This window comes from Urocampus carinirostris, chromosome 17 (genome assembly GCF_059441175.1).
Source record: "Urocampus carinirostris isolate Australia breed hairy pipefish chromosome 17, RoL_Ucar_1.0, whole genome shotgun sequence".
In the NCBI taxonomy this organism is placed as follows: Eukaryota; Metazoa; Chordata; class Actinopteri; order Syngnathiformes; family Syngnathidae; genus Urocampus; species Urocampus carinirostris.
Window position 1 is genome coordinate 16,223,798 of NC_142365.1, and position 71,683 is coordinate 16,295,480.

Below are 71,683 nucleotides of genomic sequence, written 5' to 3' on the forward strand. Positions count from 1 at the left end.
TTAGAGTTACATTGGACTATGTGGCGCATTAATTTATTTATATTTTGTTTTAGGACGACGTACACTTCAAAATGGTAAAGAAATTAATGAAAAGGTAGATACACAGTGAAGAAAATAAGTATTAGAACACCCTGCTAGTTTGCCATTTCTCCCACTTAGAAATCATGGAGGGGTCTGTAATTTTCATTGTCTGTGCATGTCTACTGTGAGAGAGATAAACTAAAAAGAAAAATCCAGAAATCACAATGCATGATTTTTTAACAATTTATTTTTTGTGATACAGCTGCAAATAAGTATTTGAACACCTGTGTATCATTTAGAATTCGGACCCTGAAATACCTGAAAGTCCGCGCATTTGAAATCCACCCGCATTCCATGTGTCATCCTGAATCAGATGCACCTGTTTGAGGTCGTTAGCTGCATAAAGACACATGTCCACCCCATACAATCAGTAAGACTTAAAAATGGCGAAGACCAAAGAGCTGTCCAAAGACACCAGAGACAAAATTGTACACCTCCACAAGGCTGGAAAGGGGCTATGGAGCAATTACCAAGCAGCTTGGTGAAAAAAGGTCCACTGTTGGAACAATCATTAGAAAATAGAAGAAGCTAAACATGACGGTCAATCTCAATCGGAGTGGAGCCCTATGCAAGATATCACCTCGTGGGGTCTCAATGATTCGAAGAAAGGTGAGGAATCAGCCCAGAACAACATGACAGGAGTTGGTCAATGACCTGAAAAGCGCTGGGACCACCTTTTCCAAGGTTACTGTAAATAATACACTCAGACGTCATGATTTGAAATCATGCATGGCACGAAAGGTTCCCCTGCTTAAACCAGCAAATGTCAAGGCCCGTCTTAAGTTTGCATATGACCATTTGGATGATACAGAGGAGTCATGGGAGAAAGTTTTGTGGTCAGATGAGAACAAAATAGAACTTTTTGGTCATAATTCCACTAAGCGTGTTAGGAGAAAGAATGAAGAGTACAGTCCGAAGAACACCATCCCTACTGTGAAGCATGGGGTGGTAGCATCATGTTTTGTGAAAGTTTTTCTGCACATGGGACTGGACGAGTGCACTGCATTAAAGAGAGGATGACTGGGGCCGTGTATTGTGAGATTTTGGGGAACAACCTCCTTCCCTCAGTCAAGAGTATTCAAGATAGGTCGTGGCTGGGTCTTCCAACACGACAACGACCTGGAGCACGCAGCCAGGAAAACCAAGGAGTGGTTCCGTAAGAAGATATCAAGGTTCTAGTGATACAAAAATTACTAACTCCTGTTTCATAACAAATAAAATGCTAAATGTTTCCCATATGTAGCAGCATTTAAATATAATTGTAATGAATTTTAAATGTTATTTACCATATTTTAGCTTTATAAGGCACACTGTAATTCAAATTAGTCTAAGAGCTAGGCTTGCATCCAAAAATGTGTAAAAATAACATTTTATAGAAAAAAAGATTACAAAAAAATACAGTAAAGGCACATTTTATACCTTATAGCCCAGACAATATTGTAAACAAAACTAGAAATGTATGACTAACACTTAAATGATGCTACATCTAAATGAAAACATTATGCTTGTGTTTGGCGTTTTCATGTATTTTTACTTGATATTAGCATCCTCAAAATTGCACAAATCTCATGTCTTCATTTTCTTTGTCCTCTGCTCATTTGAGGAAAATTGCAGTTTTGTCGATCTCACTAGAGAACAATTATTCGAAAAAAAGTACTAAACGTCAGAAAATAACACGGTGACGCCGAAGTCTTCCTTGTACAGGTCCCATGTTTTAGGTTTGTGGGGGTTGTCCAGTTCTTCTCGGGGTAAAAAAAGCCTGCAAACACATAGCGCTCATGTCAGACACCAAAACCAATCGGAAATAACATTTCTGGTATTTGTACTTGTTATCTGCTACGAAGGAGGTATTGAACCAGAAGTAGAAGGGAACATCTTCATATCCTTTAGGAATGCCCTGAGGAAGACATAATACGATTAGACGACAATATGATTAAACTTAAAGTGATGTTGAGTAATAATTCACCACTAGAGGTCGTGCGAGAGAAGCTACTAAAAAGACCAGGAATTGAAGGAAAAACAGTTTTTAATACGTCGGGGCGGGACCCAAATCATAATACTCAGCGACGTGTGTGGCTGAAGAAGGAAACTGAAAAAAAGTGGAAGAATGGTGGGACTCGATGTTCCCCTTGCTAAAGCGACTCACAAAAATACCAGCATCTGTAAAAGAGCCATGGCCTACTAATGGCTAACACAAGTGGCTCGAGAAGGAAACAGTGGGAACAAAAAATAGAAGGATGCCTTAATCAAGGATTAGAGACCATCACATGCAGGGCTCAGATGAGAAAGGTGAGTGACACGGAGGGACAAAGTAGGAGAAGCGAACAATAACGGCAACCCATAACCCGCAGCAGAGTGGCTGACATGAGTGACTAGAAGAGGAAACAGTGGAAAGAAAAATGTCTGAATAGAGACTGATGTTCACTAGGATGGGCGGCTGTGGAAGGACTTAGCAAACCTAAGTTACATGGTGTACCTAACAATAAGGATAGCTGCAAGCGACACGCCGTGGCCTGCAGCCAAGTAAATGACAAGAGTGGCTAGAGAAGGAAACAGTGGTAACAAAAGTGGATAATGCCTTAATCAAGGACTAAAGACCATCACAAGCAGGGCTCAGATGTGGAAGGTGAGTGACACAGAAGGACGAAGCTGGATCACCAAACAAAAACAACGAGCCATAATCTGAAGCTGAGTGGCTAACATGAGTGGCTAGAGAAGGAAGCAGTGGCAAGGAAAAAATATGTCTGAATAGACTATGTGATGTTTACTAGGATGAGCGGCTGTGGAAGAACTTAGCAAATTTAGGTATACATAGCGTAGCTAACAATAAGAACAGCTGCTACCGACGAGCCATGGCTTGCAGCCAAGTGGCTAACATGAGTGGCTAGAGAAGGAAACACTGGAAATAAAAATTGAAAGGACTCTGACGTTCGCTAGCATAAGTGGCTGTAGCAGGACTTTATTTACACAGCATAGCTAACAATAAGGATAGCTGCTAGTGATAAGCCATTGTCTGTGACCAAGTGGCTATCATGAGTGGCAAAAGAAGGAAACAGTGGAAAGGCACTCACAGCGGAGGACTCAAACATGACCTTGACATCTCCTTGGACTTGCGGTCCATTTTGAAGGCTGATGATCGCCGCGTTGCCGCCCACGTCGGGAAACAACTAAAAAGCCGGCATTAGCCAATCAGCAGGGCCGTTTTCAATTAACCCCGCCTCCGAGGGACAGGCGGCCACTCACGGTGCAGTTCTCCTGGGTGGCGCACACGCACTGAAAAACAACTTCTTTCCTCAGCAAGATCTTCACTTTCAGGTCGCTGCCATTACCTCTGCCCACACCTAAAAAGGAGGAAAAGTACAGTGGTGTGCACAAATGCACATCAGGTGGTGCTGAAGCACGTGCCCAATACCCTTTTTTAATATTCCTTTGGCTTTTTTAAACTATTTTCAGTAACATTTTCCCAGCCTTCAGCTAAAGGAATCAAAGACAAAGTTATTTATTAATAAAGGCACACTGTGTAATATTTGACCACTAAAAGCTGTATTGTGTATTGCAACCGAAAACGAGTGCTAAAAGGCACATGGAAGAATACAAACTATGGAAACTCCAAGTGAATAAAATGCTTTATTTTTCTTCTAATTGTTTTGCCCCGCCTTTTGTGAAGGAAATTAAAAAAAAAAAAAAACAATGAAAGGGAAAAGGAGAAGAAGAAAAAGCGGGAAAAAAGTATGGTGAGAAGGAAAAAAACGAATAAAAAAGAAGGGAAATCAAGAAAAGGAAAAAGGGGGGAAAAATGAGGATTTAAAAACAAGAGAAAAAAGGAAGGGGTATAAAAGAATGAAGGAAAAAAAGTGAAACAAGAAAATAAAAGACAAAGAAAATGAAAGGGGAAAACAGAAATGGAAAGTGAAGAAAAAGGGAAAACGGAAATACAACAAAAAAATATATTGAAAAAAGAGAAAGGAAAAATAATGTGAAAAAAGAGGAATATAAAGAAAAACAAGAAAACTGAGAAAACACATTGAAAAAATTAAATGGACCAATTAGTGTTAAATTGTTTTAGGAAAATTCACTCTTTACAGGGGAAATTTGCGTTACGAGCACGATCCCGGAACAAATTAAACTTGTATGTAGAGGTACCACTGTCATTTAAAACAATACAAAAAGTTCTGTTTATTGTACAACAGGAGATTGTTTTTTTTTAATAATTTATTTTTCTTTGTGATACCTGCTATGGAGTGTATGCGAATGCTCTTGATCTTGAGGCTTTTGGGAGGAGGAAGCTGACGGTTAAATTTGCTCTTCATGATTTCGTAGTAGCCCACGTATCTGCTCTGTAGTACAAAAACAAACCAGAAAAAAAAAAAACTGTAAATCCGGACAACAGAAAGCATCTGCATGCTAAAATTCAAGAACAAAACTCAATTTTGCCTTTTTTTAACTGCATCATTGTCTCGGAGTTGTTTACGTCACGTGATTTCACAACGTGCCATCATTCAAGATTCCGAAAATGAGCACATATTTACTACTGCATCGAAACAATATGTAATGTGAACCCTCGATATTTCTAGCGCCGGTGCAACCAAACTGTGGAGAATAATGCCAAATTGCAACACAGATGTAGAAGTGATGCTTTTTGTGGTCATTAGTGGTTGCCAGAGTACCAGACCGAATTGAATTCGCTTGTCATCGTTCCTCGAGGATTACAGGAAACTTCTACAGTATTAAACTTCCACTGCTTTGCAATTTGAATGCTTAAATTGAGGACAAACATTCACCTCATTTCGATTTTAGTCTTGTCGCGTTTGATGATTGACTTGAATTTAAATACATTTAGTATTTTTATTAATCAATATGATTTTTTCAAACAAAACAAGCCTTGTTAATAAATTAAAGTCTATTTTTTTTGTTTTTTTATCAAGAGACTGATAGTTATTTTATACAGTGGACCCTTTCTCTTCTCTTTTGGTAATCTGAATCCGGTAAATGCAGAAATCATTGAACTATTTTTTTCTAAATACTAGATAAAAACCCTACATCAGGGTTTGCGCAGCTTTTTCATATCCAAGGTGTTTTAAAGCTAATTCAGTTTTTCCAGTACCGTTAAAAGAAAAAATCGGGGTTGGATCATGTCGTGTGCAGAGACATATTTGATTTCTAGTTTTGTGTGTACATTTATCGAGACATGAATTTTACAACTTGAGTAAATCACAAATATATATTTTTGAGACAAATCTCTCACTATAACGGTGTTGGGTAAATATGACTAATTTGTAGCATACATTTTCAGTTGCAGGAAGTTCTTCCCATTATAATTTACCACTAACAAATGGTACCTTCATTTTTTGCATGCCCCATAATAAATGTCTGTAATTGATACGTAATCCTTGCAGTAAGACACATTCCATAGTGTTCTGTTTAGGTGTAGCATGCACCTGTGCCACAAGGGGGCGACGACGCTTCATAGGACAATGCCGTGCAAAGAATGCCTGCTGCCGGTAATCACGAAGTGCGAAAAAAATCAAACGGAAAAGCGAAACCACCAGAGAGCAGTGTCGGCGTCATTTTTAAGCAGACTTGTTGGGATACATGGCAACAAGGCATTTCACCCCAAATTTAAGCACTTTTCAATCCTTAAAAAACACATCAAAAATCAAGCATTTAAGGATTCCAAGCACCTCTACAAACCTTGATAATCTTAGCAAAAACATTTTTGTTGTCATTAGTGGTTGCCAGAGTACCGGACTGAATTGAATTCGCTTGTCATCGTTCCTCGTGGATTACAGGAAACTTCTACGATATTAAACTTCCACTGCTTTGCAATTTGAATGCTTAAATTGAGGACTTGGGTGGGTGAAACAGTTGAAACTGTCATTTCTCCTCTAGAAGGGCGTCACAAACATTATGTATTCAAAACGCATGCGTCACAGAAAAGAGCAGCTCGCCGTTTTCCCTGGTGACACTGTAGAGCAAAATAGCCTAGCACAAAATGACTTCCAAGTAACGCAGAACTTTGGAATGAATGGAACGACTGCGTCCCTTTTTGGACAGTTCCCGAACGTACCAATTCAACATGTACCATAATGAAACCTGATAACATGAAGTTTTTAATGTAATTAAAATATCCAAGGCAACGTTTTGATAAAATCATGTTCTCACCGTACGTTATCATGTCGATTAGAGGGACATTCGCAAGTACAGAACATTACGCAAGTTACTCACTTCTTTGGCTTTCTAACAAGTTCAGCAACTTCAATGACCCGATACTGTGAGTTTCAGATATCTAAGACCACACCCATAGAGGCATAATGTGATCAAGCGTCCCTGGTCCATGTAAAAAGAGGAACTGATCAATAGTTCGCTCTCTTTTCTACTGCCCTGCATACAGAGCGCTTGATGCGGGCCTGCACTGTGGCCCTGAGCTCACTAGTGGGCCACACGTTGCTACCAACCGGAGCACGAGACCAAATCTCTCCGCAACAACAAGTAAGAGGACAGTGACAGGTTCAACACCATGTTTGCTGGTTCTTTGGAATTAGCGTTTTTTTATCTTTACAAGGGAATCCCCTCCAAATCAACGAGCATTATAGCAGAAAACTTTCTTTTTGTGCTAGTAACTTTCAGCAGTCGAAAAGTCCCATAATCTCCATCAACACCCCCCCCCCCTTTTTTTTTATTATCATTGATTGTGTTAATAAATTGCGTGTGCTATTTCAATCGGCCTGGTTCCTTTATTCCATTTTCTTAGGATTAGTACCGTAAATTCCAGACTATAAGCCGCTACTTTTTTCCCAAATGTTCAGCCCTGCGGCTTATTCAGTGAAGCGGCCAATTTATGAAATTTTTCTAACGGTAAGATTTAGACAGGTGGAATAAGTGCGCCCAGGTAGACTGCATCCTCACAGTTTACGTTCGAATTGAACGTATGACAAAGGTTCTTTCCTATAATGAGGAAGACGCCCTTGATGGCGACAGTTATAAGAAGAAAAATGAGGACGGTTTGCCGTGAATTTTGCAATTGCGGTACGGCTTTTGTTAACGGCGACGCTACATGCGTAACGAGCGTGTTAGGAGTAGTGTGGTGGTACCTTTCACAGGCACGGTTTGGGATGAAAGTTATTATTAAAACTTTGAAAACTCTCTCGGTGTACCGTCTTTCTTTGTAAATATGTGTAACCATGTATAATATGTATTTGCAAATGTATATTTTTGTAATGTATTTATTTTAGAGACTTATATGTTTTCTACCGTCGATTCAAAAAAGAAGGGGCGGAGCAAACGCGGGCTGACGGGAAGTGGGGTGAAGCCGAGTTACCGGTATATCCATTTGTTGTTGCAGCGGACAATAGTGGATATTTATTTTTCCCACCCTTAACTTTGGAAATATACATTTTTTTCATTGAATTACTTTTAACGGGACCCGGACTTTAAAGGTCTGCATTGAATTGTAACTACCGGTATCATATTCCGTTCATGTTGCCGACTGCAGTGATTGCATTGTGTACTATATCTGTAGTCACGATCTCGGCACATAAAGTCAGATCCAGGACAAACTTGTGACTGTGTTACATATTTCAATGTGGGCTCATGCGGCCTATAAAGAGGTGTGGCTTGTGTAAGGACAAAACTAGTAAAGCCCGCAAAATGTGGTGCGTGCGGCTTATAATCAGGTGCGCTCCATAGTCCGGATTTTACGGCAATTCATTTCAGAACTCAAAGAACTCCAGTAATTACATCATTTAATTTCATCAATGCAGGAAATTCTAGCATCCTTAAGAGGAAAAAAAGATAAATGGTGGAGCACCAGCAACACCGAAAGACAAATTTGTTTCCTGATTGCAGTAAAGAATAATTTGTTTCAACCTTAAAGATTTTCAAAATTAAAGCTAGAATAATCCCCCAAAGCCACCATGAAAATAAAAACGAGTTTCACTGTATCTAAAATGGCAGAGTTTAAAATGTAGGGTAAAGGTAGCCTCTTTTAGTCTGGAATGTAGGATAAATCACTCAATCAACAACGCCGCGGAGGCATTTGTCAACCTGAGAGGGCGTCTCCACCCCTTGGAACTTGGAGCTCTGACTTTTGTCCGTCCTCCTTTCACCGAAGTATGCCAAGCTGTCCTACTGGGATAGAAAAAAAAATCCAGAATCAGATATTTGGTAACCCGAAAGGATCGAAAACATTTCTCACCTGAGCGCTTTTAAACTGCTCGCTGTCAATGAGCCACGAGCACACCAGTGTACCTGTACGACCTGAGACGGGGAAAAAGTCAAATATAAGAAATACTAGAAAAGAAAAGAAGTCTTCCTGTTTTTTTTCTTTGTTTTTGAATTATATTTATTCATTTTTATTTATTTCAAAACAAGTTTTCGCTTTCTCTTAGTGTTTATTAAATAATAATAATAATAATAATAATTTCCTTGTATTGTCATTCTGTGTAACAATGTACACAGAACGAAATGTCGATTGCACCTGACCCGTTGTAGCGAGCCGATGCAGCCGCAGCCAACAGAGGGCGCCGCCGACCACTTTTTAAGTCTTAGGAATGACTCGGCCGGGGCGCGAACCACCGACCTCCCAGTCTCAAAGCGGGCGCCTTACCATCTAGGCTACTGAGCTGGTATAACAATAGAACATCATTTTTTAAAAGAATACAATATAATAACCTCCGTTTTTTTTACTACTTTTTAAAAGAAAAGTCTATCAATAAAATAGAAAAAAAAAACTAAAATTACATTTGCCTGATTTTTTTCTGTAGTTTTTAATATTTACTTTTCAAATAAGATAAAAAAATAATTTTCTCTTGAATTTGATTTCATAAAATCATTTTAGGTTAAAAAAATATATATATTTTTTTAAATAAAATAAACACCCTTGCAAGGTAAAAATATAATAAAGAAATAAGAATAAATCACCCGTGCTTGCTTTCTTTTTATCCATTTAATATTCAAAATAATTAAACAATTTTCATAAAATAACAATTAAAATCACCTCGGTGTGCTTTTTAAAGTTTAATTTATTTACTTTTCAAAAACTATAAAAAGAATTAACAACACAAACTTAAAAAATATATACATCTGGCTTTTTTGTATATTTCCTTTTAAATCTTTTTAAATATATATATATTCATTGTTCCTAAAAAATGAATAAAACATAAAATTAAACATTGAAGAAAAAAAAAATTAACATTTGCTTGGTTTTGTGTTTCAAATTTCTTTCCAGAAACTGTTTAAATTTTACAAAAGAAGACCACTCCTGCTTCCTTTCCCTTTGTGTTTTTCCCCCCAAAATAATTATAAAAAAAACCCTCTGCTTGATTAATTCTGTTTATTACTTTTTAAAAGTATTAAAAAATATTAAAATACATTAAAACGTTCTTCTCAAATAGCAAAAAATTTAAAAATAAAATTACCTTTGCTCGCTTGTTCCACTTTTTTTTGTTAAATCGAAACAATATATCACCTCTACTCCTTTCAATTTGTATTTACTCATTTTTCAAAATAAAACATCAAAATCAAAAATAGAAAAATCTCCGCTTGCCTTATTTCACCATTTACTTTTCAAGATAAAATAGTAAGTGTCAAATAACACCTTTTAAAAAATATTTGAGCTACATTTTTTCAATATTTATCATTTTCTATTTACTTTAAGTCACTAATTTGTACACAAATTATGTATAATATCCACAAAATAAAATAAAACAAGGAATTCTGTTTACTGTAAAATTAAAACATTTACAAATCAAATCCCTTTTACAGGCTTTTCCCCCCCTTTCTCATTTTTTGTCAAATTAAAAAAAAAAAAAAAAAGAACACCTCTGGCTGCTTTTTTCCACTTAGATTTCATTTTGAAAATAATCAGAAAAACAAGAATTAAAAACAAGAAATCCCCATTGTTCGTTTACTTCTCTTGTAGCATCATTGCAATCCCCATCTGAATTTTTTTTTCAATATTAATAGAAAAAATAATATCAGAACAATATTTCTAAAGAAAAAAGAAATACCTTAGTTTACTTAAAATAGGAACATATATTTTTTCACCTTTGCCTCCCATGCAGTGGATAACGACGACGTTCTGGGGATCGGCGGCCATCCACTCCCTCACGCTCGCTGTAAATTTCAGCATGTCCCTGAATGTCACACACATCCCAAAAATCCAGTTCACGAGCAATCCCAGGAGCTACCACTAAAGACCACCCAGGAATCCAGACATAATCGGTTTCCAGTTTGCAAACTACTACAGGAAAAAATACAGAATACAAATTTGAACAGTAATCTTTTTGTCTGTATGCGCATTTAAAGTTAGCCACTTGAATTTTATGTGTACCGTGTTTACGTATTAACAGTCTCTCGATCTCATACCTGTCCACCTGGGTTGGGTAGGTTTACTTTAACTGGATTACTTTCAATTACTTTTGGATTACTCCAATACCAAATATGCTAATAAAAGACAAAAACTAAATATGAATACAATTATGACTCACAACACGTGGTAAGCTTTCTCTCCTGGCTTTGACTCTGATCTCCGGCAAAATTAACATAAAATGCGACGGAAACAAAATGAAAATAAATCCAAACAGCTTGCCAACATCATTTTTGCCGTTCCATGTATTCCGTTACTCCCCAAGCCTGCACAAAATTTAGTCATTTTATTCATATTTAGTTTATTTTTTATTAGCATATTAGGTATTGGAATAATCCAAAAGTAATTGAAAGTAATCAAGTTAAAGTAACCCTACCCAACCCTGCTGTCCACCTCAGCTAATTGCTCTCCTTATTCTATCTATCTACTCTGGTCATATTCCTCGAGAGGGGTGACCGACAGCAAGACAATCTCATACACAAAAACAAAGAAGATAAAAAAGGAAAAAAAAGTAGCAAAAACACACAAAAATGTGACCATGGCCAACTCAAATGCCCAAACACCCAAACAAGTTAAGCACCTCGGCACCCAAGTCTGACATGCTTTCGTCCCTCCGGATGAACCGGGACACAAGAAAGCGGCCATGTCACTCGGTTCAGGGTGACACGACACATCTTACAAAAAGTTTCAGATCATTAATTTCAATTTTAATATCACACAGAGACAACCCCAAAAAATAAAAAAACGCAGTTTTGAAATATTGATTCCATTCTTTTAAGCACAAAAAATATCAATACCTATCTGTCCCTAAGTGAAAAAGTACCTCAACCTGATACCGAGTTGGGCCAAATTTGGCAGTGATAACAGAAATCAAACGTCACACCGCAGCATCTCAATTAGATTTAAATCTGGACATTGACTTGGCTACTCCATAACCTTCATTTTGTTCTCTATGACCTGCTGCCTTCCCGCAGACGTACAGGTCACACAAAACAAAAACAGACTCAGAGACAGTTTCTTCCCCAGAGCCATCACCACCCTTAACAAACGCCACATAAAAGCTGAAACTCTTTGCAAACACACTACCTCATACAAATTGTATTCATGCCCATGCTCACTTTGCACAATGTTGCCTATTTTGCACTACCGCATATTGCACTAATACACCCTACATGCCCACACTTTGTGTAAATTATCCTCTATCTTTTTAGTTTTATTTTATCCTCACTGTAAAATGTGAAACTGGAGTGCCACGTCCAATTTTGTTGTCACAATATGTTCAACCCATTTTGTAACAATGATAATAAAGGTATATTCTATTCTATTCTTTAGCCATTTAGAGGTGGATTTGGATCATTGTGTATGTATATTATACATACACAGTGTTCATTTTACCTGTGAGAAGTGATGGGTCCCAGGGACTCGCATGCTCAGAAATCTATGGGTCCTAACAGAGATCTATGGGTCCCCAAAATTTTGTGTTATCGCGGTTGAAATTGTAAATTGGCGACAAATATATAATATAAATCTATATATTCATTCCGTTTGAATCCTCACAGTTTATTGGTAATACAAATCAGTTATCACTTCAAGATTTTTCAGTTCACAACAATATTGTACATTTTACAAAATATAATTGCCGAAATAATTATATTTATCTATATTTTCATTCAGTTTTAATTATCACAGTTTATTGGTAATACAAAGCAGTTATCACTTCAAATTTTTCAGTCCATATATTCTTCGTGGTTTGCCGTCCCGCCATAGTTGTAATGCCTTCTCAAAGTCTAATCTTATCTTATTTTGGTTCATCTTTGTCTTAGGGCTGGAACTTTTAATTTCCCACAGTGTTTAAACACAACATGAGACAGTCAAGAATCAGCAAGCTTAGCATTTCAAAATAAACGCGGGAAGAGTTTTGATCAAGCTAGTTGCTTTGATTGAATGCTAATGTTAGCAAAAAAAATGTTTTAATACACTGGCAGTTCCACTCTAATGTCTGTTGCTATTGTATGGATACTCACTCTAACGATGGGACGTTGTGGTCATCGATGAAGACCCGTTCGACACTGTAGTGGAAAAACTTGGGGTCGTAGCTTTTCTCGCCTGAATAAAAACAAAAAGTCTTGTTTCCTAAAGGCCCACACAGATAAGGCACCTAGAGTGCCTTGCAAAAGAATGCCATCTGCCCCGGCAGTCCACAGCGGCCGGGCACGGCGGAACTAACGTTATGAGTTGTAATACAAGATGGTTGTCAACATTATGTACAAATGCCACATTGGGTTATTGACTACAGGCTCTAGGGGGAGTGGCCTAATGTGGCATTCAGATGACTTTTTGTACCCTGATATATAAAAAAAAATGACAGTAGATCTGCGTGTTTTTAAGTACTTAAAACATTTATGTCACCCATATATATATATATATATATAAAATTTCAGATTTTTCCACAAATGCGTGATAGAATGTTCAAGGCCAAGACGAGACCTCAATCCTAACACCTATATATTGTTAGTTTTAAACCAATCCATTGTAGATTTTGCTTTGTGTTTAGGGTTGTTGTCTCTTTGGAAGATGAACCTGCACCCCAATTTCAGGTCTCTTGCAAATTACATCAGATTTTCTGCCAGAATCGCTCTGTATTTTGCTCCATCTCCCCATCAACTCTAACCATCTTCAGTCCCTGCTGATGAAAAGCAACCCCAGCACGTGATGCTGGCACCACCATGTTTGACAGTGGGAATGGAGTTTACAGGGAGATGTGCAGTGTCTCTCTTGCGTTAAACGTAAGGCTTTGCATTCAGCCCAAAAAGTTACATTTTGGTCTTATCTGACCAGAGCACCATGTTCCACATGTTATTTATGTCACCCATGTGGCTTCTTGCAAATGCCAATAGGACTTTTAATGGTATTATTTCAAAAAGGGCCTTCTTGCAAGGCACTGTATAGCAAGCAGGGCTGCTACGATTAGTCGATGTTGTCGACAAAAACTGATAATAGAGGTAGTGGAGTTGAGGCGGACTTACTGCAAAGGTTGTAAACTCTGTAGTGTCCTTGATGTTTTGTGTCAAGGAAGCGAGCCACCTCCTACAAGAAGTCATAAGAGTGGTTGACAGCTGCGTAACATCTCAAGAAGGTCCGAAAAAAAAAGGGCGTTTTACCTCGATGGGGTTCCTGTAAAACGACTGCTTCCCAGAAGAAGGGAAAGACATGGCGATCACACGATCTGGACGAGAAGACGTTGAGATTCCTTGGGGATTAAAATCAGAACTTTGCCGGGTCTACCTGTCACGTAGGTGAGGTCCAAGTCGAAGCTGTCCTTCTGGTAGCGACGTTTGTTCTCCGACACCTGCACGCAAAAGTTGCAGTACACACAAGGTGCGACAAACCACTTTTTTAATAGTCGACTTTTTACAGACTACTGAAACTATTTGTCGAATAATTGGATAATTATTATTTTTACAGACGCTCCCCTACGTACGACCATTCGACTTAGAATAAACTGTAGATACAATCATTTTTTTTCGGGATGTCGAAAAATATCCGGACATTGCTCCAAGTTAGATTTTGTATTGTGTGCACCTCTTTCAGAGTACAGGACAGCACTGTAGTGCTTCTTTCCGCCGGCGTGAGGTGGCGCTGTGAGCTGTCACTCAGCATCCACACCGAAGAAGAAATCCGGCTTCTACTTCGTAGTTTGTGTGTGAAGGATTTTGTACATTTGACTATAAAGGATTTTAGATGATTGAATACAAGTTGCATTTATTGAGTTTAATGCTGTAGTTATTTACTGACTGTGCCTTTATTCAATGAGCAGTAAAAGTTAAGGGCAGGCATGAGCGGTGGAAGATGTCGTTTACCGAACGGGACGTATTGCTGATAAGAATCAGCACATCCAGATGGAGGACGGCAGGCGTTGTTTTGAGAACAAGGCTCTGATGATGTAGAAACGCTCGGAGTTGTTTTGAGTGTTCCAGACATTGCGGCGCTCTTCTCAGAGATGGTGAAGCCCAGGGGGCTTTATTGGCGCGCCCATGGGAGGAGTCGGCGCGCCATTGTGCGGGGAGAAGATAGCCAATAAGAAGAGAGCTAAAGGACTTCAGAAGAGGGCTTCCCAGAGACTCCAATGGCACTGATTCGGCCGTTTTCGATGGAGTACACTTAGTTAAATTGTTATTGAAATTAAATCTGCCCCCGTGTGGAAATGTCAGCTTTCCTGTTCATCTTTTCCGTCAAGATATGAGCGCGCATAAATTGTTGGGTGAATGTAGGCTGTGTTAGTTATCTGACTCCATTAACCTTATTCGAACAATTTGGTAAACGGTACATTATGATATTTCATTCCCAACATGTGTTAATATTCTACACTGTATCTCCAGAATTTGATATTTTTATTTTTTAATATCTCGTGCATCCGTTCAATTTGGTTGGTGTAAAGTGGCAAGCCATTTCATTTAAAACGAAACTGGAATAAGAAAGCTTGATGCGGTTGAGAAAATGGTTGGATTGCTTTTTTTCGGCCATTTTCCTCCACAGAGGGGGAAGTCGCCTAATTCTTGAAGCAGACATTATATTCATTGTAGTGAAAAACCTGTCTGTTGACAATGGTCATTGTTGATCAATTCTATGATTGATTTTTGATGATGCTGATTGATTGTTGCAGCCCTAGCATAGAACTACTTTTGTTTTCTTACCATCCTCCTCGTGACTTTCTCCAGTTCCTTTTTTTGAGCTGCCAGCCTGAAGAGCCGCACCAAGATGATGATTCTCAGGAAACGCAGAAAGGAAACCACCCTAGGATGGAAGGAAGTGATAAAAAAAAAAACAAAAAAAAACAATGGAGATGTGAGAAAACATTGATATTTCATGTGATTGCACACAGTAAAAGGAGTGATTACAGAAAATAATACAATTTATTATTATCGATACCATTAGCAGAAATTTCAGTTAAAATTTTACTCTTGTACTTTAAAAAAAAAACTTTTAGATTGAATCAAATTTATTATTAATAACTACTGTATATCAATTTTAAAGAGAAAAGCTTTTAATCACTTGGTGCCGTTTATATTTTTCGGAATTGATAATGAATTTAAATCGATGAAAAATATTTATGGCAATGTAATCCTAAAATAAATTTAGCGGAATGACTTACAGGTCAAACGATATAGTCTGTTTTAGGTAAATACCACTTTCAAAATAAAACAAAATATACATTTAAAGCACAAAATATGAACAATTGAGACTTCGCTTAAAGAGAACAGTTTGAAAAACCTATGAAGTGAAAATAACTATGAAATTCCCCAATAAACACATCTAAATTATTTAGAGAATGAGTTCTTTAGGACATTATAAGTTGTTTAATTTCCTAATTAAAAATGGAGAAATAGGTCCTATAAATCTTACTTTGTTAAATAGGTCTTTCATAACAAGTGATTAAGAACATAGAAATACAAAAAGTTCTCGTAAAGAATTAAGTATAAGTAGGCCATTTGCTTGTAGAATAAATGCAGGTTTACATCTGAACCAACTCACCACTCAATTCAAATGGAAGCTACATATACAGATATGCTTGCCTTAATTGTTGCACTGCTTTGAAAATAAATAAATAATAAAAGTTGAGTTTTAGCAGTGAATGGGCAAGAAGTTTAGATTCAACTACCAGGCTGTGCCTACTGAAGCTGAAAACATACTGCAAAGTTTTGTCTTTAACATGAAACCAACATGTTCGTCAGCTCTTTCACAACTTTAATACCCTCTAGTGGCAAAAAGGAGCATTTGGTTTGTATTCATTTTATTTTTTAAATTGTAACTTGAAAAAAATGAGCTAAAGAAATTCACGACGGGCCAGATTGAATCATCCTGTGGGCCGAATGTGGTCCGCGAGACGTATGTTTGACACGCCCACCTTAAGATTTCAAAAATGTTAGCACCTGGGAATGAGGCTGGCTCCGGACAGGTCGGTGAAGGTGTAGCTCATGGTGACCACCAACGTGACCACCACCACGCAAGCGTCCACAATGTTTAACTTGGAGCTGAAGTAAACTTTGAATCTGAAAAATTTTAAAAAGTATCTTTCTGTTGACATTTATTTTTTCATTTCAGACATTTTGCAACAAACACCGCAGAATGCACTTTCTGTGGTTCTCCTCATCCCCGACCTCTCTTCCTGCCTACTTTCGAGCAACACTACAACTCATAAAAACTTTATGTGTGTGCACATCTCCGATGACCACTCCTGGTCTGCAAACACCAGAGCGGTGGTAGGGAAGGCCCAGCAGCGACTCCATTTCCTGAGAGTGCTCAGGAAAAAACATCTGAAACAGCAGCTGCTGGTGTCCTTTTACAAAGCCACAGTGGGGAGCATTCTAACATACTGCATTACGCTGTGGCATGCTGGGTGCACGGTAGCAGACAGAAAAACACTTCAGAGGGTCATCAACACAGCCCAGAGAATCGTTGGTTGCTCTCTGCCCAGTCTGGAGGACATTGCCTGCTCTCGCTACCTCAGCAGAGCAGAAAACATCATTGAGGACTTTTTTCACCCCGGCCACCACCTCTTTGACCTGCTGCCTTCCGGCAGACGCTAAGTCTATGCTTACTTTGCACAATGGTGCCTATTTTGCACTACCGCATATTGCACTAATACGATGCCCACACTGTCTTGTGCAAATACTGTGTAAATCATAACCTTTATCTTCTTTGTTTTCTTTTATCCTCACTGTGAAATGTGAAACTGGAGTGCCACATCCAATTTCGTTGTCACAATATGTTCAACCCATTTTGTAACAATGACAATAAAGGTATATTCTATTCTATTCTAAAAAAATCCTTCACGTATGAAAAAAAATGTTGAAGTTGTGTTATACAGCTTAGGTTCCTACAGAGGGCGTTGCAAGACAAGGTAAAACACAGAGGCGGGCGTAAGAGGTGGTTTGGGGAAGACTAGGAAGTATAAACAAGCGTGAAGCGCAAATTTTGCGGAATTAGTAAAATTAAAATCAATCCAACTTGTGTTTTATAGGGGGGGGTGTTAACATTTACTTTTTCATTCAGGCATGTTTATAAGGGTCTGCCTTCCACCTGTCCCCTTTTCTAGCTTACCTTCAAGAAACAATAGAGTCAATAAAAACAGGGACAAATATTTCACATGTAGAAGCATGATAAAACAAATGTTATGTTTTGGAACTTGGGTTCCTAAAGAGGGCGCTGGAATAATATAAATAAAAGGTTAGATAGAGGCAGGATTGGGAGGGGGTTGCATTGAAGGAAGAATAAATAAGAGTGTTCCGCAGAAATTGTCAAAGGAATTTATTATTTATTTTTCAAGTTTTGGTAGGATCTCTAAACCACTAGGGTTGTAGGGGCACCATTTCCTGTGGTGTGTCTTGGGCAAGTACAGCCTGGTAGCGCCCATTCCTCTCCAGGCCAACATAGGTTTCCACCCGGTCTACACGACAATAATTCCTAACCAATTCCAGTGTTACCGTTTCGAGGTGAGTAAAATTCAGTGATATTAAGTCAGGGGAGGCGGCTGAGGCTGTGCCTCACCGGTCATCATAAAAAAAAAAAAAAAAAAAAAAAAAAAAAAAAAAATCAAATGTAATAAACGGTTACATAAATTTATCATAAAACTTCACAAATTTGGGATTTCTTTTTAGAAATAAATCCTGAATTTTCAAGATTTTATGAATATTATTGATACGATTAGTAATTAAGGCATTAGTGTGCTAAGCAGATGCAGAGTGAGGCACCCAATTCTCTTGCCTCATGGGTGAGGGCGACAGTGAGACCAAGGATTGTGATTTGGCGCACACCTCAGCCTCAAACAATAGAATGTTAGTATTATCAAGCTAACAGCAAGTGAAGCTATCTAGTCATTTTCTTTCTTGTTGCGTTGACTTTATTCCCTCACAATGCAAGTGAAGAGAAGACAATAAAACATTGTTTTCTATGCTGCAGTTTATATCATGCTTTTTCGCTCAGCCAATCAAATAATAAGATGTATCTTCATTAATGACACAACCAGCACGGTAAGCAGGAAGTACGCTCCCAATTACTGATGGAGTCATTGTTGTGGCAAATACACTTGCAAATGTAGAATGGATTTGCATACATGTAGAAATTTAGAAAGACTTGCTTACGTTTGTGGGAAACGGTCGGGTAGACATCCTTGAAGATACTCTTGGCAGACATTAAGTTTCCTTGAAGATAGCGTGCAAGGGACGGGACGCTCTGTACTTGATACGTGATACAGGACCGCCTTTTGGGGTGTACTCAATCGAAGCCTAATCGTCACTACCAGCTTTAAATACATTGTCATGTTCCTAGCTCTGTGAGATCTTTATTGACGCATCAATAAAGTGACATCTCCCTCCATAACGAAGCGGGCTCCTGTCTATTTCTTTTATCCACTTATGAGAAGACTTTCTCTCGATTATCGGACCTCCAATTTCTACAACATTTGGCGCCGCAACGTGGACTGGCACTAATTAAGTAAAAAAGAAAAGGGAAAAGACTTCTCAGTGGAACGGTCTCGAATGAGCGGTTGAGGTAAGGAAGATTTTTTTTTTTCTCTCCTTACTTCGGTTTGCTTGTGGAGATTCGTGGGAGGACGGGAGCCTGTGACGTCGGAGCTAAATTATGAAAATGCGTGCACGTGGAATTTTCCGTCTATAATCAGGCCCAAGGTCGGACGGATGAGATATGTAAACTGAGTTGAGATTTATTTTTTTTGTTTTGTCCCGGGAGTTCGGTGCTCAAAGAATCCTGTTTGTTTTGGGACGTAGGCTGCTTGAAAAAGGAAAAAAGGCTAATTTTACCTGGATAAAATGGTGCAGCGGCGTCGGTATTTGTATATTTATGATTGTCTTGAGATCTGTGTAAAGCTGTGATAAGACGTCGTCATTTGCTAAAGTGACAGTTCGAGAGTAGACGATCTATGTATGGTTAATACGGGGCATGTTTTATGTGTTTCCCTAGTAGATTGATGGTTTGGGAGGGAAATGTAACCTTGCACTTAAGAAAAAGTGTGGTGCATGGAACCTCGCCATTTTCTACAATCTAAAAGGTTATACCGGCGTTAGAAAAAAGAGCAGTAATCAGATGTTGTATTATTATTCAGATATATTCGCATAGAAACAAGCGATACACAGCGATACACAGAATGTGTGAGAATTGCTGACATGTTTTCAGTCTGGGAGATGTCTCATTCGGGAATGTTGGTGTGTGTGCCAGCTGGCGTTAATTGTGCGTGTGTCTCTCTGTATGTGGATGTGTGTTCTGTTCGGTTCGGTTTCTCCCCCGGCCGCCTGAGTGAGTGTGCGCGGGTGATTTATACTTAACTGTTTTTTGTTTTTTTGTGTTGTTTGGCGTTGGGAGGGGAGTTAAGGACGCATGGATGAATGATGGAGTGACTGCTTCTTGCTTTTTGTGGGTTATCCTGCCCCCAACCCACCCCCGTCTTTCCCCCGTCTTTCGCTCTGTGTGAGTTGAGCTCAACCGTGTGTATTCCCGCCCCACCCCCGTCTTTCCCCCGTCTTTCGCTCCTTTACTGTATGGAAAAAAAAAAAAAAGTGGAGGGATTACTTAATTCGTCAAGTGCTCCGTTTGCGTGTGGCCTTTTGATTTGTGAGATCTTGTTCCGATAAACGTGATAAGTATAGTTTGGGTAAATTGAGGAAACAATTTGGCAAGCATTTTCAAAAGACAATGAGGGGCAGATTACTCGATCTTGAGGAAGACCATGAAAAATTTAAGAATTTAATTGCTAAGGTGATGTCTTCATGGTCATTTAACCTAGATGAAACATCCGAGTTTGTAAACATGACCGATTTAACAGGATTCAGAAGTCAGACGGACTGTTGAGAAGGGCTGAAGATGGCAAAAAACAAACAAAGACGTTCACTCATCCGTTGTCTGCGCCGCTTGTCTACAGCAGGGTCGTGGGGACACTGGAGCACATCCAGGCTGTCCTCAAACAGTGAGCAGGTGGCAATCTGAACTGATTGCAGCCAGTTTCGAGGAGAAAGAGGTAGACAACTGGGGGCCAAGGTCAGTGTGGCACTGATAAAGCTCATGGTCACATTCCAGCGGCGGATTACGAGTGGAACGTCACGATGGACTGAGCCAGACGGCCAAGGCCGTCGACGAGGCGGTGATAACGAACAACACGAGTCTGCATTGAATCACGCTAGAATCTTGTTGATTGACGTAGTGTTTACAAATCTGAGGAATATTGATACGTTTGGATTGTGAATTATTTTATTTTTAACACAGAAATACTGCTAAAATTGTATTTTGAATCTGCTTTCCAGGAAAACGGTGATGTGTCTCCAGATGCAGGAGCATCAGGAGGATTATTAAGGAGAATAGGTAACAGGGGAATACCTTTGACTTTATATCAGATACAGGCCACGGTAGACGGAGAGAATAATAATAATAGGAGTAATAGGAATAATAGGAGCAGTGCCATTAAAAGATCTAGGTGCGGGAACAGTAATTAGGTTTTTGATTAGAGAAGTTATTCCGCGATTTGGCATACCGTCAGAAATAAGCTCGGATAACATTTGTTCAAAAGGTCGTGAAGGGCATCTTACAAAAACTACACATTAAACAACGGTTCGGTGAGATTTATCAACAAAGTCAAGGGATGGTGGAAAAGAGTAAATGGAATATTAAAATCAAAGATAAACAAGATCTTTGTGAGTACTAGGCTCGACTGAGGGGATGCGCTACAGTTAGCGCTGATGAGTTATCGCATGCAAACTCATTGGATCACGCATTTAACACTGCATGAAATGCTAACAGGCAGACCAGCGCCGCATCTGGGAGGTCCCTATAAGGGGCCGCCACTTGAGCAACTACAAAACACTACAAACTGAACTAAGAGACAGTATGAGAAAATTGACGGCTGTCATCTACTGGCTGGTTAAGAGACAAGAGTCCAGGGTCGAACAACCATTTGAAAAGACGTCCCAGGGGATCTCGTCTACATCAAGGTTTCGACGAAAGAGGAACCATCCGAGGCGTGAGGGACCGTACACCGTCGTGAGGGCAACGCTGGCCGCAGTCCAGGTCGAGGGCAGCTCAAAAGGGTACCATCTGAACCACTGTACCACGGCTCACGCTGCCACCGTCAACGAGACCAAGCAAGATCAACAGGGCAGTAACGTTAAAATTAGGAAAACAAAATGTGGATGACAAAGCTGTGTGTGATAATAAATTGTCTGATATGATTGTTACTAGGAGCAGAGCTCGAGAAATCGCAGCGGCGAATGGAAATTGCGGGTCCGGAAGTGCAACCGGAGATCCAAAGAGCGACGCTGCAGTTGCAGACCATGACGCATCCTAGAGACAGCGGCCCGGTTAAGTGTGACACTACTGTATAACATGCCAAAACGGTTGAGGATTTGGGAAGTACAAGTACATTTTACCTCATGAAGGGCTCACTGGCCCTGAGGTATGGAAGCTCGAAAGTACCAAAATCAAAAATATTACAGGAAAAAAGAAAAAATGTGAGATATGACGAAAATGTGTAAAAAATAATTCTTAGAATATGGTTTCATAAGGAACATGCACTCGAAATCTTTTTAAAGGGACAGTGTGTATACATTGACCCCAAGATGTCTTTGCACTGTGGAGTGCAACCGAAGTAAAAGTGCTGAACAGGATAAGTAAGGAGAGTCACAGTGCCTAAAGAAGCACTATTTTCTTCTAATTATTACTCTAGTTTACAGTCACGTAGTCACACCAGCGGTCCCTGTTTTGGATGTAAATTGCTAAAAATACTTTATAAGAAAGCTAATTAAACGATTTAGGTTCACTATCAAGACATTTCTAATAAAAACTCGCAGGAAAAAACCTTAACCGAGAACGAACGTTTTATCCAGAAGCTGTAGCAAAGAAACTCAAACGTTTTGATTGGGTGAGTGTTAGGAACTATAAACAGGACATGCGCACTTTTACTAAAAGTAAATACGTAAGTATCTTCAGTTGTAGGAATTTTTGACATTTTCACAAAATAACTTGGCTTGCATCAGGTTTTGAATCAATAATTTGAGACAAAATGACAGACAAAATGAGCCTCAGCACTCATAAGTGACGGCGGGAGGGAGTCGAATTTTAAGTCGCTCGACACTCAAAACGTCACACAGTGAAAATTAAAATCGCTGAATGAAAGTACCGTAAAAATACTACGACAGTAATACGGTAATAGAGAAATGCCCCTAGAGCAAGGGTGTCAAAGTCATTTGAACTCGGGGGCCACACAATAGAACAATCGTTCTGTCGGGGGCCTGACTGGTAGATTCTAGAGAAAGAAAAAGAGAGAGAAATAAAAGAGAAAGAGGGAAGGAAAAGGAAAGGAGAGAAAAGAAAGCGTGAAGGGTAGGAAGAAAGAGAAAAGAGAGAAAAGGAAAAAATGAAGGTAGAGCAAAAGAAGTTTAAAAGAGAGAGAGAGAGAGAAAGAGACAAAATAACAAAGAAAGAGAAAAAGAGAGACACAGAGAGTGAAAGAGACAGAGACAGAGTGGGAGAAAAGGGGTGGAAAAGAGAGAGAGAAAGCGAAAGAAATACAGAACAGTGTCTTTGTTCAAGGCACCTGGGTTTCATAATTCAACCTGCAGCCTCTTTGACACCTGTGCCCTAGAGGTATACTAAACAATATCACAAAACTAACGATTCAATATAGTACTTTAAAACGAAGACATAGTACACTACATCAATTAAAAATAAATAAAAATAAATAACTACAGAACTAAATACCAAGTTAAGTGCAAGAAGGGCATTTATGAGCTGGCTCTCTTCAATAAATTGAGAAAAAAGCAGTTTTGTCCAATGAAAAAGACTGACTTAACCAATTACCAACAGCAATGACGTAATCTCGAAGCGACGAGATCTCATTAGCTAAGATCGGCGTGCAGAAGAATAAAAACTCATACAGCAAAACCAAAGTAACGATGATGTAATGCGTTGAATCTTTGTTAAAGAGGAATTAAATGATAATGACAATTTAAAGGAAAAGTTTGCGTCCCCAGCATGAATGATGCATCTGGGACACAGGTACATGGTGAAATGAGAACACTGAGTGTATACAAGATAATTATACAGAATGGTTTAAAAAGAAAGAATGTTTAAATAACAAAACTAGTCATCTCTCGTTGAATATGCGAATGGCAAAAGGGTAAGAATTTTTAAGACGTGTAGTTATGCTCCTAATAAAGCAGGGGCGAGTAAAACAAAGGAGACGACTGGAAACCGTCCATAATTTCAGTGTCCATCTTTTCGTTGGTTATAAATGGACAAATTCAAAAGAGGCGTAATACATAAAAAGATTGTTTCCTTAGTTTTTCTCATATTCAATAATAGATTACTAGTGGTATGAATGATTTCGAATCATCAGAAATTGAAAGAAGTTTGAAAATGACGACATATTATCACAGGGAAGAAAATTCGAGACTAGAAATCATTAATAACGTAGCTGAAGCTATTTCAGTCACTGAATGAAATATTTCTTTTAAAAAGAAAAGAAAAAGAAAAACAAAGGGAACTAAGACAATTGCGTAAAAACGAAGATTGTTGCGCGGAATAAAAGATTAAGATAGTAATATAAAATAAATACGAGTCGACAAGATAATTCATAAGTGGCAAGTAGGTATTGCTTTATATCGAATCAACAATAAGAGATTGTGATTACAGAGGGATGAAAAGACAATTAGAAATTTTTGACATTGAGTTCGAGTTGGCAGTTTTTTTAGGACAATTGGTTCCACACTGAATTTTTTAGAATGAGTGTTACGTTCGACAAATGATTAATAAATGTGAAACAATAGCTGACTTATGGTTTGGTTAAGTTAAAGTGAAACAATGTCTATGGAAAAGAGCATTTTTGTTATAGAAGACAATGAGAATAAGATTGATCAATCCTGGAAAGGATTAAAGGAATTAAAAATAACGGATTAGTGGATTTCGAGACGATTTTGGTGATTTAAAAATATAACTGCATGGGAAATGAATGGAAATTAATTAAACTAAGATAATGTCTACTAGTACTTAAATTTAGAGAAAAATTTAGAAATTGAATAAACTGGCTAATTTACTAAAACATCTCAGTACGTAAGCACGATGAGACTTAACGAGACTCTAAGTGCCCCTGAATTACACAAAAAAGTTAACCTAGTATATTGTTTTGCTTTAATTCCGAAAGAAAAGGAAAAAGAAACACTAAGACAAACATACAACATAAGTTATTTAAATAATAATAATTTGCTGAAAATTGGGTATGAAAAACTTGAGACAAAAGTGTGAAAAACAACACATTAGGTAGTGTTTTTGGAGTTCCCCAGGGTCTTGAAAAGTACTATATAAATCCAGACCATTTATGATGGAATGGAATATACCTTTACGGACATAGTTACAAAACGGGTTCACATATTGTAACTGACAATTAAATTTGGCATGACACTCCATCTTCAGAGTTAGGTAAAGGTTCGGAAAAGATAAGGTTATAGTTATAATTAATACAATATTTACACAAGAATGTGCATTTAAAATGTTACATACAGTTGAGGTTTGTGTAAATATGCATTTGGTGAAAAATAGTCATTGTAGTGCAAAAAAGTTGTCAGCATTGTGCAAAACATATAACAGTATTTTTATAGATAAGCTATAAAAATAAAAGGAAATTAAAAGGATCAATATCTAATTGAAGGCAAATAAACATAGACATAACATGTTGTTTTGCTTTAGAATAAGAAGATACGTACCACGCAATACATAAAATTTTATTATAGAAAAAGATGCTGAGCACAGGGGTGAACGAATTAATCAGATAGATAGATAGATAGATACTTTACTCATCCCCTGAGGGAAATTCACATTACCAGCAGCATCCCTGAGCTGAGAACAATACAATAATAAAGCCAAAAGAATACAATATACAAATACCCAGTGTGACGTGCAAATGCCCACTTTAGCATGTTATATAGAGTAACTAAATAGTGCTACACAGAATACATATTGCAGTAAGATTCGGTAATGTCCAATGTAGGTGGTGTTGTTTAATGTACGTATTTTTGCGAGATGAAACCCATATCCATAGGATAGAAAGTAATCCAAGTGTTGCAAGGCACTGATAAAGTAAGCAAAAATAAATAAACAAATAAATAAATCACAAAAGTAGCGAAAATAACACGGGAGCTGCTGGAGTGGCTGCCATTCGTGACGGCGCCGGAAGTAACATTATCAAATACATTTTTCCACAATTGGGTCAGAATTAAACCTCTAGGGTTTAATCCAGCCATTCATGTGCAGTAAACCAAAGGAGAACAAGAAATGGGATGGTAAAGTATTACAATAATGTAAATCCTACTACAGAAATTCTATGAAATTACTAGATAACGGAATATAGAGCTTGGAAACCGGGACATAGTATATGGTACGGCTATAATTCTAAAAAGACCAACTACAGAAATTCTGCAAGAATACTGCTACAAAACTACAACAGCATTAATACTAGCGCTACTAAAAAAAAAAAAAAAAAAAAATCCTTCAAAAATACTACAACAGACTTCGAAAATATTACAGAATCTTATTTTGTAAATATTATAAGATACTACTGCAGGAATGGTTGAGTTAAGTGCAGACCGGACCTGAACTCAATCGCTTAACGACCAGTTACTTTTATTCAGCAAAATTGTCCAACGCTCAGGAAAAAAAAACAAAACAGCAACTGGCCTACAGGCAAACAGGAACTCAGACTAGGAATACTCACAAAACAGGCTTTTACTCAGAACGGGCAAGCCCTTAAGAAGGACACTCGCAAATTAGACGGTCGCCACGGCGACCATGCTGGACATGACAGAAATACTACATACGTGCACAGCTACAATGACACAGTTGTACCTCTACTTATAAGTTTAATTGGTTCTAGCAGTAAATATGGAATGATGAAACTATTGTAAATCGAAACACATTATCAATTTGAATCAATTGGATTGAAACGGGATTAGTCCGTTCCGAAAGCAAACGAACCTTGTTGAATCAACTGCAATTGCCCTGAAGGTATGCTGGTGTTCAGTAGGGGTTCATACATATACACAAAATAGATAAACATGAAATAAATATAATGAAATATAACATCATAACTGTAAATGAGAAAAACTGGGTGTGTCCCCAGGCTCGTGACGCCAAAAGTTTGCCCACCCTTGACTTAGAACCATTGTTTTTGGGACGATGGACTGGTGGTTAATTGCGCTTTTAATGACGGATTTCTTTTTAGGTTCTTTTTAAGAAGCAGAATGTTGGAAAAAATTTTTGAGCTGATTGTAGGCGATGATGAAATAGGTCGATAAATTCTCTATAGAGCGTGACGTCTCGTTTGGTTTCATGTTATAGTCATCATAGTTCCATTCCACTCCATTTAGTTATTAGTATCGATACGACGACACACACACACGCACACTGCTGTCGTCTTAATAAAACTGAATCGTCTCTGCACCGCACAACACAGTGGCCACGATCACACTCTCAGTCCGCCCATACTCAGTCATCCCTCTCCTCAGAGCGCCCTAAACCTTGCTTCCTTGATTGAGTAGAAGGACGTGTATAAATAGTGCAATTGCGATAGAAGACAAGTTTGAATTACTGAAATTCCGAGTATTGTGGGATGAGTCAGACGAAAGAGAGACATAGATTGTGAACTTAGGTTTTAACTCAGGGGGGAAGTTGAGACATTCCGTAAAAATAAGTTAAAACCTAGTTTTTTCCGAAATTGATGAAAAATTGTCTTCTGAATAAGCTCTCCATATAACTGTTTTTTGAGATTCAAATTACGAAATTTGGACGGAAAGAAAAATATTACACAGAAGAAATGTTGTAATATTACAAAATTTACAATGATTGTCAAATTGATTAACAAAAATCAATTAAGATAACCATTCACCATTAGCAAATCGCCCACATTGAGAACATTTTGGGATGGTATTTTTCATTTTTGGCAAAATCATTCACTTTGAGCGTGAATTACCTGCTTTCTTTGCAAAATACTGTTATTTTGAACAAGTTTACTTACTGAAGAGATCATATATAGGTTATGATTTTTATAAAAGGCAAAACAAAGAGTGGATCATAACAATAAAAACGTCTTTTCTTGGGTTAAATTGACAATTTAACAATCTATCCTGGTCATCTGCCTCGAGGGGAATGGCCAACAGCAAGATAACACATTGAAAATCAAAAGAAAATGCAAATAAAAAGTGCATACAAATTTTTTCTCGGATGTGATCAATCTACAAAAGAGAACACTCAAACACTCAAATCAGGGTAAATGATTCTGACAGGGATAATGGTTAAACTGATCCAGTGACTGTATTTAGTGAAAAAGCAAAATTTGAAATTTAGAACTGACAATTTAAAAAATAAATTGTTTATCTTCTAGTTAGAATTTTGGGATAGAATGCTCAAAATGGATAGGGCATCTTATAGTGGGGATTTTGATTTTCACTTAAAATAAATATAAAGACGTGCAACCAGTCGGAGTGCCAATGGACTACCAGAAACCAAATGTGTTAACGACAGTACAGACTAAAGTGACGGATAATATGCTAAACCTTAATGTGACGATACAGGCGAGAAGGGTACCGACACGCCAAAGTCCAGAAAAACCTACACCCACGGCGACAGCACTGAAGAGTGAGGTTACAACGCCGACAGCCAAAAATGAGTGCACGGCCAGTACGTAAAATTCGGGAAATTGTGTAGAAGAGGAAAACCATAACCCTAACTCGGTAGTTGTGTAGGCGCATGGCCTCAGTGTGCACTGACTTAATTAGACTAATTAACTTAAATTTGTGTGGGCCATCTGTCTTGTTTTATGTTTTATGTTTGTTCAATGTTGTAAGTGTTTGTATTCTTTCCTGTATTCTTATCTTTCTTGTCTATATGGTTGTCCAGCGTTTAATCGGCCCACGTAACTGAAAGGATTAACAGAAAAATATCGAGGGAAAAGGAAAAAGGGAACAATACAGTACTCATTGAGACGAGAAAAACGTTTTTAAAGAGGTAGACGGTTTAAAATGTATTGTTTTAGATAGAACCGATAGCACGTCTCGTTAGGAATCGAAAACGTTCGTTTTTTTAGAAATCGTTTTGACGCTAAGGGTGTGCAACATAACGTCCGAGAGCCTATGGAGTTCCCAGAAAAATAAATGTTTTTTCAGTTGGAAAACGATGAATTTAGGGGTGAAAAGTCTAGAAAAATTATGTTTGGTTATTTTAGGTGCTTTAGATTATGTTAATGCCAGAATAACACCAAGAAAGGATAGGATAATAACAAAAAGAAAAAAGTTAACCTATTCCGGTTTTCAGTTCAAAATTGGAAAATTAAGGAATGTGAAGACGAGGAAAAATCCAATTGAGTGAATTGGGATGGAGTAATTTGAGATGGAAGCATTGTTGTACGAGAATAGTGGAAAAGCGTGAGTAAATACTTTCTTTTCATTGAATATGGAGGAAAAATTCATTGAGTCGAATAAAAATGAGTAAGATGAATCATTGTAGATCAATGCACGTCGTTTTCACATTAAGTAGGTGAAGCTAAGATAGTAGATTGAATTGGTTTGGAAAGAAAAATAAAAGATAAATAAATAAATAAATAAATAAGTGAGATGGTTATATGTCAATTTCCCATTAAACTAGTGGGCTAAAAAGCATGTGTTAGAGGGCGTAGGAGAAGGGAAAGTTATGTAGAAAATTGATTGTTGGCAGAGCAAGTAAGGAAGTTACAAATACAGAAAGATAAATGTTAGTAAAAGAAGGTAAAAAGGGGAGAGATAGTAGGCATTGAGGAAAAGAGAAGAGGGGGACATGCAAGTGACAAAAAGAAAGGAATGTAAAGGGGAAAAAGTAATTAAATGAAATATTTTTGTTGACAATTGGCCGCAGTAAAGAAAGCATATGTTCCGGGTGGACGTGTATATCTAGATACCATCAAACAACCGAGAGGAATTCCAGAAGAATTTAAAGCTAGGAATAAAATTAAGGCTGGATTAGAATCGATATTTATCTGGATAACTCCGAAAAAGAACGCAGAATGGCTTAATTACTTTTATTGATTTATTACAACCAACGACGTTTTATTAATTACATTAACGAGGCCTTTAGTGCAGTAGGAGAGCAAAGCGATTTTCTCTTAGCCAGTAAAGGAGGCGTGTGTCATATGATAAAGGAGGAATGCTGTACTTATATACCTTTATACACAGCCGAAGCAGGAAGCTTCACAAAAGCACTGTCGAAGATTCGTGAGTTGAGCAATGAAGTGACAGTAAATACTGAAAAGAACAGTATCTCTTTTGATTGGTTCTCGTCTACATTTGGGTACTGGGGTAGTCTGTTAGCGAAAGGGGAAATTATTGTGCTAACTGTCGTAATAATTATGTGTTTGTTGTGTTTCTGTGCCATACCTATTCTTGAAAGAAGAATTCTTAAGACTTTTGGAGAACAAATGACAGTAGTGGCTAATACTAGGGTGGCAGAAGCTCAATGAGCACGGTTAGTGATTAAGTATCCAAGCCTATTCCTTAGTGAGGAAGAACAGATGACTCAACTAGATTCAACGCCTTGAATTTTATCTGGCAACGTTAATAGTCAGTCTACATTACATTAAAAAATGGAGCATCTGCGGAAAGAGACACATATGATGATCTGGACTGAATACGATATCAATTAGCACTATTGTTAAACACGCAACACACTATATAGCACTAGGAATAACAGCAACGAAATATATTTCTGATTGTGATTCTTTTGTTGGTATGTCACACTGCCGGGGAGCAAGCTGCTGTCTGGGATGGTCAGGATGCATCGTCGCTTCCGGGTTTTTGGCTGCATGGAAACTGAGCGTGATGCCTGCTGGGATGAACACTCACTCCAACATCTGACTTCACGACACCCGTTGACGAATACGACAATGCATGGTCTTCAAATTGTTCACGGGGGTCAGGCCAAAGGCCAATGTGGATATCACTATCCAGTCATGCACTCATCTTGGAATGTACCGACGACTGTTACCGAAATTTGTTATCACTCACTTATCAGTTCATTTATTCATTTACCTTTATCACGTACCGATCAACCGTCGACGGTCCGCGTGTATAATCCAGTGTGTACGGATAAAGATAAATGAAGGGGGTGTTAGTGCATGGGTCAGATGTTTGGAGTGTTGGGGGTTTTTGTAAATGAAACATGAACAATGAAAGTTAGAATGATCACAGCAGGCTGACCGCCAGAATTTTATTTTATTTTCGATTCGCTAAACTCTGTCCGTGTATTGATATCTATGATTTGTAATACTTTGCCACTACTCTGTATTGATTTTCAATTTTAATTTCCATTCAAAATGGGAGTATAAACTCCCAAAAGGGGGGATAAGGTAACAGAAGAAAAAAAAAAAAAAAAAAAAAAAAAAAAAAAGGGGGGATATGTTGTGGCAAATACACTTGCAAATGTAGAATGGATTTGCATACATGTAGAAATTTAGAAAGACTTGCTTACGTTTGTGGGAAACGGTCGGGTAGACATCCTTGAAGATACTCTTGGCAGACATTAAGTTTCCTTGAAGATAGCGTGCAAGGGACGGGACGCTCTGTACTTGATACGTGATACAGGACCGCCTTTTGGGGTGTACTCAATCGAAGCCTAATCGTCACTACCAGCTTTAAATACATTGTCATGTTCCTAGCTCTGTGAGATCTTTATTGACGCATCAATAAAGTGACATCTCCCTCCATAACGAAGCGGGCTCCTGTCTATTTCTTTTATCCACTTATGAGAAGACTTTCTCTCGATTATCGGACCTCCAATTTCTACAACATCATTCCCTTTCCCTAATCAAAAAGCTGAAAGTAGTAGAAACAAGACGAAGGGGAAGTAATGGGACAGGTCCAGAGTGACGCTAAGTGGACGGAAACAAGCGAATTTTGCTGAAAATCGGATTACGGAAGTGAACTGCCGTGCGCTGGTGTCGCAATTTAATTTTCGACTTCCTTCATGACTTCCTCAAAAGCAGGAATGTCAAACTCGAGGCCTCACCCAAACTTTCTACTCACACCTAGGCCGACCAGTAAGAGAATCCCAACTCCAAATTCGAAGCCGTTTTTCCAAATTCAGCCTACATAAGTAACCTGTCCTCCATATTAGAATCGCGGATGACAAGTGACCTTTTCTAAACAAAACGCGTTTATTCACCAAAAACCTTTTCTTACCAATCCCGACGCCAACGTTCAGAAGATAAGGCCAAAGTAAATATTTCCAACTCAAAAAAATTTTTTATACAAGGTGAAAATGCTCCGTGTTTTACTGCTTTAATACATTCCCGAAAAATGACATACAAGGTCGTTTTAGTGACGTTTAAACGAGTGATTTATGCTAAGGGGTCGGACATTTTTCGGCACAACACCGATAAATTATAAAAACAACTGAGAGGAACTGAACAAAAATGGCACCGAAAAGAAAATCATAACTCGAAGATGACAAGCTGGTAATAGTGAAATATGAACCAAAAACGGTAATCAAGAAGCAGAAAAAAGGTTAGAAAATGGCGAGAAACTTTTAAGGGACTGGCGAAAAGCAGAGGTGGAGATGAGTCTTACGTAAGTGACGCACAAGCAGAAAGAGGCGCATCATCAAGGATCGAGATTTTATTCGATTTAGTCATTTGTAATAAAACAGAGTTGGTAGGAAATGTTTCTTATGCTATCTTAACTCTAGCACACCGTACATTTTTTCAACCCATTATTCTCAATTTCATTTATGTCTTAAACTCCCTTTCAAGATGACATGTATGTTTTTGGGGTTGAATTTTATCAAATTCATTTCCCCGACTTATACAGTGAAGAAAAAGAGTATTTGAACACCCTGCTATTTTGCTATTTCTACCACTTATAAATCATGGAGGTGTCTGAAATTTTCATCGTAGTTGCATGTCCACTGTGAGAGAGATAAACTAAAAAGAAAAATCCAGAAATCACAATGCATGATTTTTTTAACGCTTTATTTGTGTGATACAGCTGCAAATAAGTATTTGAACACCTGAGAAAATGAATGTTAATATTTGGTAGAGTAGCCTTTGTTTGCTATTACAGAGGTCAAACATTTCTTGTAGTCTTTCACCAGGTTTGCACACACTGCAGGGGGGATCTTGGCTCACGCCTCCACACAGATCTTCTCTAGATCAGTCAGGTTTCTGGGCTGTCGCTGAAAAAGACGGAGTTTGAGCTCCCTCCGAAGATTTTCGATTGGGTTCATGTCTGGAGACTGGCTGGGCCATGCTAGAACCTTGATATGCTTCTTGCAGAGCCACTCCTTGGTTTTCCTGTCAGTGTGCTTCTGGTCGTTGTCATGTTGGAAGACCCAGCCACGACCCATCTTCAATGCTATGACTGAGGGAAGGAGGTTGTTCCCCAAAATCTCACACTACACGACCCCAGTCATCCTCTTTTTAATGCAGTGCACTCGTCCTGTCCCATGTGCAGAAAAACACCACCAAAGCATGGTGCTACCACCCCTACGCTTCACAGAAGGGATGGTGTTCTTTGTATTGTACTCTTCATTCTTCTTCCAAACAAGCTTAGCGGAATTATGACCAAAAAGTTCTGACCACAAAACTTTCTTCCATGACTCCTCTGTATCATCCAAATGGTCATATGCAAACTTAAGACGGGCCTCGACATGTGCATGATTTCACATCATGACGTCTTAGTGTATTACCTACAGTAACCTTGGTGGTCCCAGCTCTTTTCAGGTCATTGACCAACTCCTGTCGTGTAGTTCCGGGCTGATTCCTTACCTTTCTTAGAATCATTGAGACCCCACGAGGTGATATATTGAATGGGGGTCTACTCCGATTGAGATTGACTGTCATGTTTAGCTTCTTGCATTTTCTAATGATATCTCCAACAGTGGACCTTTTTTCACCAAGCTGCTTGGCAATTGCCCCGTAGCCCTTTTCAACCTTGTGGAGGTTAACAATTTTGTTCCCTGGTGTCTTTGGACAGCTCTTTTGTCTTCGCCGTTTTACAGGTTGATTGTATGGGGTGGACAGGTGTCTTTATGCAGCTAAGGACCTCAAACAGGTGCATCTGATTCAAAATGATACATGGATTGCAGGTAGACTTCTAATGGGCGGACTAGCAGGTCTTTCAGGGTCAGAATTCTAAATGATACACAGGTGTTCAAATACTTATTTGCAGCTGTATCACACAAATAAATTGTTAAAAAAAAATCATGCATTGTGATTTCTGGATTTTTCTTTTTAGTTTATCTCTCTCACAGTGGACATGCACGTACGACGAAAATTTCAGACCCCTACATGATTTCTTAGTGGGAGAAATAGCAAAATAGCAGGGTGTTCATACACGTATTTTCTTCACTGTATACTCCAGGTGTGACTTATACATTTTTTCTTTTTAACTGCGCATTTTCTGGCTAGTGAGACTTATACTCTGGAGCAATTTATGGTCCGAAAATACAATACTTAGAAATGTGTGCAGAGCCATGCCTCCTCTTTAGCATTCGCCTCTCCTACCCTTCCACGTAGACCCTGAGGAGAACATCAGCCAGGAAGAAGAAGGAGATGATGAGGGAGACTGTCTCCAGGGAATTTCCCACTTCTCGGCTCCTGGCTGGCAGGGAAATGTCCACGATGACCAGCACGATGTCCACCAGGATTAAGACGACTCCAAAAACGCTTTGACAGGATGGAAAAAAAAGACTGATATTTCTTGGATCCGGCAACGTTGCTTCTTAAATGTGGGAAAAGACACTCACCGGAATCCAAAGGACATAACAAAGGGGGCGATCTTCTTCCGGATATTGCTGAAAAATAAGGGTATTTTACAAAGCAGGAAGTGGAATTTCATTTAAAAAATAACTTCTTAGCATTATAGATTCACAAATATAAGTAAAGGACTATTTCATACAACGGAATCGTCACTTTTCCCATCGGTTACAACATAGTGGACAACAAAATTAGATGCGGATAATAAGATTAAGATGAAAATATTAGGATAGTGAATATTTACAAAAGGGGTGTGAAACATGGGGCCCACGGTCCGGATCAAGCCCGCCAAGGGTTTGAATCTGGCTGCGAGACAACGCTGAGAGAAGCGCAAGAGAAAAATGAGCTGCAGTTTTAAAAATACATCCACCAGATGTGACCAGCAACAGGCGCCACTCCCAAAGCAACCCTAGATGAGTTTCTTTCCCTCTCTTTTTCACTTTTTTACTGTCTTTTTTTCTGTCTCCCTTTTACTTTTCTCTCTCATTCATTTTTCACTCTTTTACTTCTCTCTTCATCTTTTTTTCCAGCTATCAGGTCTCCATTTCACACTTTTTTCATCTCCATTTTTTATTTTCTCTCCATCCCTCTTTCTCATTGTCTCTTGGTTTTCTCTACCTCTTTGTCACTTTTCTTTTTCTCTCTTTATTTGTCATTCTTTGTCTCTTTCTCTCCGTCTCCTCTCTTTATCTCTATATCTTATATCTATTTTTTTTTCTCCATTGCCCTTTCTCTTCTATCTTTATTTCTGTTTTCTTCTGCTTTTCTCCTGTTTGTTCCCCCCATCTTGTGTCTATCTCTCCCCTTTTATTCCTCTTGCTTTTTTCTTTCTTTCTCTCCTTCTTTGTCATCAATTCACTAGTCTGGCCCCTGTGAGTATGTTTTTTCTATAATGTGGCCCCCCCAGCTAAAATGAGTTGGACGCCCCTGATTTACAAGGTAGCGCCTGCAGGCTGGCTTAAGTAGTAGGTGCATCAGAATGAGCAGATTAGCTAATTTAGCAGCAAATTAGCCAAAATATTGTGCAAAAATAGTAGATTGAAGATTTTCGCAAAAATATAGCTGTAAAGTCAAACAAGAAGAATAGATGAAGCCAGCATTAGTACTGAAAGTTTTGCGGAACAATTGAATTAATTTAAAATGTACTTAATGTGAATAAAAGTTGACCTAAATCTTATAGAAACAAACAGCATTTAATGTAAAACAGCTGACATTTTGTTCAAAATGGAAGCCAAAAAAACTTCCTTTTTTCGGAAACAAACTACATCTAAGGAATGAATAGTTAAGCTTTATTTTCCCATTTATAAAATCTATAATTGTCCTTAAAAAGCTTAGAAATGAATACATTCAATCATCTATGGAAACTGCGACCAAAGTTATTTTTTTTTACAGAATTAATTGAAAGAAAAGAGTACTTAAAAATATGAAGAAACAAATGGTAAATGGTCTGAATTTCTATAGCGCTTTTCAAGTCAATGAAGACCTCCCAAAGCGCTTTACAATGTGCTTCACACTTACCCATTCACACACACACACACACCAATAGTGGCCATGCAGCCACACAAGGTTCCGACCTGCTTATTAGAGGCATTAGGTAGGTAAGCAAGTAAGTAAAAAATTAGTTAAGTTAGTAAATAAGTAGGTAGGTGGGTGATAAGTGGGTAAGTAGGTGTGTAAGTGTATAACTACGTAGGCAGGATAGTAAGTAGATAGGTAGATGGTGAGTGAGTACGTAGGTAGGTTAGTAAGTAGGTAGGTGAGTGAGTATGTAGGAAGGTTAGTAAGAAGGAGGGCAAGTAGGTAAGCAATAGGTAAATAATTTGGTAAATAATTAGATTAAAAGGTAAATGTGTACATAGGTAAGTATGTAGGTAAGTAAGTGTGTAACTAGGTAGGTAGGTAAGTAAGTAGGGTGGTAGGTAAGTAGGTAAGAAATTGTATAAGTAGGTAAGTAAGTGTGTAAGTAGGCAAGTAAGTGTGTAACAAGGTAAGTAGGTCAGTAATTAAGTAAAGTAGGCAAGTGGGTAAGTATTAGAATGAAGGTAGGTAGGTAGGTAGGTAAATAGGTCAGTAGGTGAGTAAGTAGGTATAGATTAATTAATTAGTTTACAACCTTAAAGTGTGTGATAGTAGGTGTAAAAAAATAGTCAGGAAACAAACCAAAAGCCCTATCTTTTTAAACGAGGCCTCTTCTCAAGGATTCATATCTTCCTCATGTTGAGGTTTTTGAGGTTTTCCTTGCCCTCAGGTCGGTTTCAGATCAGGGGATGGTTCAACCATCATGTGTGCAGTCCTTGGAGACATTTTGTGAAGAAATGCTATACAATATCTGTATATTATTTGCCCTCATGTAGGTTTTAGATCAGGGGAGGCTGTCATAATAGTCTGTGCAGCCCTTTGAGACTCTTTGTGATTAAGGGCGTCACAAATAAACATGACTTGAAAGTTTTTTTTTATACAATTACTTTATTTGAATGAAATGTACTCACTGATACAAGGTGTCCGGTTCGGCATATTCGTCCCGTCCATCGTCAATTTCCACTTTAGCGTCATCCATCCTGGCCACGCTTCTACAAATGAACCGGATCGAATATTAAAACCGCGTCCAGGTGCGGTTCAAAATCACGCATGCGCAGAAACTCCTACGTCTCGTAATAGTTTGTATTTTTACTTTGTTGTAGTTTTTCATGCTCACCCATTGACTCCCCATTCCGAACCCGGGTCGAAGTGGACCGCGGTCATGACTTGAAGAAACTTGCTCCAAATAAAAAGCGGCGTGCAAACTTCAAGATAAAAACGTGCAGAAATCGTGTATAGGATAAGCTCGTAAATCGGAACCCGTTATGTAATAAAAAAGGAGAGAGAAAAAATGGCCGCGGGAGGCATGCAACAAAGGCGGGTGCAAATGGAAAGCTTCAAGTTTGTCTTGGCTTACCGTCGGCAATGACATTCGTCCGAATCTGTCTTGTGACTCTCAAGGAAGACGGTTCAAAGGTTGAGCGGACGCTCGGATTTTTATTCCCTCACTCCTCATTTTTTTGTGCAAACGCAGCGTTTTTCTTGTGTCTTTCGGACTTCCTGGAGATATTCTTCTCTTTCCCCTTCTCATTTCTTGTAAATGTTAAGCCACCTCCTCTTGCATCGGACATCTGCTTCTCATTTGGGCACAAAACATATAACGGTCTATTTAAAGCATGGATCGGCCACCCAAAATGCCAAAAGAGCCATATTGAACCCGGAAACCAAAAAGACAAAATGTGTCTGGAGACCAATGTTCCCTGTAATTTTCCTTACGGGTCTGAGCGTTCACACAAAGTCGGTGAGCAACGCTTGAAACAACAGTGAGCCACCCTAATCCCAAGTGTGGCAAGATAATTAATGATCAAACATGTCCAAAACTTGACATCAAGTTACATTTTGCTGAGTTTCCGGCAATGCAAAATGATTTTTCTCTTTTGAATGAATTGACTCATGTACTATTGCAAAGGTTGTACGGCCTACAAACGTCGTTTGTTCTTACAATTCTTTCACAAGATATCCATTTCTTTTTATTTCCTGACATATTTTGTCACATAATATTAACATTTTGGGGGGCGTATTTAGTCGAATGTAAGATACAGAACTGTACTAAATCACATTTTTAGTGGAAGTACAATGTTGGCAACAAGATTCACTTGATATCATTGGAAATTATTTTAATGCAACACAAACTTTTTCTTCTTTTTCCGTGTTTTTTTCTACTTTTTAAAAAAATTCATTTAAAAAAAATCTCATTGTGTTTATTTTTTCCGAGCTCTTACTTTTTTTCTTTTTGTTCTCTATTTACTTTTTTCCTACGTTTCTTTCTTTTCTTTTTTTTCTGTCTCTTTTCTAAATTTTTTCTTCTTTTTTTTCTTCCTTTTGTTTCTTTTTTTCTCAGCTTTTCCCTACTTTTTCATTTTGGTATTTTTTTTCTTTTTTGTTCTATTTCCCCCTTCCTTTAATTCATTTGGAGCATAATTTTACATCATATTTGGTCATGTAGGGATTAAAGAAGCAAAAACAACCTGAAGAGCCGTTTAGGACCCTAAAGAGCCGGTTCCTTTAAGTGAGCCGAGCCAAAGAAGCCGGTTCCCGACAAAACTACTAACTTTACTTTTCAACTTCGTTCGACATTGACTTCAAAATACCGCATTTAGGACACAACGTCAGGGGAACCCGTGTATTTTTACCTTTATGCACTGTAACTTTGACTTAAGTCGCAGCTTAGAGGAACACTGCTGGAGACACAAACAATGAAAAACTTTTGAAGGATTTTATACATTTAAATAGTTAGGAATTAAATATTACAAATGTATTGTTGACCAAATTGTTTGAATTTGTCATCTGACTCCATTAACCAAACACAACTTACATTCGCCTAACAATGCATGCTCATTTCTTTATGGAAAAATGAACCATAGACCGGCATTTCGACACGGGGGCATATATATTTTCTTAAAGTATTTAACTAAGTGAATTCCATCGAATTAGCCGAATTATTGTCGCTCTTCGTCGAGCCTCTCTCTCGATTGTCCCTCGCAATCGATCTTCTGAAGTTCTTCTGCCCACGTCTTTTCACCGGCTGGCGCGCCGGTTCTTCCCGTGGGCGTGCTGACTCCTCTCAGGGGCGTGCCGACTCCTCCCATGGGCGGGCCAGGTGCCAGCTTCACCACCTCCTAGCCGAAGGGCGTCGCGATGTCTTAAAAACTCATGTAAGCAGAGCGCTTATCTAAACAATGCCTGACGTCCTTGTGCGTCTGGCCTTCTCCCGTCAGCACTCACAGGAATTCTGTTATCAAAATACGTCTGATGCATTCCAGACAGCCTAACCTTCTAATGTACCTTGAAGAAAAACAGTCAGTGAATCTCTCTACTGCATCAAACTGAGCATATGTACTTACTTTGTTGTTAATTTTATAATATCTGTCAAATGTATACAACATTCAGAATATAAAGGATTTTATATGATTGAATACAAGTTACAATCATTGAGTTTAATGCGAGATATTCACTGACTGGGCTTTAGTTCAATGACACGGCACGCTGTTACAAATGCAGAATATTTTGACCAGGGAATTTTGATAACAGGACTCTGACCGAGGACGGCAGGCGTTGTTTTGAGAACAAGGCGCTGTGTTGTGAGAACGGTGGGCGCAAAACAATTCCTTGGCACGTCCATGGGAGGAGCTGAGACGCCATCTTGCGGGGAGACGTGGGCCAAGAAGAAGAAAGGAGTTCAGAGAGGGCTTCCAAGACACTCCAACGTCACTAATTTGGCCGTTTTCGATGGAGTACACTTATTTAAATTGTTAATGAAATGAAATCTACCCCCGTGTGAAAATGTCGGCTTTCCTGGTCATTTTTCTCTCATGAAACGAATGCGCATAAATTGTTGGGTGAATGTAGGTTGTGTTTGGTTAATGGAGTCAGATAACTAATTTGAACAATTTGGTAAAAAGTACATTTTGATATTTCATTCCCAACAATTCGAAAACATTTATTTATCATTTAAAACAATAAAGGGTTTCATCATGGGCGTAGCTAGCGTGTTTTGGAAGGATTTTATACATTTTACTATAAAGGATTTTATATGATTAAATACAAGTTCCATTCACCTAGTGCAATGAAAAATTATTTTTTAAAAAAGTACTTTTTTTTCATTAATAAAGGCTTAAATATGATGGAAAAACGCTAGATTGAAAAAATAGAAAAAAACTTAAAATGGTTGAGTCCATTTGATTCCCCCGCACTGCATGTCGTATTTCTGTAGTATTCTTCTAGTATTTCGGCAGTGGTGTTTTTGTAGTATTTCCATAAGGAACAAAGAAAGATGCTGAAAGAATTGTTTGTGTTGTTTATTTGTAAGATAAAAGAAACGTGTTCAGATGATTGAGCTATGTTTTGAATTCTTCACAGTCCGCCTTGTTGTGAGTAAATAGGTGCCACATTCTGTTTGTAAGGTTTATTATTGCTAAATACGGGGAATTGCAATGGTTTGCATTTCTATAGCACTTTTCAAATCAATGAAGACTTCCCAAAGCGCTTTACAATGTGCTTCACACTTACCCATTCACACACACACTCACACACCAATAGCGGCCGTGCAGCCATGCAAGGCGCCTACCTGCTTATCGGGGGCATGAGTTATTCAGTGTCTTGCCCATGGACACTTCGACATATAACACGGAGGAGCCGAGAATCGAACCTGCGACCTCTTGATAACGAAATGTTTTGACAAAAATCATTTTTCATTTTCGTTTTCTCTTCATCCCTCTTTCTCATGGTATCTTTGTTTTCTCTCTTTGTCCCTTTTCTTTTTCCCTCTTTGTCATTGTTTTTGTCTCTCTCTTTCTCTCTGTCTCCATTTATTATCACTCTTTTTTTCCTCATTTTCTCTCTCCGTCTCCTCTTTGCCTCTCTCTGTCTATATCTTTCTTCTCCATTGCCCTTTCTCTTCTCTCTATTTCTCTGTTTCCTTCTCTCTTTCTCACTTTTGTCCATCTCTCTCTTTCTCTCCCCTTTTATTCCTCTTGCTTTTTTCTTTCTTTCTTTCTTTCTTTCTTTCTTTCTTTCTTTCTTTCTTTCTTTCTTTCTTTCTTTCTTTCTTTCTTTCTTTCTTTCTTTCTTTCTTTCTTTCTTTCTTTCTTTCTTTCTTTCTTTCTTTCCTTTCTTTCTTTCTTTCTCCATTTATTTCTGTCTTTCTTTCTCCATTTATTTCTGTCTTTCTTTCTTTTTTTCTTTCTTTCTTTCTCTTTTCTTTCTTTCTTTCTCTGGCTCTTTGTCTTGAATTCACTAGTCTAGTCCCCGCAAGTGTGCTTTTTCTATGATGTGGCCCCTAGATTAAAAAAAGAAAAACAAAACCTTGAAATCCATTTGATTCCCCCGTTTTGACAAAAATCATGCCGCAAATAATGTAAGAGGAACAAAAAAATATTTTTTTTTGTACGCATGAAATCCTGTCAAGTCTTTTTTTGTCTTTCTGACTTCGGAGTTTCCTCAATTTTCTCTGGTTGATTATTGGTAGTCAGCAAATACAGCTCCACTGGGTTCTTTGTGAGTGGTGCCTAGCTTTGGCGACATCTGGTGGATATATTTAGAAGTGTATGTCGTTGTTTGAGGCTCATTTTTTTTGTGCCTGAAGGATTTTATACATTTGACTATGAAGGATTTTGTACGATCGAATACCAATTACATTTAATGCAAAAGATATTCCCCGGCGGGGCTGTGGGGCGAGCTCAGTGCAACCTAGTGGAAAATATTGTTTACAGGAACGGCGGGAACGGGACGTAAGGCTGATAAGATAATTAGCACATCCGACGACGCAAAAAGGCCCTGATGACGGAGGACGGCAGGCATTGTTATGAGAAACGCTCTGCGCTGTTTTGAGTGTTCCAGACATCGCGGCGAAGTGGTGGGGCTCACGTTGGGGTTCGTTGGCCCGCCCATAGGAGGAGCCGGCACACCATCTTGTCAGGAAACGGGTCAGGGAAGCAGGAAGTGGGAACACATATGCGTAGACGATCCGTCACTTTAATTTAGGAAAGAAAAGTTGTCCAGCACAAACGGACCAAAGACAAAACAAAACAGGTTTGAAGGCAATAGAAATTACAAACTTGGCATGGACAGGTTTTCCTCAAAGTTAAGCAATGGTCTAGCCACGGGCAGTCCCAAAAGGAGCGTTTAAGTACTCCACAAGCAATCAGTTCAATGCGTGTCAGCCGGTGTCAAGGGGCGGGGCCAGCTGGGCGCCATGACGACCGTGCGGGACACGACACATCTTGCGGAAAGACGTGGTCCAAGAGGAGAAGCGAAAGGACTTGAAGAGAGGGTTTCCCAGAGACTCCAACGACATCCATCCGACTAATTCGGCCCTATTCGAGTTTACTTAGTTCAATTGTTAATGAAATTAAATCTACCCCCGTGTGGAAATGCCGGTCTCTTTTCCATCTTTTCCATCAAGAAATGAGCACGCATTGTTAGGCGAATGTAGGTTGTGTTTGGTTAATGGAGTCAGATAACTAAATCCAACAATTTGGTAAACGATAGATTTTAATATTTCATTCCCAACATGCTTCTCTCGGATTTTCCCGCGGAGCACTTAAAATGATGTGATGGGCCACATTTGGCCCCCAGGCCACGAGTTTGTCACATGTGCCGTAATCTACACGAGGTCTTCCATGTGTCCTGGTGAGAGAGTCTCAGTCAGTTCGTAAGCAGAACTTCCACTCTGGTAACATCCAGAACCGGGTCTGGGCCGGCCCGGGTCTTTGTAGCGCTGTTCCGGCGCCACGCTGAAGGTGGCGCTGCGCTGCCGTCCTCCGGAGCAGGCCTGAGCCTCCTTGAGTTTTCGGGCCAGCATGTTCCTCCGGATCGGCGAGGGACCGCGCCGGTTCCAGTTCTGCTCGGCCCGTTCCACGCCGGGGTGGGTTCCTTCCCGCCAATCGGGTTGGACCGGGCCGCCGATCCCCGAAATTCCCGGTCGCCATCTGTTTCCCACCTCGGCAACGAGGTCCGCCTGCCCTGGTGAGGTGCTGGTTCCCACACAATCGGGTACTGGCGGGTTCTTCTGCATTCTAGAATGGGTCCAGTTTGGGCTTTCGTGCTCCGGGATGGGATAGGAACCAAAGGGAGACACGGCTCTTCTCTCTTTGGTCCAGGAGCTTCCTTCGGGAAGGGTCCGAGATCCCACCTGAGCATGAAAAAAAAAATGAGTTACATTGTAGAGTTGTCTCTTAAATGCACAGCATCTTTAAGAGCAGGGATGTACCACCAAGTAGGGGATTGAACCACAATTTACGGGTTACTTTTTGAATTAATTCAGTAGAGGGGGTCAAACTCATTTGAAGTCTCATTAAGAGAGAAAAAAAGAAGAGGGAGACACAGAGAAAAGGGGAGGGAAGAGAGAGAGAGAGAGAGAGAAAGAGAGAAAGAAAGAGACAAAAGACAGAAAGAGTGAAACAGCAAAAGAGAGAGAGAGAGAGAGAGAGAGAGAGAGAGAAAAGACAAAGACAGAAAGAGTGAAACAGCAAAAGAGATGAAAAAGAGAGAAAGAGAGAGAGAGAGGAACACAGAAAGGGAGAAAGAAAAAAGAGAGCGAAAGAGAAAGGGTAACACAGAGAGAGAGAGAGACTCAGAGAGAGTAAGAGAAAAAACAGACAGAAAGAAAGTAGGGTAGAGAAAAGAGAAGAGAGACAGACAGAGAAAGAAAGGGAAAACAAAAAAGAGACATAGAGATAGAAAGAGAGAGAGAGAAGCAAAAGACAAATACAGAGGAAATGACTTGACTTGACTTGACTTCAAAGCAGAGAAAGAGAGAAAAAGAAAGAGAAAAGGAGAAAGAGGGAAAGAGAGAAGCAAAAAAGATACAGAGAGAAAGAGAGGGATGAGGCTTGATAAAGTGACAAAAAGAGAAATGGAGAGTGAGAGAAAGACAGAAAGAAAGAGAGAAGCAAAAGAGAAAGACAGATAGAGAAACAGAGACAAAATAGAAAAAAGGAGAAGAAGGGAAAAGGAGAGTGAAGAAAGGAAAGGGAGAAAAATAAAATAGAGAAAAAGAGAGAAAAGGGATAACATAAAAGAAAGACAGGGAGAGGGTGAAAAAAAGAAGGTAGATCATAAGAGACAGGGATAAAGAGAGTAAAAAGATAGAAAGAGAGAAAAGTATATGAGATGGAAAGACAGAGAGAAAGAGAGAGAATAAGAGAAAGATAGAAAGAGAGAGAGAACGAGACAGAGAGAGAAAGAGAAAAAGAGAAAGAAAGTGAGCGAATTACTGCTTCAGTTGCTTAGCGATTGGTGCCTGGCTTTGTCGACATCAAGTGGACATATTGAAAACTGCAATTGCACTTCTCAGCATTGTATCGACACCCCCGATTTATGACAATGGAGAAGTGGGAGTTTTCCTCCTTCACCTGGGTCATGCTCCTGTCCCGGTACCGTCCTGTGGACAAAACTTTGGACTGGGAAAAACTGCAAGTCCTTCTCATATCCGGATTCTTCTGATGAGCCGGACTGCCCGCCATCTCCACCCAATCGGCAGTGCGGTCCCGCCAACCGGCACCGGCCGCTACCGGAGGACCCCGAAGCGGTTCGGGGTCCGGTTGGACCGGGGAAGCATCGGGTAGTGGACTGGAGGAGACGTGGTAGACGTGGGTGGCCTCCTTCAAGCCTTTCTTCTTCATCTCTTTAAGCTGCTGCTGGGCTAAGCGGTACCTGGGCACAAATTTGATTGATTTTAGGTGTGACGCGACTTGAACTGGTCCAGTGGGGTAGCGGGTGGATGTAAAGGGGGTTGTATGTTATAAAAGGAAGAAATAAAAGCAAAATAATAATGACGTTACAAAAAAGCAGTAGTGTTGGTGAGTATCACATACACGTAGAGGAAAAAATGAAATTTGATTGACTTTAGGTGTGGCACGACTTAAACTGGTCCACTGGGGTAGCGGGTGGATGTAAAGGTGGTTGTATGTTATAAAAGGGAGAAAAAAATCCAAATAATAATGAAGTTACAAAAAAGCAGTGGTGTTGGAGAGTATCACATACACGTAGAGGAAAAAATGAAATTTGATTGACTTTAGGTGTAACGTGACTTGAACTGGTCCAGTGGGGTAGCGGGTGGATGTAAAGGGGGTTGTATGTTATAAAAGGAAGAACATGCTGATTAGTACAAAGGTAATACAGCAATATGTATGATGGTTAAAAATGGCGAGCTGCAGAGTTTTTTGGAATCGAAAGAGAAATTTGGGTTATGGGGAAGTAACTATTTTCTTGAAGGACTACTATGAGTAAGAGATAACACCGGTAACTGGTTATAAGAAAGAGAGAACGAGGGAGAAAGAGAAGAAAAAAGATAGAGAGAGAAAGAGGGAAAATAGAGAGGGTTGAGGAGAGACAGAGTGAAAAAAGGAGAAATGGAGAGCGAGAGAAAGACAGAGAGAAAGAGATAAAAAGAGATAAAGAAAGAGAGTAGGGTAGAGAAAAGAGAAGAAAGAGAGGGACATTTTTAAAAGACTTGAACTGGTCCAGTGGGGTAGCGGGTGGATGTAAAGGAAGTTGTATGTTATAAAAGGAAGAACAAAAAAGCAAAATAATAATGAAGTTACAAAAAAAGCAGTAGTGTTGGTTAGTATCACATACACGTAGAGGAAAAAATTAAATTTGATCGACTTTTGGTGTGACGTCAGTTCAACTGGTCCGGTAGAGTAGCGGGTGGATGTAAATGGGGTGGAGACGGCAAATATAAAAATGTATCATTGTTGATTGAAACTGATATGTTTTTTTCTTTGTTGTTTCTTTTTTTTCTTTTGTCGTTTCCCTCTGTTTTTTTAATTCATTCTCTTTCTTTCTTTCTTTTCCCTTTCTTTTTAATTTCTTTCTTTCTTTCTCCATTTTCCCCTTTCTTTTGTTTTTCTGTTTTCTCTCTTTCTCTCTCTCTCCCTTTTTTCTTTGTTCTTGCTTTCTTTCTTTCATTCTCCCTTTCCTCTTTCATCCTTTCTTTCTTTCTTTCTTTCTTTCTTTCATTCTTTCTTTTTTTCTTTCTTTTTTCTTTCTTTCTCTATTCTTTTCTAACTTTCTTTCTTTCTACATTTCCCCCTTTTTACTTTCTTTCTTTCTTTCTCTCTTTCTTTCTCTATTACCCCTTTCTTTCTTTCTTTCTTTCTTTCTTTCTTTCTTTCTTTCTTTCTTCCTTTCTTCCTTTCTTTCTTTCTTTCTTTCTTTCTTTCTTTCCTTCTTTCTTACGTATCAATGTTGAATAAAACTGAATCATCCTCCCGAGGATCCGCTGTACTTTGAAACCTACCCAAAAACGGGCGGCAGGACCTTCTGAGCAGGCTCCGGCACCGTCTGTGGATGATGACCTCGGAGAAGATCGGAAGCAGGGCGGACCCTCGCCAGGCTGTCGCCGCCTACAGAGGCCCGGTCGGAGAGTTTTCGCCCGCCTGGCGCGGGGGCCCCCGGGGGCCCCCGGAGCGAGCCGCAGGGAGGAGGGCGGCAGAGCTTCCTCCACACGGCGACAGCAACGGTAGCCAAAATGACGGCCAGGCAGACCGAGATGCCCACCGTCACCGCCGTGCCGCCGCCGAGGCTGCTGGGAACGGATGCTGGTGGGACTGGGAGTTCTGGGAGGAGGGAGAAGAAATATTGTCATATTATTTTAGGAATATAGCCAGAGTCTGCCCAATTCCCTTTTGGCCTCTCTGATATTGAGCTGACCCGCTAGGCCACGTGTGTCAATGTGGACTGTGGAACAATGCCGAGAGAAGCACAAGAGAAAAATGAGCTGCAGTTTTGAATATGTCAGGGGCTACTCCCAAATCAAATTAAGTTGAATTCATATATCCATTTATTTCTTTATTTCGCTTTCTTTCTTTCTTTCTTTCTTTTTCATTCATTCTTTTTTTTCTCCATTTCCCCCTTTCTGACTTTTGTCTCCCTTTCTTTCTTTCTTTCTTTCTTTCTGTGTCCCTTTCTTTCTTTTTCCATTTTTTCTCTCCCCATTTCCCCTTTCTTTCTTTCTTTCTTTCTTTCTTTGTTTCCTTCCTTCTTTGTTTCTTTCTTTCTCCCTCCCTCCATCCCTATCTCCCTTTCTTTTTCTCTATTTCTTTTACATTTTTTCTCCATTTCCCTGCTTTCTTTCTTTGTTCTTTCAATTTTCCTTTCTTTGTTTCCAAATTTGTTTATTTCTTTTTCTCTCCCTCCCTCCCTCTGCTTTCCTCCCTAGTTTCTTTCTTTCTTTCTTTCTCAATTTCCCCCTTGCCATCTTTCCTTCTGTCTTTCTTTCTCCTTTCTTTTCTTTCTTCCTGTTTCTCTCTCGCTTCCTCCCTCTCCCCTCCTTCCTCCCTCCCTTTCTTTCTCACTTTATTTTTCTCTTTTTCGTTTATCAGTCTTTCTTTCTGCATTTCCCTTGTTTCCTTCTTTCTTTGATTCTTTTTTTCTCTCTCCCTCCCTTCATCTCCTCCTTCCTTACTAAGTACCTTCTTTTCTTTCTTTTTCTCCCTCCCATCCTTCCTTTCTTATTTCTCCATTTCTTTTTTTCTTCCTTTCTTTCTGTCTTTCTTTCATTATTTTTTTTCTGTCTTTCTTTTCTTTTCTTCCGTTCTTTCTCTTTTCCTCTCTCTTCCTCCCTTTCGTTCTTTATCTTTTTTTTTCATTCTTTCTACATTTTCCCCTTTCTTTATTTCCTTTTTTCTTTCTACCTCCCACCCTTCCTTACTTTTCTCCCTCTTTCTTTGTTTTTTTTTTGTTTCCTTCTTTGTTTCTTTTTTTCTCTATGCGTCCCTCCACCTCCTCCTTTCCTTCATGCCTTCCTTTCTTCCTTAGTTCCTTCCTTTTTTCTTTCTTTTTTTCTTTCCATGTGCTGAAATTGTGCTTTCTTATTACGGATTACTTTTATACATCACTTCGAGTTGCATTAACTTCTGATTAAGATTTTATTGGATAAAAAAAGAAAGGAATCAAATGTTTCGAAGCTACAAAGCTACAAAGATATAAGATAGATATAAAGATAGATATAAACTAACCAGATAATAAAACGAGAAAAAAACAGCATTGACTTACCTGCACACTCTTCCAAAGAGCAGAGGGACTGTTTCTTGGCCATTCCGGTGCACTGCTTGCTTTGACCACCAGAGGTCGACAAACATTCCCGCACGCGTTCCCTGACGCCCTCGCCGCAGCTCGCGCTGCACACGCTCCACTCTTTCCAAGGGCCCCAAGATTCTGCACAAAATGACAATTCTTGATTTGATTCATGTTATTTTCCTTTATATGTTTGTTTGATTTTTCCCTTTGCAATTGCATGGCATATTAACTGTCACATTCTGTACTTTTCCTACTTTCATGTGTGAATTTTGCCCTCGCCGCCATGGTACCACCGTTATTATTGTCTCGACGTGTGAGAGTCCTTCTTTCATGTAGTGTTTAGTTACAGCTCACTTATGTCCCTACATATACTGCCTTGTCTTCTTTCTAGTTTTGTTCAGTTACAATTAACTGGAGAGCTGGTGCGTGTCACGATCAGAGTTAGTGTTCCAACACATCCTGCGTTGTCCTACTTCCATGTTTTGTTCAGTCAGAGTTAATTAGTGTTCTAACATATACTGCGTCTTCTTTCTTTCATGTTATTGTTCAGCCAGAGTTACTGTTCCAGCATGTCCATTTCCTGGTCTCATTGTCATGGCATTCTTGTTGTGGCTCTGTCCACGTGTGGCATGTTTGTGGTATTCTATTTCATGTTTTGTTCTGTTAGTGCTAGCTGATGTTGAAACATTATGTTGTAGTCCAACTCTTGCACATGTTCCGTATGTCCTCTTCTTCTGTGTTTTGTTTAGTCAGAAGTAGTTTAATTTTAGACATGTACCTTCTTACTTGCATGTTTTGTTCTGTTAGTGCTACCTGATACTGGAACATTATGTCGTAGTCCCACCCATGCTCATGTTATGTATGTCCTCTTTCTTCTGTGTTTTGTTCAGTCAGAAGTTGTTTAATTTTAGAGAAACACCTTCTTACTTTCATGTTCTGTTCTGTTAGCGCTAGCTGATGTTGGAACATTACTTCGTAGTTCCACCCATGCCCATGTTTCGTGTGTCCTCTTTCTTCTGTGTTTTGTTCAGCCAGAAGTAGTTTGATTTTAGACATGCACCTTTGTACTTTCACGTTTTGTTCTGTTAGTGCTACCTGATGTTGAAACATTACGTCATAGTCTCACTCATGCGCATGTACCGTATATCCTCTTTCTTCTGTGTTTTGATTAGTCAGAAGTAGTTTAATTTTAGACATGGACCTTCTTACTTTCATGTTTTGTTCTGTTAGCGCTAGCTGATGTTGGAACATGATGTCGTAGTTCTACCCATACGCATGTTCCGTATGTCCTCTTCCTTCCGTATTTTGTTCAGTCAGACGTGGTTTGATTTTAGACATGCGTCTTCCTACTTTCATGTTTTGTTCTGTTAGAGTTGGTTGGTGTTGCATCATATTGTAGTTGTTCCATTAATGCGTGAGTAATTTTCCTGTTTCGTCTTGTTTCCATATTTTGTTCAGTCAGTACTAGCTTGTGTCCTAAAATATCCTGCATCTTTTTGTTCGCTTAGACCTTTTATGTTGTGTTCAGTTTGAGCCTATTGGTGTTTATCTAGTAGTTCTGACATTCAAGCTCTGTTTTTACAAGGCAAGCATTTTCACTCTGACTCTTGTTGGTCCCGCTTTTTGCTCCCGTTTTTCCACCCGTCCGTTACTTATCTCCCTGTTTGTCTCCGGCTACAACCTGTTTTTGACCCCGACCACGTTTGCTCTCCCGTGCCGGCTTACGACCCGTTTTTTTATCCCGACCAGGTTTTTACCCTCCTGTTTTTCTGTCCTTGACACCACCATCTCCTGCCCTGGAAGATCCACTTCCGTATTCGGATCACGATCCGATTGTGTAATCGGCTTGCTTCCCGCATCCAGCAACACTGGATCGCGGGCGCTGCTCTTCCTCTCTCTATCAATAAACTTGTGGTTAACGCTACGCGTTTGGGTCCTGATTCTGTTCCGTTTGTGATAGGGGATCAGTCTATATGTGCGTACATGGTTGTGTGTCACTAGTAGGTGGCGGGTGGGGAGTGCGCGTGGCTTATACAGGAACCTCAAAATCAATAGGCCAAAAGTGAATATGAAATTCACGGTAAAAGAGTGCTAAATTTTGATCTTTTTATTTGTGAAACTATTTTTTTAAATACACCGTGCCTGGAAAAAAAAAACGTCTTGGACATTACCCAGAATCAGAAGTGCTCTTCAAGTGGTTTGAAGCCCAGAGACAAAATGGATATGGAGTGTCTCGCCAAAGTGTTTGTTTGCAAGCTCTCAAGATTGCACAATGAAATTTGAAGGTTTCAACGCCTCCACAAGTTGTTGTACATGTTTGTTTCTATTTCTTTTCTTTTTTGTAGCTATTTTTAAGCAGTTTTATGGTATCAGCTTCCATGTGAGGATTAACGTTAAGTTGTTATTAGATAGTTACTTTTCAGGTAACGTGCTACTTTTGGGTTTTAGTATTCCGGGGAGGGTAACGCAATTACTTTTTGAGTGAAGTAACTGTAACTAATAGTTTTTTTTTAAGTAATGCACCTGTCTCCGGTTACGACCTGTTTTGATCCCGACTACGTCTACTCTCCCGTTCTGGCTTACGACTTGTTTCCGACCACGTCTTGCTCCCCCAGTCCCGGCTACCGACCAGTTTCCCGGATATATGAATAAATAACGGTGTTAGTCTTCCCTCGAAAGAAGGTACAGGTACAGTAAGTTCTCGCCTTGACTCCTGTGCAGCAGAAGACAAGTCTGAGCCGGACTCGGCGATCGGCTGTAGTTGAAGACGAAACGGAAGCAGTACTTATTCCTCCCCGGGTGAAAAAGCGAGCAGTTGAATTCCGTCTGGTTCTCTCCCTGAGTCAGCCAATTGAAAGCCAAGTGGGCCGAGGACGTCTCCACCGTCCCTCCCGTCCCCGGGACGGCTCCGTCCTTGAACAGAAGGACCTTCCCGTCCACGTGGGCGCAAGGCGGCGTTAACAGTTTGACCCTCACGCTGCCTTCGCAACCGCTTTTATAGATGTTAGCGTTGTCCACCAGGAGTTTATAGGGAAAGATGTGGGACAGGTAAAGAGGACCCGAGTTTTTCAGTTCTTGAGGCGAATGCGAAGAGCGCAGGGACACTCGCACAAAATCTTTCTCGGTGAAGGGGAAAGCGCAGGGAAGCCGAATGGTCTGGAAGGGGAGAACCGCCATCGGTTGTTGCACGCGAGCTTGAACTTTGTTGATGTTTTTTCGTCCGATCTGGTTGTACTCCATGTAGCTGACTTCCAGGATCAGGGCGGGTTCTTGGAGGCCGGAACAGGGCCGGAAACGTTGGTTGGTGGAGATTCCGATCTGGGGACAAAACGGTACAGGAGTCGGTTTGTAAATGGAGGGGCTATCCTGCAATATCTGACCTAATCTAAATCTATCTAAATCTAATACAGTAAATCTCATTTAATCTGAACTGCTTTATAAATCTCAGCGTCTGAATGAGTGTGTGTATTTGCATGTCATTTATAGGTTCCGAAACAGCCAAACCGATTTCCAAGAAATCTGTCGTGTATTTTTTGTGTATTTTCTCTAAATTGTGTCATTGTCATGAACCAAAAACAGGATCAGGACCCAAACGCGTGACGTTTCTCACACAAGCCTTTTATTTTAAGTGAAATGGGGAGTCATGCACGTTAGGCATCAGTCTGGCGAGAAATGATAGGAGGCCAGAGGCCGACGAGATCGATACCAATTGCCCGAGTACAAAATCGGACAGATGGGGTTGATACCGGACAAGACGGGACGGACAGGATTGATAATGAAACAGGATATCGAAAATAAACAGGACAAAGTTAGAAGGGAACAAAACTGGAAACCAATATTAAACAGGACAAAAATAAATGGGAACATTACCAGACAGGGAATAGCAACGGGAAACAGGACCGAGTCAAAACCCACGTCTTGCTAGGCAGAGGTTCGTTGACGGACTGACAAAGGAAGGATGAGAGCACTGAGCTTAAATGGACGGAAAGCCAATCTGTCAATGAGCCGCAGCTGGCGCCACGCGGACGGCGCCAATTACAGTCATTCATTTTGTAATGTATTTTATTTGTCATTTATTTACTTTGATATTTATTTTGTTGTGTATTATGTCATTTTTTTGTTTTATATTTCGTAATTTATTTTCTTGTGTATTTTGATATTTATTTACTCTAATATTTATTTGTTGTGTATTTTTTCATGTACATTATGTCATTTTTTTTGTTGTGTACTTTCTCATGTATGTACATTTTAATATTTATATTGTCATTAATTTATTTCTGTATTAATTTTGTCATGTATTTCTAATGTCACGGTTGCCATGGCGCCCAATTGGCCCCACCCGTGTGGCGCCAGCTGCGGCTCGCTGACAGATTGGCTTTCCGTCTATTCAGGCTCAGTGCTCGCATTCTTCCTTTGTCAGTCCGTCAACGAACCTCTGCCCCGCAAGACGTGGGTTTTGACTCGGTCCTGTTTCCTGTTGGTATTTCCTATCCGGTATTGTTCCCGTTTATTTTGTCCTGTTTAATATCGGTTTCCAGTTTCGTCCCCGTCTAGTTTGTCCTGTTTGAATTCGATATCCTGTTTTGATATCAATCTTGTGTGTCCCGTTGTTTAATATCGGTTTCCAGTTTCGTTCCAGTCTCGTTCGTCCTGTTTAATTTCGATATCCTGTTTCAATATCAATCCTGTCTGTCCCGTCCTGTCTGGTATCGACCCCATTTGTCCCATATATGCGCAGGCAATTGGTATCGATCTCGTCGGCCTCTGGCTTCCTATAATTCCACGCCAGACTACTGCCTAACGTGCATGACTTCCCATTTCCAGTAAAATAAAAGGCTTGTTCGAGAAACGTCACGCATTTGGGTCATGATCGGGTTCCGGTTCTTGACAGATATATGGATTTTGTCATTTCTTTTGTCACTTTTTTATTTCTGTATTTATTTTGTCAAGTTTTTTTCTGTAATTTTCTTTGTATTTTGTCGTTGATTTCGTCATTGATGAATTTCTGTATTTATTTCTTTGTGTATTTTGTCGTTTCGGTCATAAGAAGCAGACAACAACTGGTACTCATGGTAGATTGCTAGATGTGCTGCAATATTCTCCATAATCTTTCTTGCTGTGAGTAAATAGGTTCCGTGTTGTGTTTGTAATATTCATTATCGCTTAACAAGGGGACTTGCCATCGTTATTAGGCGATCGGCTGAGGTATGCTTACCTGAAAAGCCCCTGATTGGTTCCCAATCCTGTCCACCGATATGTGGAAGGTGGGCCATTGTACCCGCAGTTCGGAACTCCACCACCAGACGGTAGTCTCCGAACCGTTCGAGTGCGTTTCGCTGGTCTGCTTGAGCAGGAAACGGAAAGTTCCTGCGTACAGGAAACGGGAGCAGCCGAGTTCCACCCTGCCGGCCGACTGCCGGTCGGAAAGATTCCGGAGCAAGACGGTTTTGTTGTTGTCCATGTCCACCAAGGACAGACTAAGATGTCGGATCAGGCTGCGGTTGGTTTCGGTGCTGAAATCCACAAAGACGCTAGCGTTGCTGAGGGCCACGTGGAAGGAGGGCCAGATGCTGAGCCCTGCCAAAGCTTGACAAAAATAAGACATCCGAGTTAAAGGGATACTGTGTAATAATTCATCACTAGAGGTCGCTGTATTTTAGAGTAGGGCTTAATTGTGCGTATTGAAAGAAGATGCATGTTAAGGTCTAACTTGGGTTCAGGGCTCCCTCACTTACGAGGACTTGGTCACCCTCCAAACCAGGTATGACCAAAGTCCGGCCCGTGATAAAAAAATGTACTGGCCCGCGGCCTCTATCAAAAAATTGATAATTTGTGGCCCTCCTGTAATGTTGACTACAGCATAGAATAAATTTGTACAGAAAATATATATGTATCACCATTTCACCAGATGATGGCAGTAACCCTTTGACCCCCTTGCCCTTGGCTTTATATAAGAATTTAAGCCCATCCCATTTCTGACATGGCAACTGTAAATGAAAAAAGAAAAGTTGACTGTGAGGGCCGCTGCTTCCAGGACAATTAGAAATTGGAGTATTTCTTAACCGTAATCCGAAACAACTGCGTCTGCCTCATCCGACAAGAGACTGCGGCTGTTCTACAAGAAAATGATATCAAGAGGCACTGTCAGATGAAACATGCTGACGGCAAAAAGCTAACTAGAAACAAACGCTGTGAAAAAGTGAAGCAACGTGAAGCTGTTTTAACGGCACAGCAGCGCTTTTTCCACAAGACTCCCCGAGCCAAATGAAAATGCTACAAAGGCGAGCTACAAGGTAGTGATGATGATCACCAAGCACTGTAAACATTTTCAGCTTACCAAATCTGGCCAGCTTTCTGAAAGGTTTGGACACCCCGGCTCTAAACGTTCAGCCCAAACAAGGAGAAAACTAATCAGAGAAGCAAACACAAGGTCTGTTAGATGACCTGCAGGCACACACAGCTGAGGTGGAACAATCTGTGCACAAGACAACTATTAGCGTACTCTGTATAAATCTGACCTTTGTGGAAGAGTGGCAAGAAGAAAGCCCTTTCTGAAAGAAGACCATAAAAAAGGCTGTTTGATATTTTCAAGAAGCCACATGGGCGACACAAATAACATCTAGAACAAGGTGCTCTGGTCAGATGAGACCAAAATATAACTTTTTGGGCTGAATGCAAAGCATTATGTTTGGCACACAACCTTGAAAACACCATTCCCACTGTCAAGCATGGTGGTGGCAGCATCATGCTCTGGGGTTGCTTTCCTTCAGCAGGGACTGTAAAGCTGGTTCGAGACGGGTCGACGAAGCAAAATACATAAAGAAAATCATCAATGGAATGGTTACAACTAACAATATAAAGGTGTTGGAATGGCCAGGCCAGAGTCCAGACCTCGATTGTGTAGACCATTTTTGGAAAGATCTGAAAAAAGCTCTGCACAAACGATCACCATCAAACCCTAAGGAACTTACTTTGCATGGAAGAAAAGGACAATATTTCTATTTCACGAAGTGCAAAACTTGTAGAGTCCAACCCAAAAAGTCTTGTGGATGTGATTGCAGCAAACTGAGTTGTACAAAGTAATAACACTAGGGGGGCAATACTTTTGCAACTCCTATTTTTCATTTTTTAATTTGTTAGCACAATATAAAATGGTGAATAAATGTGTTCTTTTTTCACAATGGTGTCTCACATGTGGTTGATTCTTAGAAATGATTTTGAGTTTTCATTTATAAGTTTGAACACCGAGATAAGTCAAAAAGTTCTCGGTGGTGGGATACTTTTTCATGTCACTGTACTCAAAATAAAGAAATACTTTACAGTACTTTCAATTTCTTAAGGACACCTCAAACAGCGCTACTCACCTTTAAGATGTACTATTTCTTTATTTTATTGACAGTGGTTATTGCATTTTGCAAGCTTCTATTTGCTAGAACCAAGAGTGGCTAGAGAAGAAAACAGAAGAAAAAAACAGAAGTGGTGGCGGTCCACGTACCATATGCCAGCATCCCGAGAAACAGAGAGAGCAGCGAGACAGCTCGCGGCATTCCGATCTCCCTTTTCTTACGCCACACTTCATGGCCCGCTTATTTTTTACCACGTCGGACGTCTGAAAACACAAAAATGTGTTTAAAGAGCTCATAAAGCCTATGAAAGCTGAAAAACATGTAATTCAATTATTATTTATAAATAAAACATTTTACCAAATTTGTTTGGGAACACAAAAATTAAAATTAAAGGGACAGTGCGTGTGCCTCTAAGGGTAAAAAAACTTCATTAAAAAACAAAAACAAAAACAAAAACAAAATAAATTATATATATTCGCTTATTAGGTTAAAAATGTTCTTTTTGCATTTAAGAATAAATATACATGCGGATATCTATATATTACTACATATTTCTTTTTATATTGGTCTTTAAATAGATGAGTTGCATCAAATTAGCTTTGAAATACTCACAATCAAAGTAAAATATATTAGGTTTGTTTTTCAGCACTAAATTTGATAGTTTTGTTGCAGTATATTTAGTATATGTGCAATATTTCTGTAGTAATATTTTTGCAGTATTTCCGTGGTAGTATTTCTGTAGTGTTTCTATAGTTGTATTTTTGTACTATCTCTATGTTAGTGCTACTGTAGTATGTTTGTAGTATCTTTAAAGTAACCTAGGTGGTTAAGGGATCTGTAAACTGTGATTACTGTAGTAATATTTGTGTAGTATTTCTGAAGTATTTTTTTAAATAAAGCAAAATAAAATGTATTAGGCCACTACTTTAAGCATTTATTTTGATATTTAGTTGTGTTTTGTTATTTTTGTTATATGTGAAGTATTACTGTAGTCGTATTTATGCAGTATTTCCGTAATAGTATTTTTGGAGCATTTCTATAGTACTATCACTGTAGTATGTTTCTAGTATCTTTGAAGTAACCAATGTGGTTAAGGGATCCGTGAACTGTGATTACTGTAGTAATATTTTGGTAGTATTTCTGAAGTATTTTTTTTTTAAATAAAGCTAAATAAAATATATTAAGTCACTGCTTTAAGCATTTGTTTTGATATTTAGTTGTGTTTCGTTATATTTACTATATTTGAAGTATTTCTGTAGTAGTATTGATGCAGTTTTTTGGTAATATTTTTTGGGAGTATAGAGTATTTTGGAGTATTCATATAGTATTTATATAGTAGTATGTTTCTAGTACCTTTGAAGTAACCAAGGTGGTTTAGGGATCCATGAACTGGGATGACTTTAGTAATATTTTGGTAGTATTTTTTTCAACATTAAAGCAAAATATTATATTAGGTCACTGTTTTAAGCATTTATTTTGACACTTAGTTGTGTTTTGTCATATTTATTGTATGTGAAGTATTTATGTGGTAGTATTTAGGTAGTATTTCCGTAATATTTTTTGGGGAGTATTTACACAGTAGTATTACTGTAGTATGTTTGATGTAAAGACACTTGCATTTTCAATCGAAATAATAATAATAATAATAATAAAATGTATGTCCTTTTCCTTACCAACATTACTAATATAACTAAAAATATGATAAATAAAAATAAATAAATATGTAATCATTTTGTTAGGGTCAATAATCACATCATAAAACATACTTTCACCGAATTTATTCAAAATAAAATAAAATAAATTCGTCCGATTTCTGGTCTTTGAAAAGAAAAGAACAAGGGGGGGTTCTCGGGGAGAGGGAATCCCGCGCAGACACGCTCAGTATTTTCAAGCAAATTGCAACTTTTTCCATTAAAAAACATATAAGAAACCAAAACATCTAGATTCAAATTGGTTACTCACGCGTGCGTCCACACCGATTTGATCCGCATTCCTCTGCGTTTTCGTTCCGGAATTAGTATTGTGTCGTTCGCGAACGGAGGGACTCTGCGAGCCGGCTCTTGGAAGTGATCGACGGGAGCCGGCTCCCCGCCAATCAGGAGCCGGTACGCTTTAATTGGTGATTTGTCACATTTGCTTTGGTAAGCGTTTCATTAATACCCTTTGTATACTAGGCCAGGGGTCTCCAACGTGGTGACCACAAACACAAGGGTCCCCCCTAAGGACAGTTGAGGTGCCTGCTTACCAGTGCTGGGTCCTTGTGATTTTCCAGTGAAATTGTATTTTTATTTACCTATTTTTTTCATCTTTCTCTCTTTCTTTTCACTGTTCATTTCTCTCTTTTTCACTTTCTTTCTCCCTTTTTTCTTTCTCTAGTGTCTCTTTCTTTGGCTCTGTCTCTCTTTTGCCCTCTCTCTCTCTCTCTCTCTCTCTCATCTTTTTCACCTTTCTTTCTCTACTTTCTTTGTCTCTCTCTTTTTTTACTTTCTTTATTTCTCACTCCTCTTTCTCTTTTCACATTCATTGTCTCTTTTCTCTTCCTCGCATCCATTTTTCTTACTCTATTCTATATCTCTTACCTCCATTTGTCTTTCTTTCTTCCATTTGTCCATTGTTTGTTCGTTTTCTCTCTGTCTGTCTCTTTTTTTCTTTCTTTCTTTCTTTCCTTCCTTCCTTCCTTCCTTCGTTCCTACTAATTCTATATAAATCAAGTCAAGTCATGTTTATTTGTATAGCCCTTAATCACAAAGAGTCTCAAAGGGCTGGGCAGACCACATATTATTGCAAACCACAGACTACTATTACAACATCCCCTCACCTGACACCTTCATCCACCTGCTACTCCAACTGACCAATTAGTCATGTCACACAAAAGGTAAATACAATGTACTTTTTCCTTCACATGTGTATTTAATTATAATGTTATTTAATCATAATACATATAAGTTGTACTTCAGAACATCTACCTGTGAAAAAAAAGTTTAGATTTGTTGGTCATTTAGTAGTACATACCATTTTTCTATTTGTTAATAAGAACCGAGAGAGCATGCTCAGTGGGCTCTCCAGCCCATATGTGATTGGCTGGATTAAAAACAGAGATTTTGATCATTCCAAGGGTAGTTCTGTCAAAAAAAGCAATTTCTTTGTATGAAAATAACCCTACTTCCTGAAATTAACCTGGTTATAACATAGTAATAATTAGTAATAACACGAGTTATTGTAGAAATGCATATGCAATTAGGTGGCCTTTGCGCCAATTATTAACAAAAAAATACTCTCGGCTCGAAAAATGCTGGAGATTCCTGCAGTAGGCTAATATGGACTAGTGTTGTGTCATTCGTGAACAAAACGGCTTGTAAGCCGGCTCTGGGGAGTTAACAACCGGCTCCCGAACAATCAAAAACCGGTTCTCTTCGAGACGCTTCTGTTCTCTTGTGATTATTTGATATGCATTAGTTCCCCGTGGACTCAGTTGTTTACTTTAAATTTCTCGAGTATATAAAAGGTTTAAATTGTTATGCTTTATATTATTAATTTTTGTAGATCTGTAAAGATTTTGATCGAGGTTTCCTGTGTTTTTTCCAGGGATAATGTGTTTCGTGGTTAGCTTTTTTATATAAAAATGTCAAGTTTATTTGTGTAGTTCATAGTTTGTTGTTGCCTCGAAAAGTCCTTATGTGTAATCGTCATTCTGTTGTTTTTTCTGGTGTTTGGTGTGGCTTGACTTAAAAGTTGCCCAGAATTAAAAGGTTCAAAGTTTAAATGAGTAAAAGTCCATGGTAGAGTGAAAAACTAAATGCTATTATGATTTTGTAAAATATTTCATAAAAATTATTATGATTATATTGGTAATATACTAATTCATTTATTTATTTTTATATTTTATATTTCAAATAAAATATGAAAAAAATAAGTAATAGTACAAAAACAAAAAAAGCATTTTCAATTATTTTATTTTTGTATTTTTTATTTTCAGAGTCAAATATAAGAAGATAAAAAATGAAGAATACTTTGATTATTTTTGTGGTTTTATTTTTAATGTATACATTATATATATATATATATATATATATATATATATATATAATTTTACCAATTACATGTAAACAATATAAAGGAAAAAAAGTATTGTAAATATTTTGAAATATTATTGGTTGTATACTTTTTAGCCTGTATTTAAGTTTTTGTGTAAAAAATATATGAAAAAACTGAAAATAATATTTAAAAAAAGATGTATTAAAAAATGAAAAAAGTACAATTTAAATTACTTTTAATGTTTTTATCTTCGTGTATTGTTTAAAATATATTTTCTATGCACTTTTCTTATACATTTTAAAAAATGAAATTAAGAAAAATACTGTTGTTATCACGGTTCATGGATTCCCTAACCACTTGTGTCGTATGGGCACCACTTTCCTGTGGTGTGTCTTGGCCAAGTACAGTCTGGCAGCACCCAACCCTTTCCAGGCTAATCTTTTTTGGTAGGGGTTTGCTCCCCCCACGTGAAACAGATAGTATTGCTTTCCATGGTTACCAGTAGCAGGAGAAGCCTGCTGATCTGACTCAGATACAGCACCTTCATCATCTGGTCGCTGTTATTTTACAGTGTAAATCGTTATCCCACACTTTCAATATAGTACAATTTTAAAAAAGGAGAAATACTGAAAATTAGCCCACAGTTTTTGTTTTAAAAACAACAATAAAAGAAATAAAATAAAATGCGAAATGATGACACATTTTTGAGAAAAAAATCTTGTACACAGGCTTTGATATTCCACCATGTCACTAATTTATCTTTGACAGCAAACTTCCTTCTGTGCATTTAGCATCGTTACGCTAATCTGCACTTCCTCGTTTCAGACATAAGAAGCACGTGGCCATTTAATCTAATCAGCGCCGACATACTTTGATTTCACCTCTAGAAAAACCATCTTTAAAGATGAAAAAAGATGAAAGCAATAAAAAAGAAGCAGAGGATTTTATTATTTTTTGTTATTTACAGATTTTTTTTTTATACTGAGTCTAGGATGGAGATAAAAATCTTCAAAAGAGGTTGGGGTAGAAACGCAAGCCCTCCACCGAGTCGTCTCGACAAAGGTGGCCCATCTTCTCGGCCAGGAGCAATCTGAGAAAGGATAATGGAAACAATTTCAGTTTAACAAAAGGCGAGCAGCCAATAAGGGTTAACTAGCAAATTCAATTTCAGGTAAAATTATTCTTTAGTGGTTGACTGAGTCTGTTTAACCCTCCTACCAATACAGTGGAACCTCTACTTACAAATGTCTCTACATACAAAAGTTTCAGGGTACAAGGTATCTGAACAGAAAAATGTTACCTCTAGTTACAAAGGCGTTTCAAGATACAAAGTCAAAAATACAGTAGAGTACGCGCAGCCATTCACTGCTCCCATGGTGTTACCTGGCAACCGATGCGGCATGCTCTTGGTCAAGTCAAGTTTCTTTGAGACGCCCTTAATCACAAGGAGTCTCAAAAGGCTGCACAGTCCACAGACTATATCAAACTATAGACTCTTATTACACCATCCCCTGATCTAAAACCTACATGAGGGCACGGAAAAACTCAAAAACCTCAACATGAGGTAAATGAAGAAACCTTGAGAAGGGACCGCACATTTTCTCTCTCTTTACTTCTTTATTTATTCAAAGCGAGGGCATTCGTCCTCTTCCTGCTCTGTAACTAGTATACTGTATGGTATCGCTATGAAGAGCTATCATTTACAATGGACCTCACGGAAGACATGCAGAAAAGCAGAAGCCATTGGATCAGTTTTTCAACAAACGCGAGGCACAAGATACTGCTGAGGACCAGTAAACAAAAAAGGCCAGTTAAAAGAAAAAGATAATAATTCTTTTTTTTAAAAATGTGACTCTCTTTTTATGTTCATTGTGCGTTAATCTAATTATAACATGTAAAATATACTTTTGGGGGCTTACATTTAAAAGGCGTCTCTACTTACAAATGTTTCAGGTTAAAAAGCTTCTCCCAGAAAGAATTAAATTCTTAAGTAGAGGTACCACTGTAATAACATAGTGATAACGTGATATGTTGATATTTTGTTTTTCTGTGCTAGCAAATGACAAAAAGTATCTCTCAGCTTTAAATTGCTGTAGAGAAAATAAAAATGTAGCATATTCCCTAAAAATTCAATCAAATTTTCCAAATTTTACAAACCCTCATGACGAGTAGCGATAATGATCAAAAGCTTTTATTTGATAGAGATGCTTACCGCTCTTTTGACAAAAGGACAGAGAGACCTAAAAGTTTGGCAAACTCCTCTGCTGTTAAAGAGCCTTTCTCCGACACCTGAGAACAGACAAGGACGTTAAAAGATAATCCTAAATATACAAAATGTGAAGAAAATAGAACATGTTTTTTTTGCATCAAATCTATCTGTATTTCAAAGGTATTCCAGATTGGAGGTAAGATCTTGAGCCCGGGCCCAAAGCAGCTCGATATCTGGGCCGGGTTCCGGCTTAAAATGTCAATCATTAAGTTGGGCCGGTTGGGCTTCTCTCTCGCCGTTTATTTTTATTTATTTTTTAATTTTCTTCGTGGAGGATCTACACAGCATGCACTTATTTCGATTCAAGTCATTATTTAGATAAAGAAAATGCTAACCAAAACTATCAGTTTAACTCCAAATCACTAAATCCAAAGACATTTTCATCCTGTGTGTTGGGGTTAAAGACACACGGCTTCCTCCTTCCACCTCCCTCATGTCAGACGTCCTTTCCACTTCTTGCCAATAGCTTAGAAGCTTTACAAGCTGTTTGCTTTTAGCCAAATATGTCACTATTTGCAGCTTGTCATCCGCAGAAAATGATTTTGTTTTTGGTGCCATTTTGTTCAGTTTCACCTTCACTTTGGCTGCAAACTGTTTATTTAGGCGCTGCACTTGCAGTGCACACTTGATTTGAGAGGCTTGGCTCCAACTAAACCCCAAGCTGCATGGATCAGCCGAAACACACATTTCTGAACTGAAGTACGCACAGCCGAAGTAAAGCTTCGTGTTTACTTTGGAGGCAAATTTAAGCTTCGGGTTTATTCCGGGCTCGTATATCAAATCAAATTAATCCATCGGCTTTGGGCGGGTTCAGGTTTATATACCCGCGACTCAGGTCAGGTCGGGCTGAATTTTTTAGGCCCGATCTTACCTCTATACCATATATTTTCCAATGCATTTTGAAGACGGCATGTCCGTGTTACATGTCGAAGTGTCCTTGGGTAAGACACTGAACCCCTAATACCCCCAATAAGCAGGTTAGCGTCTTACATGGCTGCAATACAAAGCCGCTATTGGGAAATGTGGAGCACATTGTAAAGCGCTTTGGGAAGTCATTGACTTGAAAAGCGCTATATAAATGCAGATAATTTCATTTCATTTCATTTCATTTCTTGTCTGGCGTCATAGGAGGAACACTATGACCTGTCATCAATAAATCCCCACAATATGCAGATTGGTAACATTTGAAACATCAAATTTCATATTGCCAGAAAAAACTTGTCCTAGACCACAATATCATTGGAAAGTTTTCCCTCTTCACCTGTAATTCTATGGCTAAAGGGGGAAAAATGCGCGAAAAAGAGTTTGGGACACATGCTTATTCATCAAGTCTGATGACTAATGTTTCTGTATTTTTTCCTTCCAGTGAAGACAGGGGTGTCAAACATGAGGCCCACAGGCCAGATCAGCCACCCCAAGGATTTTTTTAAAATTTGTCCCGCGAGAAGCACAAGATAAAATATGTGTGCTTGTTGTTGACAGTCAGGTTCCGCTTGGAAAGCAACTGGAACTGCATCATTTTCTTACTCATTCACTCTATTTCTCTCTTTCTTTCCTTTTTCTCTCGCTTTCATTTTTTCCTACCACTAAGTAAAATTCGTTTGACACCCCTGATTAAAAACAATACAAAATAGTTCAATACAATACAAAAAGACAAAAAATAGCATTTCTGCTACTGATTAATATAAGACACAACTTAAATATTGTAACATTCTGTGTTATGTAGGGACCTTGAACATGATTTCAAATGTAACCGCCTCGTGGGTCATTATGACCCGAAGGGACTTCTTTTTTTTTTGAACAGCTTGAATGTAAATGGTAATAAAACAACATTTCATTTTTTCTGCTGCTAGAAAAAGTCATAAAGTACGAAGGGGATTATGTGGGGGGTCATGATGGTAAGGCGCCCGCTTTGAGACTGGGAGGTCGGTGGTTCGCGCCCCGGCCGAGTCATTCCTAAGACTTAAAAAGTGGTCGGCGGCGCCCTCTGTTGGCTGCGGCTGCATCGGCTCGCTACAACGGGTCAGGTGCAATCGACATTTCGTTCTGTGTACATTGTTACACAGAATGACAATACAAGGAAATTATTATTATTATTATTATTATATTATTTGGACCCGAAAACAACAAAAGGCTTAATTAGTCAAAGTGGTTACGAGTGTTTTAAGCAAAGTAGTTTTGTTTTGTGGAGATTGCCTAGGTGTTGTGTTGCAGGTGGATGTAGTAACGGTATAACAAAAGGCGGCCAGCCAATAGGGGGTTAATGAGCAAAAAAACGACTCACGGAAAGCTATTGGCGGCAAACCGGGACAGATCAACTAACGAAAGGTGGAATAACGCTAAGGTAGTTGATCAAAAATCTGGAGTTAGCAGCCAGACTAATCGGGAACCAACAACGTAAAGCACCGAAGGCTATGTCGAAAAATGCAAAGTCGGCTAGGAATAAGCCAAGGGACTCCACAAAACTGACGCTAACACCAGGCTAGCCGAAAAATCATGCGGTGAGCAGCCAGGCTAACCGGGAACCAACAACGGAACCCGGCTACAGTGAAGAATGCGAAGCCGGCTGTGAATAAACAAACCGAGGAACACGTAGAAACTGAAGCTAGTCGATCAAAATCCAAATTTAACAAATTAAAAAACCATAGTGGTGAGCCAAAGATTTCAGCCAAGTGACTCTGAGGATTGTCTAGAGAAGAAAACACGAAAAAAAAGGTGATGACCTGCTATGGTGCATGACGCTGAGGGATGAAGCAAACATTGCTTATAAGAAGCAGCTAAAAATAAAAATAGCAGCTATTGGCAAGCCATAAGCCTACAGAGGTTATCATAAGTGGCAAGAAAAGGAAACCATGGAAAAAAGTGGACAACGCCTGAATGAAAGGACTCGGGCTAAAATGTGTGCAGTAAGTGGCCATTACGTGCTAACAGCATCACTAGGACAAGATAGCTTTGAAAAATTGTCATTTGACCTACTGTAGTATCAAGATGGCTACCAAACATCTCGGCTTCTTCGGGTTGTGTCATCATTACACATTTCTGAATCAACAATCTTCTGTATGAAATGTGTTTTTGCATATTCTTTGAATCAATAGCGTGTTTTTGAAATGAACGAAATATTTTGACACTGCTCTGGGTTGATATCCATTAAATCACTTTAAGATAAAACCGTTTACTGGATATCTTGTGGAGTGTGTTTGCAAGAGTATAGCTCACATTGTCCAATGCCGAGGCGATCATTTCCTCTTCGCTGTGAGACTGCAGCTGGACCACCATCACGCCGCTATCGAATACTCGCAGCCTGCGCCAGGAAAAATAAAGGGACAGTGTGTAATATTGGACCGTAAATCTCACTACTGTACTGCAACAGGTACTACAAAGCACAAGGAAGACTACAAACTACGGATTCTAAGTGGATAAGTAAGTCAATCAGAGGCGTGTTCAGGAGAGTAATCAGACATGTAGTCGCTTGTTAATCGCTTGCCGCGCACTGCTGAACGTTTTGTAATCGCTCACTGTGATTGCCTTACTGATCCAAAATGGCCGACGACAGTACAATGGATTTCGTTCTACAGCTTGCTTTGAGCGAGTTGGCTGATATGAGCGACAGTTCGCATATTGACACAGTTAAGGTTATCCTAAACGCAGTGGAAGGGTCATACCTGTCTTGCATTGTTCACAAACATTACCAGGCAATGTAAGACGATATATTACATCGCCAACAGCACTCGTCAGGGTGAGATCCTCCATGTTCAGCACTGTCGACGCCATGTTGGAAATCAAAGTAAGCGGTCTTTCTCCCGTGATTACTCGGGCACGCGAGCGCTCAATAATCATTGGCCGTTCAGAAGCTAGCGATAGCTAGCGATAGCAATCGCTCACTCTCCTGAACACGCCTCAGGATTACTTATTAGATTACAATTTTATTTAAAAGTATATTTGCATATATAGTGCTGTGAAAGAGTATTTGCACTCTCCCCGAATTCTGTGGTTTTTTTTTTTGTATATTTATCACTCACAAAGGTTTCAGATCATCAAAATAATCATAATATCACACTGAGACAACCCAAGGAAATATAAAATGCAGTTTTGAAATGTTGATTCCATTTTAAGGCACAAAAGAAATCTAAATCTGGCCCTATGTGAAAAGGTAATTGGCCCCTAAATCTAAAAGTGCGTTGGGCCACCTTCGGCAGCAATAACAGAAATAGTTTACAATGATTGGTAATGAGTCTTTCACAATGCTGTGGATTTGGGCCCACTCTTCTTAGCAAAATTTAGAGGAGGATTTGCATAGGTGTTTTTAAATGATCCAAGAGCTTTTGAGTTTGAAGATACTAACTGATGGCGGAACGTTCTCCTTCAGGATCTTATGATAAACACCAGAATTTATTATTCTGTCAACCATAGCAAGTTGTCCTAGTCCGGGGGCAGCAAAGCAACCCAGACCATCACACTGCCACCACCATGCTTTACAGTTGGCATCATGTTTTTTCTTTGACAATTGCTGTGTCATTTTAGCGCCAGAAGTAACAGGCTTCACACTTGCCAATAAGTTCAAAATTTGACTCATTAGTCCACAGAAAGTTTCTCCAAAAGTCTTGAGTATAATCAAGATGCTCTTTGGCAATTGTGAGACAACTGTTTGTGTCCTATTGTGACAGCAGTGTTTTTTGCCTGGGAACTTTCCCATGGATGCCATTTTGGCCAGTGTCTTTCTTATAGAGGAGTCATGAACACTGACCTTAACTTAAGCATGGCAAGGCCAGCAGTTTTTTGGATGTTTTTCAAGATTTCTTCAAACCTTCAGATTCAATTCAAGTGATTACCTGTTTCAACACAGGCGGTGGCCAACAATTTTGAGTGTGGTGTGTGGAATTAAACTCAGCATTTCCAAAACTGTGGTGAGTCACAGTTACAGTGGAACTGAACAATATTACTTTGAAACAGGGCAAGTTAGGCCTACATTTTTCTCACGGCACTGTACGTAATGCGCTGATAGACAAATGGTGTCTCTCATAATTCCAATTACTGACACTAGAGAGACAGAGAGAGATGAGAATCACACACGACATGCATGCACATTGTTGTAACTTCAGTATCTGTTGCAAAGATCGTACAGATTGCATGTTTGTCACGCTGTTTTACAGGTAAAAGCGCTTTTTGGTCTGTATTTTCTGTCTCCTTAAATGTAGCCCTCATTTTGAATTCAATTGGGTGAGCCTGCAGTTTTGTGTGGCTGCTTAAGTGTGTGCATATTGCAGCACAGTTAAGCGTTATTTGATGCGTTCAAGGATGATTATTTCACTTGATTGTGTTCTTTATGTATTTTGCAGGTAATTGTTAGTATCACTATATGATAATTGTATTGTTATATCGTGAGAATGTTCATTCAGTATTATAAATCTGAATAGTATAAAGAGGTTTGGCATTCCCACTTTAAACAAGTAAAACTTGAACAAATTACATCCCAGAGTTTTTGGGAATTTTAGGGCAGCATTAGCTCAGGAGGTAGAGCGATCGTCTTGGGATCAAGAGGTGGATTCCCGGCTCCTCCGTGTTATATATCGAAGTGTCCTTGGGCAAGACACTGAATCCCTAATGCCCCCAATAAGCAGGTAGGCGCCTTGCATGGCTGACTCCCTATTGGTGTGTGAGTGTGTGTGTGAATGGGTAAGTGTGGAGCACTTTGGGAGGTCTTCATTGACTTGAAAGGGGTTTATAGACCATTTACCATTTTAGAAACGGAAAACTTGGTCTGTTTAAAACAATATTAGTTTCGCTTTTTATTTTTGCATAACCAACTATACGACGTGATTAAAATTGTAGCACATTTTTGTGGGACTACAAGCAAGTATCTAACCTTGGTTTCCCCCAATTCTTTTTCAAGGTTATATTGTTTATATAGCTTGAACAAAGTATGTTAGTACTCATTTTATTTATAGTATATTCACTTGTTATTTTATTTGCATCTTTGTTATTGGAGTGATCCAAAAGTAAATGAAAGTAATTCCATTACTGTAATATCATGATATTCGGGTTATGTTACTAATTATATTTTTAAAAAGGTAACTAGTAACTTTATCAGATTTTAAAGTAAACTTTCCAACGCTGTCTCTAGGTGAGCCTAAATGCATGTTTTTATGGTAATTAATGTATTGTTGCTCATTATTCAAAACAATAATTTTGTTATTTTTAATGGATGATTTTTTTTTTTACGTGTAACGTTTTTGGTCTTGCCATTTTTGTCAAGTGGACATCTACAATGTAGGGCAAATAGTTGGACATAAAATCTCAGGAAGTGGTCAGTGAAAAACAGGAAGCCGGACAGGAAAAGCCAGGCTGGTCTTATTCCAGGATGGGAAGTCGATCGCTGCTTAGCCAAACGAGATACTTTTGCTACTTTTGCTGAGAGTGTAGCAAAACACTTATTTGGATTTTTTTCTAAAACATTTAACAAAAAGTTTGCCCTTTTCCTTCATTGTTATTTATGGTACTTACCTTAAGTATATTGCTGCCAGGCCTGGAGGGGAAATACTACATTTCTTCTATGGCAGCATTACGCTTCCATAAGATTTCATATTTAAAAACGGCAGAATCCTCTATTTCTTTCTTTTAAAATACAATATATCGATTCCAAGCTATAACGCGGTTGGCATTTCACAGTTTTGCTACTTGCAGGGTTAAATGTAATCACTTTGGAAGGACTTTCAAATCCAATTCTCCCAGTGCCATTAAAAGAAGAAATCTGGCTCCAAAGAACAGAAGCCTAAACCTTGGTTTCAAACTCTAACTCTCGCCCCAACCTTATTTCGGAACCCTAAAATCGGATTAAAACATTAACTTGCAGCCCAAACTCTAGCTCCTAACCCTACACCTAACCATAGCCCTTAAACCCCTTTTTGGAAGCTTCTAACCCTAGTCCAACGCCTGACCTAAGAAACATGGCAACAATTTCAAGCATTTACAAGCACTTCAAACCTTGAAAACGCAACATTAAAATTGAATCACTTTCAAGGATTTGAAGCGCCCGTACGAACCCCGTACTTGACTGAATTGCATCTTGCATCGTGTTCTGCATTCTGACCGGCTAAACAGTCTCTTTATTTTCAACTCACATTAATGATTTAAGTCATCTTTTGAAAGTAGAGCCAGTTTTATATATATATATATATATATATATATGTAAGAAAAAAAGAACAGTTTACAATACTGTTATTTGTTAAACGAATGTTTGGGCCTCTAAATCATTGGCTGCTCTCTGCCCAGTCTGGAGGAAATAGCCTGCTTGCGATACCGCAGCAGAGCCACCAACATCATAAAGGAATCCTCTCACCCCGGCCACCAGCTCTTTGACATGATGCTCACTGGTAGGCGCTACAGGTCCCTTAATACAAGGACTAACAGGCTCACAGACAATTTCTTCCCCCGGGCCATCACCACCCTAAACAAGCACGCAAAACTGCGAAAAATATATATCTAGTGGCATTGAAAAAAGGGCACTCGTATATTATTTATCAATTTATTTAGGAATTTATTTTGCTGCTATATGTTATTGCACTATTTATTCATTGCATTATTAGTACAAAGTAGGCCGGTCTCCATGCATCTTGTAATTATTTATTCCCGTTCATCCTGACATTTATCTTATTTTTCTCTTAAGTCTTTATTAGGTGTTTATCCTCAAGTACCAAAATCTAATCTAGCTGCAAACAATGTTTACTACGATGTTAGCAGTGACAATAGATTTCTAATTCAATGTCATTGTGTAATAATTGTCTCATCTCATCAGCCGTACCGCTTATCCTCATTAGGGTCGCGGGGGGGCTGGAGCCCATCCCAGCCATCTCCGGGCAGTGGGCAGGGGACACCCTGAACTGGTTGCCAGCCAATCGCAGGGCACACGGGGACAGACAACTCACTCGCTCATTCACACCTAGGGACAATTTGGACCGGTCAATTCACCTGAAATGCATGTTTTTGGAATGTGGGAGAAAACCGGAGTGCCCGGAGGAAACCCACGCAAGCACGGGGAGAACATACAAACTCCGCACAGGAAGTCTGGAGCTGGATTCGAACCCACGCAGGAGGTTCCCATGACATGAACTGTGCCGCACATGCGCTAACCACTGCGCCGCCGTGCTGCCCATTGTGTAATGATTGTAAAAAATAAAAATAAAACAAATACAGCAATCCCTCACTGTATCACAGTTTACTTTTTGCAGTTTTCAAAGATTATAATAATTGTAATTAAAAAAAATTATACAGTACAGTACCTTTATTTGTCAAAAATGCTTGAGCATGTTTATAGGGTTAGTTCTTTAGTTTTAATATACAGGGAGTGCAGAATTATTAGGCAAATGAGTATTTTGACCACATCATCCTCTTTATGCATGTTGTCTTACTCCAAGCTGTATAGGCTCGAAAGCCTACTACCAATTAAGCATATCAGGTGATGTGCATCTCTGTAATGAGAAGGGGTGTGGTCTAATGACATCAACACCCTATATCAGGTGTGCATAATTATTAGGCAACTTCCTTTCCTTTGGCAAAATGGGTCAGAAGAGGGACTTGACAGGCTCTGAAAAGTCAAAAATAGTGAGATATCTTGCAGAGGGATGCAGCACTCTTAGAATTGCCAAGCTTCTGAAGCGTGATCATCGAACAATCAAGCGTTACATTCAAAATAGTCAACAGGGTCGCAAAAAGCGTGTAGAAAAACCAAGGCGCAAAATAACTGCCCGTGAACTGAGAAAAGTCAAGCGTACAGCTGCCAAGATGCCACTTGCCACCAGTTTTGCCATATTTCAGAGCTGCAACATCACTGGAGTGCCCAAAAGCACAAGGTGTGCAATACTCAGAGACACGGCCAAGGTAAGAAAGGCTGAAAAACGACCACCACTGAACAAGACACACAAGCTGAAACGTCAAGACTGGGCCAAGAAAAATCTCAAGACGGATTTTTCTAAGGTTTTATGGACTGATGAAATGAGAGTGAGTCTTGATGGGCCAGATGGATGGGCCCGTGGCTGGATCGGTAAAGGGCAGAGAGCTCCAGTCCGCCTCAGACGCCAGCAAGGTGGAGGTGGGGTACTGGTATGGGCTGGTATCATCAAAGATGAGCTTGTGGGGCCTTTTCGGGTTGAGGATGGACTCAAGCTCAACTCCCAGTCCTACTGCCAGTTTCTGGAAGACACCTTCTTCAAACAGTGGTACAGGAAGAAGTCCGCATCCTTCAAGAAAAGCATGATTTTCATGCAGGACAACGCTCCATCACACGCATCCAAGTACTCCACAGCGTGGCTGGCAAGAAAGGGTCTAAAAGAAGAAAAACTAATGACATGGCCTCCTTGTTCACCTGATCTGAACCCCATAGAGAACCTGTGGTCCCTCATCAAATGTGAGATTTACAAGGAGGGAAAACAGTACACCTCTCTGAACAGTGACTGGGAGGCTGTGGTTGCTGCTGCACGCAATGTTGATCGTGAACAGATCAAAGCACTGACAGAATCCATGGATGGCAGGCTTTTGAGTGTCCTTGCAAAGAAAGGTGGCTATATTGGTCACTGATTTGTTTTTGTTTTGTTTTTGAATGTCAGAAATGTATATTTGTGAATGTTGAGCTGTTATATTGGTTTCCCTAATGAAAATAAATAATTGAAATGGGTATACATTTGTTTTTTGTTAAGTTGCCTAATAATTATGCACAGTAATAGTCACCTGCACACACAGATATCCTCCTAAAATAGCTAAAACTAAAAAAGCCCCACTCCAACTTCCAAAATATTCAGCTTTGATATTAATGAGACTTTTGGGTTCATTAAGAACATGGTTGTTGTTCAATAATAAAATTAATCCTCAAAAATACAACTTGCCTAATAATTCTGCACTCCCTGTATAATAGACAAATAAATAAAGGCTTCTAATTCGTGGATTTTAAAAATCTTTCTCTATGAGAAACGAGGGATTACTGTACTTCTCCCAGTGGTTTGAAGCTCATGTGTAAAGCGTGGCAGGACTCACTTGAGCGGAAGTTTCAAGGACTCGAACATCTTGCAAGCGTTTAATAAATCCTCCGGAGACAAAAGCTGTCAAAAGAAAAGAAATCGTGAAGAAGCGGCAAAGGTTTCGTTTTGACAGTCGGATTACCTCCA

General features: G+C 39.1%; 3 protein-coding genes across 4 annotated transcripts in view; all 3 read right to left on the reverse strand.

Annotated features, from left to right (window-relative positions):
- Positions 1-309: 309 nt before the first annotated feature.
- On the reverse strand, positions 310-37,447 carry tpte (transmembrane phosphatase with tensin homology). Of its 2 annotated transcripts, XM_088320818.1 has the most exons (19): positions 37,213-37,447; positions 36,973-37,060; positions 36,767-36,847; positions 34,268-34,315; positions 34,026-34,187; positions 16,378-16,497; positions 15,142-15,241; positions 13,733-13,796; positions 13,609-13,673; positions 13,474-13,534; positions 12,472-12,553; positions 10,126-10,214; positions 8,276-8,337; positions 8,125-8,205; positions 4,313-4,418; positions 3,325-3,422; positions 3,153-3,248; positions 1,908-1,978; positions 310-1,840 (listed from the first exon to the last, which is right to left on the reverse strand). In XM_088320818.1, exons 2-19 carry the CDS (start codon positions 37,017-37,019, stop codon positions 1,738-1,740), a joined length of 1,536 nt encoding a protein of 511 aa, XP_088176944.1. In that variant the 5' UTR covers positions 37,020-37,060; positions 37,213-37,447; the 3' UTR covers positions 310-1,737. The 2 variants fall into 2 exon arrangements, with proteins under 2 accessions (XP_088176944.1, XP_088176945.1); XM_088320819.1 differs by lacking the exon at positions 36,973-37,060 and having other exon boundaries at positions 37,213-37,445.
- A 4,222-nt stretch (positions 37,448-41,669) lies between these two features.
- thsd1 (thrombospondin, type I, domain containing 1) lies at positions 41,670-57,253 on the reverse strand. Its single transcript, XM_088321210.1, has 8 exons — positions 57,188-57,253; positions 55,375-55,488; positions 53,095-53,465; positions 50,585-51,197; positions 47,856-48,017; positions 46,099-46,417; positions 44,210-44,510; positions 41,670-42,987 (listed from the first exon to the last, which is right to left on the reverse strand). Exons 2-8 carry the CDS (start codon positions 55,424-55,426, stop codon positions 42,460-42,462), a joined length of 2,346 nt encoding a protein of 781 aa, XP_088177336.1. The 5' UTR covers positions 55,427-55,488; positions 57,188-57,253; the 3' UTR covers positions 41,670-42,459.
- Positions 57,254-60,184: 2,931 nt separating this feature from the next.
- vps36 (vacuolar protein sorting 36 homolog) overlaps positions 60,185-71,683 on the reverse strand; it is a 17,474-nt gene continuing 5,975 nt past the window's right edge. Inside the window, exons 10-14 of the mRNA XM_088321021.1 lie at positions 71,679-71,683; positions 71,553-71,617; positions 64,746-64,830; positions 61,473-61,549; positions 60,185-60,350 (exon numbers count right to left, since the gene is read on the reverse strand). The exon at positions 71,679-71,683 is cut by the window's right edge and continues 61 nt beyond it. Of these exons, the coding sequence (XP_088177147.1) occupies positions 60,269-60,350; positions 61,473-61,549; positions 64,746-64,830; positions 71,553-71,617; positions 71,679-71,683 (314 nt within the window). The 3' untranslated portion in view covers positions 60,185-60,268. The remainder of the gene's footprint in view (positions 60,351-61,472; positions 61,550-64,745; positions 64,831-71,552; positions 71,618-71,678) is intronic.

Bases quoted from the DNA above. Each gene is read 5' to 3' on its own strand.
- tpte (XM_088320818.1), bottom strand. From the start codon at position 37,019: ATGACCGCGGTCCACTTCGACCCGGGTTCGGAATGGGGAGTCAATGG. The intron at 13,535-13,608 runs GTAAAACGCCCT...GACTTCTTGTAG, and splicing joins TTTACAGGAACCCCATCGAG to GAGGTGGCTCGCTTCCTTGA. The intron at 1,841-1,907 runs GTACAAATACCA...ATGTGTTTGCAG, and splicing joins TCCTTCGTAGCAGATAACAA to GCTTTTTTTACCCCGAGAAG.
- thsd1 (XM_088321210.1), bottom strand. From the start codon at position 55,426: ATGCCGCGAGCTGTCTCGCTGCTCTCTCTGTTTCTCGGGATGCTGGCA. The intron at 44,511-46,098 runs GTAGGTTTCAAA...ATTTGTGCCCAG, and splicing joins GTCCTGCCGCCCGTTTTTGG to GTACCGCTTAGCCCAGCAGC. The intron at 42,988-44,209 runs GTGAAGGAGGAA...TTTCATGCTCAG, and splicing joins GGGACAGGAGCATGACCCAG to GTGGGATCTCGGACCCTTCC.